The following is a 70,429-nucleotide window of genomic DNA, read 5'->3' as shown; positions in this document are numbered from 1 at the left end:
ATCTGTGTCAGCTGCAATTTAGCCCGTGTGCATGTTGAGTTTGTAAGCCTTTAATATGGTTTCATATGCCAGTTATCTAAAGCCCTCATACTAGAAGGTCCCTTTACACCCGGCCTGGTGTTGGATCAGAGCATCGGGAGAGAACTGGCTCTTTGGGGCTATAAACTAGGTTATATGATCGGGGTTGAGTTTTTTGACCAGTCTATTTTAGGTCACTGGTCAGTTCTGCACCAGATCTGCAGCGAAGGGGGCTGCCAGGCAAGCAGGCTCACGGCTGATAGAAGGTTTCTAGATAATCGTTCCTGAAATGTGTTCAACCATGACGCACCATACCGTTAAAATATTCACATGGTGCTGAGCTTTTGTGATAGAAAGAGATGAATGCCGGGGGAAAAGAAAAGGGAAAAATCTTTGCAAACCCATTTTCTGCTGAGCCACTCTTGGGGGAGGGGGTGGGGGGGGGACTCAGTCATGTGGAAAATGGAATTACCCAAAATTTCAATGCTGCAGTAATCAGTATTGTAATCTGGAGCATCTTTTGTAAGTATGCCCATGCACACGTCGCTGCTTGTTTCTATGGTTGGTGTGTGAGTGTGTTTTATCGTCAGTGTGACTGAAACACAGCAAGCGCTCGTGTCAGTCTGCTGCTGAGGAAGAGCGTTTACACGCGTGTGTGCATGTGTGTGTGTGTGTGTGTGCGTGCATGTGTGTGAGCATGTGTGTGCATGTGCGTGCATGTGTGTGCATGTGTGTGCGCGTGTGTGCGCGTGTGTGCGCGTGTGTGTGGTGTCCTGTGTGTTAGAAAAGAGCAAAGACAGAAAGATAAGGAGATAAGCCCTGTTTTATAGCCAGGTAGCGGTCCTGGTTAACTTCCTGTCACTTCTTGCTGTGGTTTGCTGTGACAGACAGGAAATGTTTTCCGCCATTACTGAAATGTCTGTTACCTTGTGGCCGCCTGATCTCTCTCTCTCCCCCTCCCCCTCCCTCTCTCTCTCTCTCTCTCTCTCTCTCTCTCTCTCTCTCTCTCTCTCTCTCTCTCTCTCTCTCTCTCTCTCTCTCTCTCTCTCTCTCTCTCTCTCTCTCTCTCTCTCTCTCTCTCTCTCTCTCTCTCTCTCTCTCGTTCTGCATGTGGCTTTTGACGTTCAGTTTGATAAAGCGACTGTCTCTGGCGAGCCTCACAGTGGCTAGTAGCCCTTTACCAGAATCACATCCACAACACGTCCACCCAAATGGCACCAAACCGTGAACAAGGTGCCCTCAAAATGTGTAACACATCACTGGTGGGGAATGAGCCAAAATATGTAAATGCACGGTGGCCGTTAAAAATGAAGCAAGTTGGCACCAGCTTCTAAGATCACCAAGGTAATTTATGGTTCCCCCTTTGAATAGCAAATTTATGTATATATATATATATATATATATATATATATATATATATATATATATATATATAGCCATCCATCCATCCATCCATCCATCCATTATCCAAACCACTTATCCTCACTCTCAGGGTCACGGGGATGCTGGAGTCTATCCCAGCAGTCATTGGGCAGCAGGTGGGGAGACACCCTGGACAAGCCGCCAGTCCATCACAGGGCCCACACACACACAAACACACACATTAACACCTAGGGACAATTTAGTACGGCTGACTCACCTGACCTACATGTCTTTGGACTGTGGGAGGAAACTGGAGCCCCCGGCGGAAACCCACACAGACACGGGGAGAACATGCAAACTCCACACAGAGGACTACCGTGGGACTCGAACCCAGGACCTTCTTGCTGTGAGGCGACCACCATGCCGCTCATATATATATATATATATATATATATATATATATATATATATATATATATATATATATATATATATGTATATATATATATATATATGTATATATATATACACACACACACACACATATATATATAATATAGTTACTATTATCTATCAAAATAGACTATAATGAAAGAGGTATCTCTCTATGGAGCCCGTGTGAAGGCCCAATAGCTGTGTGAAGCCTTTTCTGTCTGTGGGTCCCAACCCGAACTTTAAAAGACCGGGAAAGGATCCTGTTCAGACAATCCAATAATGCAGAAATGACACCAGAGGGTCAGCGGATGAAACCGTATCTTGCTAGTTAGAGACGGCACATGCATTTCCGGGGCCTGAATGTAACGCAGTAGAAATCACCTGTTAGTAGAGCTGTAGGTTTATTGCTGCGTCGGCGGCTTCGTGCAGACGTGTCGTCTGAAGCACAGCAGTTTTACACCACAGCCGCTGTGAAAGCCACCCGGAGATGGGATGACTGGTACACACTTAAACATTTACCTCAAACATTGCCTTTTGCTATGCATATGTTATAAAACCCGTATCAATAGCTCACAATTCAAAGGAAAAATACGTTTTTTTATTACAGCCTGGGTCCTCATAGTTTTTGCCGATATGCATATCGGTTATGATGTAATTTCACCCACTGCCTTCATTTTGGAGATGTTGGATGTGGGAAGGCGGCATGGTGGCGCAGTGGTTAGCATGGTCACCTCACAGCATGAAGGTCGTGGGTTCAAGCCCCGGGGTAGTTCAACCTTAGGGGTCATCCCAGGTCGTCCTCTGTGTGGAGTTTGCATGTTCCCCCCGTGTCTGCGTGGGTTTCCTCTGGGTGCTCTGGTTTCCTCCCACAGTCCAAAGACATGTAGGTCAGGTGAATCCGCCGTACTAAATAGTCACTAGGTGTGTGTGTGTATGTGTGTGTGTGTGGGTGTGGGGGTGGGTGTGGGTGTGTGTGTGTGTGTGTGTGTGTGTGTGTGTGCGTGTGTGTCCCTGGCGGCCTGTCCAGCATCCTGTGACCTGACTTCGGATAAGCGGCTTGGATAATGGATGGCCGGGTGTATTTCCTGGTTCTGCTGGTAGGAGTGGCCATCTTCCTTACCACGGGGGGTAGTACCCCGCTCATGAACAACATTCTGAGATAATGGGAACTCATGTACAAAGTCTACCAGGAACACGTTATTTGTCGTTTTGTTGTTGTTTGTTGTAGAGAAGACAGGTTTGGGATAGTGTGCAGTTGTCCCATAAGATCCAGTAGTAAAACTGAGTCCAGCAGTGGTCACGTATCTGAAATGTCCAAAATGAAGCCAGTGAGTACAGTGATATAACTGATACTATGTACAATGGTTAAAAAGAAACTACAACGATAGGAGCCAGGGGGTACAAACAACAACAGAATTTTCCTTCAGCATTAACAGGAGATGATGATCATGAGTTACTAACGTACTGTAGGCACACACACACACACACACACACACACACACACACACACACACACACACACACACACACACACACGCACACACACACACACTGACTCACATACAGTCACTGATCACACACACTGATCGATCGATCGATCACTCACTCACTCACTCATACAGACACTAATCACTCACTCACATACACACACACTGATCACTCACTCACATACACACACACTGATCACTCACTCACACACACACACTGATCACTCACTCACTCACTCACATACACACACCAACTGATCACTCACTCACTCACATACACACACACTGATCACTCACTCACTTACACACACATACTTATCACTCACTCACTCACTCACTCACATACACACACACTGATCACTCACTCACTTACACACACACACTGATCACTCACTCACTTACACACACACACTGATCACTCACTCACTCATTCACACACACACACACACACTGATCACTCACTCACTTACACACACTGATCACTCACTCACTCACTTACATATACACACACACTGATCACTCACTCACTTACACACACACACACTGATCACTCACTCACTTACACACACACACACTGATCACTCACTCACTTACACACACACACTGATCACTCACTCACTTACACACACACACACTGATCACTCACTCACATACACACACACTGATCACTCACTCACTTACATACACACACACTGATCACTCACTCACTTACATACACACACACTGATCACTCACTCACTCCCTCACACACGCACACACACTCTCTCTCTCTCTCTCTCTCTCCCTCCCTCCCTCCCTGTCTGTCATACATAGCATAGACTGGTGGACATACTTCGCCATATTCTATCAAACTCTACTGCTCAGGCCGTTTGTCTTATTCCATATGGCCCAGGAGGAAAGCAGAGCGTGACTTCAGTATTTCTGTGTGTGTGTGTGTGTGTGTGTGTGTGTGTGTGTGTGTGTGTGTGTGTGTGTGTGTGTGTGTGTGTGTGTGTGTGTGTGTGTGTGGTGATCGGCACACTGACTGTAAAGTACTCCAGGAAGCATGACTCTCGTCTCTCTCTCCGTCCTTCTCTTTCTCCTTCGTTCTCACTCATATGCGTCCTCATAGGATATCATTAGAAGGCTCAGAGGTAGCTATTAGCGCTAGCATAGCACAGAGAGGACGACGACTCCAGCTGTGTGATGTTAGGTGTGTACAGATGTGGCAAATACACATACACACTTGCCCACACATACAACACACCCACACGCTCACAAACCCCACACAGTCCACGCACACTTATTAACATTAGGATGGATTGTATTGGTGTAGTATTTTCTTCTTCTTTTTTATTTTATTTATTTTTTATTATCTCCCCTTTTTCTCCTCTAATTGTACTTGGACAATTAACCCACTCTTCCCAGCCGTCCCGGTGGCCGCTCCGCCCCCTCTGCCGATTCGGGGGGGCTGCACACTACCGCATGCGTGGAGTCCCCGGTCGCTTCTTTTCACCTGACAGTGAGGAGTTTCACCAGGGGGACGTAGCGCGTGGGAGGATCACGCTATCCCCCCCCCCCGGACCAGAGGAGGCGCTAGTGCAGCGACCAGTACACATACCCACATCCGGCTTCCCACCCGCAGACCCAGCCAATTGTGTCTGTAGGGACGCCCGACCGAGGGGTAACGCGGGGATTCGAACCAGCGATCCCCGTGTTGGTAGGCGACGGACCACCACGCTACCCGGACGCCCGCGTTTGTCTTCTTTTGACGCGATGTTGCTGCTGAGGAGGACGGTGGTTGCATTTTTTATATGCGTGAAAGAAGGCAGCGCATGAAAACACCAGCTACCTCCTCCAAGCTGCGTTCGGGGCGGAACGGGACGCGCTGCAGAGCTGAGGGAGGAGCGCTGAAGAGCGAGCCAGCCTCAGCGCTCGCGCTGACGGACAGGCGGCGCCATCACACCCGATCAGACCAGGAAGGGGACCGCGTGCACAGACAACCAAAAGTCTGAACATCGAACAGGAAGGAAATACAGACACTGAGCTGAGAGTCAGACAGACATCCATGTGGTCACGCACGCACACAGACACACACACAGACACACACACACACACACACACACACACACACACACACACACACACACACACACACACACACACACACACACACACACACACACACACACTGTCACAACAACCACATCAGAAATCGTTGTTACTGTTGCATGAAGTGAACAAATCAGAACCAGAACCAGAATACTTTATTCATCCCCGAGGGGGGGGGGCAGACACGCTTGGGGGGGGCATGGTTTGATGCGCGGCGCAGCCTTCAGGGCGGAGCTTGGTCCGCGCTGTGGTCTGATTACTTAACTCACCTTGAGCCTAACGCACACCGAGTCAGCGGTGCCCCGCAGTCACCTTCATCATGTTTTGATGACCACGGCTGCACAGATCCGTGTTGACGCGAGTGGAAACAACCCCCCCCTCTCTCCCCGCCTCCCCATATGCATTTCTTTGGTCACTCGTCTTCCCGAGGGTTCGTGAGCTCGCAGCGCCGGCGTAAGCCGACCGGACAGGTCTTGGCGGTGGATTTTATAGTTACACCTGCCCGCCTGCCCCGTGGCATTGGGCTGAACAGGAAGCAGGAAGTGGCTGCTCGGTCAGGGAACGCTAATAAGCAGTGACACTGCCTGGTGATGGCAGGAAGGATTAGAGCAGTAAAAATAACTCCCCTCTCTTTCCCACTCCGCGTGTGTGTGTGTGGGGGGGGGGGCACGCAGGTTTAATAATCACCAATAGGAATGCTGTTATCTGTTTTCCCAGGGGTCGCTTGACGGCGTCTGTCTGCGTCTTCGTGCAGTTGACTCTCGTGCTTGGGTATTATGGGCGGTCGTTGCGCCAGACTGAGAGCAAGGGGGCCGTTTTTTAATGGCTGCCTATCAGGTGGTGATGAAACGAAGGGCAAATGCTGTGCGCGCGCGGCGCCAATTAGACGGCAAGCGGAAACAAAAAGGCTGTTCTGTTGTTTGTCCCCTGATCTTTCTTTTCTTTCTTTCTTTGGCAGTGGTTTACTTTTTTCTCATGGTCTCCCCCCCCCTTTTTTTTTAACCAGTGAATATTTTACTTCAAATTTCCGTGATAGACCTCCTATTCTAAGCAACGGAGAGAGTTGTATAAAATTTGATAAAAAAAGAAATGAAGATTTTATTTAAAGGACATGAACAGAGAATGAGCACTGAGTAAATGAAAAACAGCAAGAGCTGCCAGTCCGGTCTACATTTTATTCCTGTGTAATGACCCAAAAACAATGGCGAGGGTTTCCATACACGCTCTTCATGGGAGGTGGTCATTTTGTATTGAGATCGCCCCCAAATGAACTGAATAAACTGGGATTCCTCTCCTGGTAGCGTGCAACAGAGGTGCCCAAATCCAGGCCTCGAGGGCCGCAGCGTCTCCGGGTATTGGTTCCAACCATGCACCACGCCGCCTGATTTAACTAATTAGCTCACCTCTTGGACCAAGGAGGGAAAGGAACGGGTTAAATCGGGTGGTGTAGTGCATGGTTGGAACAAATACCCGGAGACGCTGCGGCCCCCGAGGCCTGGAGTTGGGCACCCCCCGCGTACAACAACAACGGATAAGGTCGGTACACGTTACATCGCTTTACATCAGTCCTAATTGATGCTGTTCTGATTTCTCTCTTGACCACAAAGAAGTGGTTTCCATCTCTAATTCTCTCTCTCTCTCTGTTTAACTCCAGATTATCTGTGTGGACCGGATGAAAATGTGTTCAACATTGACTTCACCAGGTTCAAGATCAGAGACATGGAGACGGGCACAGTACTGTTTGAAATCACCAAGCCCCCGTCTACAGGTGAGACAGCATTCGCCAGGGGACTCCTACAGGTTCACCCGGGGAAAATGGGATCCCCTCCTGTGCAGCAAAGCCCTGCTTCATATGGGCTCAGCTACAAACACCCACACCTGCGAGCTGCTGTGCTACAGCCACAGTCCTCCACCGCTGGGCGCCCAGCCAATCCTCTCACCACCCATCGGTGTACAGTATACAAAAAGATGCATGCCGATGAAGGCTCGGTCACATTCATGTTCTCTGGTCATCTCTCGCAGTTATTTGCTGACAAAGTGGTGGTTGTTAGTTTATTAAAAAAAGCAAGTGCAGGGGCGTCCAGGTAGCGTAGCGGTCTATTCCGTTGCCTACCAACACGGGGCTCGCTGGTTCAAATCCCCGTGTTACCTCCAGCTTGGTCGGGCGTACCAACAGACACGATTGGCCATGTCTGCGGGTGGGAAGCCGGATGTGGGTGTGTGTGTCCTGGTCGCTGCACTAGCGCCTCCTCTGGTCGGTCAGGGCGTCAGTTCGGGGGGGGGGTGGCGTGATTCTCCCACGCGCTGCGTCCCCCTGGTGCAACTCCTGACTGTCAGGTGAAATGAAGCAGCTGGCGACTCCACTTGTATCGGAGGAGGCATGTGATGGTCTGCAGCCCTCCCCGGATCGGCAGTGGGGGTGGAGCAGCGACCGGGACAGCTCGGAAGAGTTGGGTAATTGGACGGGTACAACTGGGGAGAAAAAGGGGGGAAAATCCCAACAACAAAAAGAGCAAGTGCAAAAGAAAGAAAAATTCCCCTCTATGGACCTTTTGTCTTTGTGCACTGCCTGTTGACACCTATGTCCTATTGGACTTGAACCTAGTTTTTTGGCACTTACTTGCGTTGTTGTCCCCTGGCTAGATCCTTGCTTGTGTTGTATTAACTCTCAGATGTACATCGCTTTGGATAAAAACATCTGCTAAATGAAATTGTGACACGGTAAAAGTGTGTTTACTTCAATCTACTCCTGAAAATACAGGAAGTCCCCGGGTTACGAACGAGGTCTGGGTCTGAGTCTGCTCGTAAGTCGAATCTGTATGTAAGTCGGAACAGTTACGTACAGTTCACATCTGGCGTCACTTGGCCAAATGTTTGTCCTGGTATATAGTATATATTTTACCTAAAACGATGAACCCCCTAAAACGCGCAGCGGTTTCTAAAGAAATAGACTTTACGGAGGTCGGTTCGTAAGTATGGGCGTTCGTAACCCGGGGACTACCTGTAATCTTAAACCGGTACATTGATAATGTCAATCTCAACCAGTATTCCAGCAGGGGGTGTATGTTTTGTCCTCTTTTTTTGAAGGTGTGACGGGTAATACCAACTGAAATGTCTGTTGTGTTGCTGCTGTGTGTTGTTGTCTGTGATTAGCAAGGCTCAGCGTTTTCGGTTTTTACCGATTTTCACCAAAAAAATAGCCAGATTTTTAAAGTGATTTTCCCGCGGATTTTATGTTTCCGCGGATCCAAAAGTTGTTCCTTTTCGTGTGAGGTTATGCAACAGCGCCCTCTTGTGGCCAAATTCGGTATGCTGGATGGCTTTGAAAAATAGAAACCAAAAACGCTGAGCCTTGACGATTAGGGTTTGTATTTAAGTTATCGTGTCTGTATTAAACTGTGCTACACTGGAGCATGAGGCAAATCCCCACACATAAAGTTCTGTTCTGTTCTGTTGGGCTCAGAGAGAGCAGGGGAGAAGACAGACATTGACCCAAACGCCGGCCGTTTTGTCCGCTACCAGTTCACCCCGGCCTTCCTGCGACTGCGGCAAGTGGGGGCCACGTAAGTGTTTATATGTGTATGCGTGTATACCAATACTGTACATGTTAAGTGTTGTGTGACCCGGATCAGACCAGAGCCGCTTCATTAGCTGATCTGCTGTCGCCGGTGTGATTATTTATTTTATGCATAATTTACATCAAGGCTATAATTATAGGGGGGGGGGTTGTCTCTCTTCTTTCTCTCATCTCTTCCCCATTGTCTCTGTTTGTCTCCTGTCTGTCTCGCTTTCTCTTCTCTTCTCTTCTTCCCTACATCCGTCCCCGCAGTGTGGAGTTTACTGTGGGGGACATGCCGATAGACAACTTCAGGATGATCGAGAGGCACTATTTCAGAGAGAAGCTGCTAAAGAGCTTCGACTTTGAGTTTGGCTTCTGCATGCCCAGCAGCAAGAACACCTGCGAACACATCTACGAATTCCCACCGCTGTCTGAGGAGATTAGTGAGTACACACACACACACACACACACACACACACACACACACACACACACACTTAAACACACACACACACACACACACACACACCTTAACACACCTGCATACACACTTAAACACACACACACACACACCTGCATACACATTTAAACACATACACATGCACATACACACTTAAACACACACACAGACCTGCATACACACTTAAACACACACACACACACACACACACGCACACACACACACACCTGCATACACACTTAAACACACACAGACCTGCATACACTTAAACACACACACACACACTCACGCACACACACGTGTGCGCGCGCACACACACACACACACACACACACACACACACACACCTGCATGCACACTTAAACACGCACACACACACACAGACCTGCATACACACCTAAACACACACACACACACACATGCATACACACACAGACCTGCATACACACCTAAACAAACACGCACGCACACAGACCTGCATGCATACACACACACACACACACACACACACAAACCTGCATACACACTTAAACACACACGCACATGTTTTCAGCCGTTGTGTGTGATGTTTAGTGTAAAGTATTGTAGTTAATACGGGGGGGGGGGGGCAGCCCGGGAACCGCCGCAGCCGGGACGCGAACCCGGGTCTCCCGCACCACGGGCGACTACATTAACCAGTCCAACACGTTGGCCAAGGGCCAGTGAGTCTAGTCCTCCGTGGTCGTTACAGTATAAACGGGTCAGTGTTGCAGAACCGGGGCGTCACTACCGGGGCACCTGAGAAACTAACAGCATTTAACAACGTTACTTTTTGTGAACGAGCCCCTCAAATCAACTGCATGACTTCACAGAACAGCGTGTCGAGGGTCCTGTCTATCATCTGCCATGCTGACGGCACAGTGTGACAGGCCTGCTCTCTGTGATGTCATGAGGCGACAGCCCAAAGAAAAACTGACGGGTGCGGAAGTTCGTTTGTATATTTTGGTCTGTACCGTTGCCTTGGTAACAACACGAGGATCTCTGGTTCGAATTCCCCGCGTTACCTCCGGCTTGGTCGGCCGTCCCTACACACACAATTGGCCGTGTCTGTGGGTGGGAAGCCGGATGTGGGTATGTGTCCTGGTCGCTGCGCTAGCCCCCTCCTCTGGTCGGTTGGGGCGCCTGTTGGGGGGGGGGACTGGGGAGGAATAGCGTGATCCTCCCATGCGCTGGTGAAACTCCTCACTGTCAGGTGAAAAGAAGCGGCTGGTGACTCCACATGTATCGGAGGAGGCATGTGGTAGTCTGCAGTCCACCCCGGATCGGCGGCAGGGGGTGGAGCAGCAACCGGGACGGCTCAGAAGAGCGGGGTAATTGGCCAAGTACAATTCGGGAGAAAAAAAAGGGGGGGGAGAATGTCTCATGCATGGGCTGACCATCATATTTATCTTTAACAAGCGCGTCCTGATTCCTGCAAGTGAGAGATCTCAGATCCCTGTTTGATACCCGTAACCTCTGAACCTGACCCTACCTCTAACATGAATGGGGCCGGATACGGTGGCGAGGGATACGACTGCCAAAGGACATGATGTCACGTGTTGGTCTGAGAACATCTCCCACCTGTAGGAACCGGGAGGACCAGCAAGTTATGTGTTTGCCCATCAGCAAAATATAGATCCAAAGCAAATGGGCTGATTTTCACACAATTCTGCAAGCAGGAAGGCCTTGGATAGACGAACCGTTGATTAGAGTTTAGTGGGGGGGGGGGGTTCGCCCCAAGAAGTGATTGGCAGAATGTTCTGAAGTGCAGAGGACTAGTCCAGTTGCTAGCAGCACCAGTATAAAGCACCGCTTGCCGCCACGCTCAGCAAGTCCGCACAGCTTCTCCAGGAAATGTGCTTTCTAGTTATTACCTCTGTCAGAGAAGAACCACCCGCAAATGTGAGGTGTGGGATGTTATTTAGGGGGAACTGTTCTCTCATCTGAGAACACGTTAATGGTCCACACATGTATTTACCCCTGTAACACACCTCTTGCTTCGTTCTGCCCCTGCAGTGAGGGAGATGATCCTGCACCCGTACGAGACCCAGTCGGACAGCTTCTACTTTGTGGACAACAAGCTGGTGATGCACAACAAGGCGGACTACTCCTACAACGGTGGACCATAGAGACCTCCAGGGGGCGTGGTGACGAGAGGGGTGGATGTGGACATCGTGTATCGACCCACCGGGGGGGGGGGGGGGGCGTCAGTGTACAGATACACCGATGGGGTTAACCATCCCATCAGTTCAACACTCTCTCATCTCCCCCTTCCAACAACAGCAGAGATTTATCTGCTGCTGCTGTGTGTGTGTGTGTGTGTGTGTGTGTGTGTGTGTGTGTGTGTGTGTGTGTGTGTGTGTGTGTGTGTGTGTGTGTGTGTGTGTGTGTGTGTGAACACACGTGAATGTTTTTTTTGCATACGTTCACTTCCTTGTCGAGTCTCCCCGTGTGGGTTTCCGTGTTAGGTATGAGCGCCTGTTAGCTTGCCAGGGTGAAGCATGCTCACTCACGTGTCCGGTAGTTCCGGTTCCTTCTATGTCCAGGATCAGTAGAATATGGTCATCTAGTGCAATATGTCCAAGAATAAACTATGCTCAGAGATACCTTTCCAATCCTCTTAGCGCCTTTTGTAGAGAGTAGACGAATAGTTACTTCCGGTTCTAGACCAGTATTGGTTCAGACCTTGTCCCTCCTTTCTCGCTGTGTGTGTGAGTGACATGTATGTAGACTAGGGCGCGTTTGTTTTTCTGTTTGGTAAAAGCACAATATATGGGGGGGGGGCGGGGCGGTAAAGGACAACATATGGGGGGCGAGGGGGCGGTAAAGGACAACGGAGCCGACGGTGAGATTACGTCGTCCTCTTGTGTACCAAGCCACTTCCTTTGCCGCGTGTTATTTTGTGTTAGACGAGAAAGACACCGGGCCGCCCGGGTAGCGTAGCGGACTACCAACACGGGGATCGCCGGTTCGAATCCCCGTGTTACCTCCGGCTTGCTCGGGCGTCCCCACGGACACAGTCGGCCGGGTCTGCGGGTGGGAAGCCGGATGTGGGTATCGTGTCCTGGTCGCTGCACTAGCCCCCTCCTCTGGTCGGTCGGGGCGCCTGTTCGGGGGGAGGGGGGGAAATAGCGTGATCCTCTCACGCGCTACGCCCCCCCCCCACGGCGAAACACCCCGCCGTCGCGGCTGGAGACTCCACATGTATCGGAGGAGGCACGTGGTAGTCTGCAGCCCTCCCCGGGTGGGCAGAGGGGGTGGAGCAGCGACCGGGAAGGTAATTGGGGAGAAAAGGGGGAGAAATTTGAAAAAAATAAAAGAGAGAAAGACACCATGACAGTGTCAGCGCGTTGTAAGCCCATGTCCATTTTCAATCTTGCGTTGTTTCTTGAGGAAAGTGGGGGGGGGGGCGACTCTTTATAAGAGAAAGGGAACATCTTTATCTGTAGAAACTGTGGCTCTTCGTTCAGAAACTTGCTGCGAAGCGGCGACGTCATCGACTGAAGACTGTGGAATGTAGCGGATGCAGTACACGCACCTCCCGTTTCTCTTTCAAAATACAAGTACCCCTTCTTACTTCGCCCGGTCTTGTTTCTCTCCGTTTCTTTTGTCGTTCTTTATCTTGACTGTTTTGGGTTGTTTGTTTTTTTTGCCTGTTATTTCCCCCCCCCCCGTGTTCTCACTCTTTGACTCATTCCAGTGAGTTTGGACCTGTGTGTGTCTGTTGGTCCGTTTGGGCTTCTGAGTGTGGCTTTGTTCTCGTGTGTGTGTTTGTGTGTGTGTGTGTGTGTGTGTTTGTGTGTGCGTGTGTATCACAGAGATCAAACAGATGAACAGCCTGCAAAATGCATTGTCTTGGGATACCTCTTTATGGTCTTAATTAGCTTCCCCTCTTCCTCTCATCTTCCCTCCATCTGCACTGAAACCAGATCTGGGTCAAACAGTACCATTATTTATTTATTTATTTATTTCACTCCTCCAAGAGGCCAGTCGCAGCCTCTGGTGGCAACTAACTCAGCCAGTGAGTGCTACGGTATGTGTGTATGTGTATGTGTGTGTGTGTGGCAGACGGCGTGGGGGCTCCGTCTCTCTGTTTGAGTGACAACTTCACCAACCGCGAGGCATCCTCCGTAAAATGGTCGGTTTTTCCCGCGCGTATGCGAGACATCCGGGCATCACAGGAACGTGCGAAATGCGGTGTATCGTGCTGCGTTCGACAGCCTACCTGCTTCCGTCTGGGATGCTGTGGTGACCGGAAACCCTCTCGCAGATACTGTTTGACTCAGATCGGTGTGGTACTGAAGAGCAGCGTAATTTGTAGGCGGCAAGCTACATCCTTATCTCTACGCACCTGTCTCAAAACAAAAAGAAGAAACAAAGAGAAAAAAAAAACGAGGTGTGTGTTTTCACTGAGGGCTTCAGCGACTCCTGGCTGTGCCCTCGGTTCGGCCCGGGGGTCCCCATGGCTGCTGACCGTGGATGTGTGCGGAAACTGGGCGACTGGATGGGGAGGGGGCTTGTTCAGTCTGTCCGGAGGAGATGAGACGGATTAACTTGGATGTTAAGTCAAACATCGTAGAACAGATGTATTTATGAGTGATTGTGACTCGTGTAAAAAAAGAAAAGGATTTTGAAATAAACTGATGTAAAAAGTTTTTGACATATCAAATTGTTGGCGTGGTTGAACAAAAATAAATAAATAAATAAATAAAGGTTTATGGGAACTTTTTGAAATAACGGGGTGTGTTTCTTGGCTGAATGCGTCGCACATTGTGGCTGATTCAGAAATAAGCGGGAACAGATATTCATGTATCGGCGCTTTAGTTTAAGAATAAAACCTGTAATCAGGGGCGTGGCCATGTGGGGCCCGGGGGGGCAAGCCCCCCATTGGTCGGCGCACGCCCCCCCGCCCCCTTCCCCTGTCCCGAGTGGGTAAAAAAAAAACGCCTGCACAGAAACAGTTAAATGGAAACTGAAATACATGCATTATTATCATTAGCCTATTATTATTAAGTCTTGTCCTTTGCCACTAAAGTTATGAGCCCAATTGGCTCATAACTTTTTCCCTTCATGCAATTGAAATTGCAATTGAAATACTAAATGACATTTCTGTCTTCGGTCTTTACACTTAAAACACTTAAACCATACCCATTGCATTAACACCTGTGCACGGGACATGTAGATTAGATGAATGATACCATCCCATACCCTTTGGCTATACACAATCAATGGCATTGTTAAAAGGGCTATCATAATCTTCGAAAGTAGTTTTAAAATAGTAGTTTTGACAAGTGCCACCCTAATTAAATGGCTGGCCCCAGCCATTATGAATTATGAATTATGTTCGTATGGCCATTAAATGTCCACTACACACGTCCCCCAGAATTCACCATAACAGGAAGAGTTAATGTGGCGGGGGACGGATGGTTTTCCAGAATGGCTCTGCCGAATGGGAGCGGGGGCCGGGGCTCCCACTGGAGGGGCCTTAGGGACCCTGCGGAGGAGCCTTGGGGGCCTTGTTGGGGAGCCAGGTAGGAGGTCGCCCCCGCCACAGGGGCTGGGCCAGTCCAACAGGTCGGTCCAAGTCCAAGTGAGCTGGTTTGAGGCGATCCACAGAAATGTGCTCCAGCTTGCCACCGACGTCCACAACAAAGTGCTTGTTCCCGGTCTCCAGGACACAAAGTGGGCTATCGTAGGGAGGCTGCAGGGGTCCAGGGTGGGTGTCGTGGCGGATGAAACTGTCTTCTGCCGACTGCAGAATTCGGGGACATGAGACTGTGGGAGGCCGTGTTGTGAAGTCGGGACTGGTGTGAAAACTCTAACATTATCCAGAGGCGTGGTCCATTGGTGGGCTGTAGACCAGGCACCCGTGGTGTTGGGAACAAAGTCTCCTGGGACCCGCAGCGGCTGGCCATAAACCAGTTCAGTGGACGGTGACTGGAGGTCCTCCTTAGGGGCAGTCTTGAGGCCCAGGATGACCCATGGGAGCCTGTCAACCCAGCTGCTGTCCTTGAGGCTGGCCCAAAGAGTGGCCTTCATAGAACGATGAAACCGCTCGCACAACCCATTGGCCTGTGGGTGGTGTGCAGTGGTGTAGTGGTGCTTCACCCCTAGGCTCTCTGCAACTGTGTTCCAGAACTCAGACGTAAACTGTGAGCCCCGGTCAGAGGAGAGTTCAGATGGGGTGCCAAACTGGGCAACTCAGGTCCTGATGAATGCCTGTGCTACCTTGGTGGAGGTCGTCGATGACAGTGGGACAGTGTCCAGCCATCGAGTGGTCCTGTCCATCACTGTGAGGAGGTAAGTAAAACCGTGGGAGGGGGGCAGGGGGCCCACCAGGTCCACATTTATGTGGTCAAACCTCCTTTTGGGCACCGGGAACTGCACCAGGAGGGCTTTGGTGTGGCGGTGCACTTTAGAGCGCTGGCACTCCACGCAGGTGTCACATCTTTTTTGAGCCCATGCCAGGTGAACTTGGGTGTCCCTAGCTTTTGAGATGGCTTTTTGCCCAGGTGGGAGAGGCCATGGACAGCATCGAAAACACGCCGCCTCCATCCAGTGGGAATGACGGGCCGGGGCTGACCCATGGAGATGTCGCACAGAAGCGTGGTACCAGCATCGTCACAATCAGACTTAGACACACAATCAGGACGCTCAATTCATAACAATATACAGCTTATACTTGACTTATTGGATTGCAACTATTTTATTGAAGAATCAAGGTTTTATCTTGTTTTCTTGATTTTTTTTGTCTTTGACATGATTGAACACAAGTTTATGTTTCGTACTTTAGAATTGTTTGGATTTGGAGAAAACTTTATAAATTTAGTTAAACTCATTTATAAGGATACTAATGGCACAGTCTTCTTACCACACGCTTCATCTCAAGATTCTTAATTAGCAAAGGAATTAAACAAGGTTGTCCCATCTCTCCTCTCCTTTTTATTGCTGCAGCGGAAATGCTCTCCATTCTTGTGAAAAATTCAGACTTTGAAAAATTGAGTCTTAGGCAAACAGCTGAGGATGAGCCAACTGGCAGATGACACAACCATATTTATGAAAAATGGTAATCAAATTCAAAAAATTCTTAATACAATCCATTTCTTCTCCAAGGCATCTGGCTTAAAATTAAACCTTAAGAAATATGAATTACTTCCAATTCATAACCCTCCTCTGACAACAATTCATAGTATCCCTGTTAAATCAACTGTTAAATAATTAGGTATACACATTAAAAAGGATAACACACTGGATAATCTCAACATTTAGAATAATCTAGATAAATGTAAATCTTACCTGAATTCGTGGTCTCCAAGAGACACATCTACTACTATTGGTCGAAATTTTCTCAAAAAATGGAATGCATTTCAAGATTCATCTACCCAGTTTACTCAGTGTCACTCCCCCAAAATACAATGAAGGCAATGAACCAGGCCAACTTTAATTACATCTGGAAAAGAAAAACACGCTATATTAGAAAAGGAATTATGGTTAAAGATTTTGAGGAAGGGGGGCTAAAAGCCATTGATTGAATGTAATAATGGTACTATCAAAATAAATTGGTTAAGGTCCTTTGTGAAAAATGAAACCAGTTTATGGTTCCATATCCCAAGCCAAATGTTTACGAAGCTTGGAGGCATCAAAAAAACTCCCCATCAAATTATCCACGTTTCATCAACAGAAATTGCTTTATTGGAAAATGATCTTCAAGCATAATTTTAGTCCCCATACCACTCCATTGTGGAATTGCAGGTATGTGGTGTTTAAAAATAAATCCTTGTTTTATAAAAATTGGATTGAGAAAGGGATATGGTCTGTAATGCACTTAATGGAAAATACAGGAAACGTTATATCTTAGGAGAAATTTTGTTCAAAATATAATTTAAATGCAACAACATAATACTATTATCAAAGCAATCCCACACTCAGGAAGGTGTTGATCTACATTACTTTGATACAAGTTATAAGACATCACTATTATAAAACGTTTGGTGAATGGACATGATCTCATCGGTCTAGAACTGCCCAACACCACAATCCAGAGAGTCTTTGTCACAGAATCATATCCATTTTCATCAAACAGAAACTCAGTTTTACAATATTTCTCCAAAGATGAAGCTGAAAAATAGAGACCAAAATTCTTTTAAGTTTCCAATGGCACCAAAAGTAAAGGAAGTGCACTTTAAAATTCTTAATGGGATATATCCTTCTGGAGAATTTTTAGAACATCGACTTGGTTTGTAACAACTGCTCATTTTGCAATGAACACATTGAAACAACAGAACATGTGTTTTATGAATGTCAATTTGCTGGTGCCTTTTGGGAAGATCTGCATTACCGGTTGTTTCCTAAATTTGACAATTTCTCTGAACTAAAAAAAAAAGTATGTGATTTTTGGAATGCTTGTGAGAGATGGAGCACGCGATTTAGCAATTAACACAATTATTATTCTTGGAAAGTTATTTTCACATAAGAACAGATCCCTGAAAACGCAGCCAAACTTCTTCGTATTTCACAGGGGACTGCGTCATCATTTCTCATCACTGAGGTTAATGGAGAAGAAGAAAGCTATGGAACTCTCTGACTTGATAGCAGAACTTGAGCTTGCAGAGACCCCCTAGGACTCCCCTCCCTTTCATTTACGTATTTAATTTTCTTCATTTTATTTATTTACTTTTATCCCCTCCTCTTTCTGCTGTTTTATGTTTTATGTAAAATTTAAACATCAATAAAAAAACGTGTCAATAAAAAAAAAACAACAATAGCTGGCTCAAGGAGATACTACCTCACATCAAACTTGAAAAAAATAGATTTTCCCCTTAAAAACGCCAGTAAAATCCTTTGACATGACCTGGAAGCCCTTTATCGAGTATTTGAACATGGCTGCCATTCACCCAGATGACAGCTGGATGCCCCACCCCGGTTTTTTTTTTTTGTTTGCTTGTTTTGCGTGTGTGCGTGCGTGGGGGTGTGAAATGAATTTATTTTTCTCCCTCTTAGTTTTTGTTTTAATAGCCGGTGGGAAGAATTTGGGTGGGAAATGTTATTGGGTTAATAGGTATCAAGTTACGTAACTTGATATGTACGACTTGAAACTTTTCACCCGTTTGCTGGTAGGTGCCGGTGAAAGTTTGTCGACAGTTCTGCATGTCGTTGACATTTGTCCATCTTGCGGGCCATTGCCAACAGCACACGCCAGCAAACAGGAAACTGGTACAACCGCTGCAGTAGAAACCGGAAGTCAGTGGACTACAGTTACGCACAGAATCTATTGGCCGTTTCTGCGGGTGGGAAGCCGGATGTGGGTATGTGTCCTGCTCGCTGCACTAGCGCCTCGTCTGGTCGGTCGGGGTGCCTGTTCGGGGGGGGGGGGACTGGGGGCTGGGGGGAATAGCGTGATCCTCCCACGCGCTACGTCCCCGTGGCGAAACTCCTCGCTGTCAGGTGAAAAGAAGCGGCTGGCGACTCCACGTGTATGGGAGGAGGCATGTGGTAGTCTGCAGCCCTCCCCGGATCGGCAGAGGGGGTGGAGCAGCGACCGGGATGGCTCGGAAGAGTGCCCCCGATACAAAAAGGGGGGAACCCCGCGGGACCCCCCCCCCCAAAAAAGACACTCGATGTTGTTTTCTTTTTTAATTCAACTTTTTTTAATATTATTATTATTTTTCAAACATGGTACAAACTCACTCATATGGTACAAAATACGGGGAGTGGAAAAAAAGGGAAACCAACTCGTACAGTGGAATGGAAAATCAACGGGGAAAAAAGTGTTCCTGGTTAAAAGAAAGCGAAATTTTACACGCTAGACATACAGGATAGTTGGTACTTCAACAATACAGAAGCGGGTCATCTGGTCGCAGCTTAGTGCTGTCTTACATTTAAGATTCTAGTTAGCACTCAAATGAACCATGAAGCAATCCCAAATTCCCCGTCATAGCCCCCCCCCCCAATTTTTCCTAGTTTTTTTCTCATAAATTTACGAATTTAATCCCGAGTTTGTTTGTTTTTTCCCCTCTGAATATTCCCCCCTCCCCCGACTCCGTATTATTATTATTATTTTACCGATGGCCCTAATACGCCGTCGTATATTTGTGACACTGAGTGACGATGTCGTTTAGCAGCCAGAGAAGGGGAGGGGTGTAGTGTCAGTGCCACCTACTGGGCGGGAGGACGGGCGAAGTTGGCTAAACCGGATGTATACTGGTCACGAGTGGGTTAAACAGGAATGTGGTTCATCGTATGTTGGAACCACGAGTAAAGTGAGCGGGACGCAGCCCTGACTCCAAGTAGATTTATTATTATTTAGTTTAGTATAAAAATACTACAGAGACGCGTCTGTTAAACGGGAATCAATGGGAGGAAATGGTGGTGGAGCTTGCAAGATACTGTTGTGAGTTTTCTGTCAGATTACAGTGGCTTTGGATATCTATTCAAAGCTTATTTTTTTATTTTGATATACCTTATTAATTGCATTTATTAGGCCCTGTGATGGCCTGGCGGCCCGTCCAGGGTGTCTCCCCGCCTGCCACCCAATGACTGCTGGGACAGCCTCCAGCATCCCCGCGACCCTGAGAGCAGGATAAGCGGTTTGGATAATGGATGGATGGATTAACAATTCTACAATAAAAAATCACAGTTCATCAGGTGTTCCCATATAGTTTGATGTAGTGTGGTAATACATAAGGCCATCTGGGTTAGTTTGAGGATACCATTTCTACAAGGGTGGGAACTGTGTATTGTTGAGCTGACAGCACACAATCCACAATGGCTGCTACACCTTGGTTGTAGTTCTCACTGCCAGAGGGAGGGACGGATTGGATAAATCACGGATTTCCGCTTTAAGATAAAGCATTCCTGGTTTATATATGCAAAATAATAAGCTCGTTTACTGTGAGTTGACTCAGTGTGTAAAGCCTTATGATCAAGGATACAGTCTTGCTTATTCAATGGTGCCAACATTTGTGACGAGAATACTGAATTAAATGTACAACACAAAAAAACCTGTTCGAGCCAAACAATATGATTACAATAAGTTAAAAACATAGCTGAATCATTGGAGTCACAAATTTGACTTATTCACAGAAGAAAGAAGAAAAAACGTAGAGGAAAGAATGAAAGCAACAATAGTTGACATTGTATTCTTACAATGAATTTTGTTCTCTGCACTTAACCCATCCTATTGTATATAGAAGGGGTTAAGTGCAGAGAACAAATTCATTTACAGGTTAAAATGACATTTTTTTTCCCTGCATCTAACCCATCCTATTGTACAGGAGCAATGGGCAGCTGCAGCGCCCAACTCCAGTTCTTCTTTCCATTGCCTTGTTCAGGGGCACGGACAGGAGTATTAACCCTAACATGCATGTCTTTTTGATGGTGGGAGGAAACCGGAGCACCCGGAGGAAACCCACGCAGACACGGGGAGAACATGCAAACTCCACACAGGAAGGACCTGGGACGACCTGGGGTTCGAACCCTCTTGCTGTGAGGCAACAGTGCTAACCACTGGGCCACCATGCCGTAGAAGAATCATCTTAAACACGATTGAGCCTATTGTTGCTCAACCGTCTCGGGACATGAAGACATGGATACAAACACATTTATAACACACAGTACCCTTGTTACTTCTTGATTCACAAATAGAATTGGAAGACTGCTTTTTTCTTTGTGGTAAGTGATCCAAGCAGAAAAAAGACTGAACCATTTCCCTTTTGTTCTGTTAATGAAATCACATATGAAGACCACTCTCAACACCCTTTGATGGTGGTCTGTTCCTTTAGTTTTATGTTGCACTTGAGGACAATCTAGATTTCTTATTTGTTTCCATCCACTGTTTAAATCCAACTCATTCTGGTGCAAAATGGAGTGTAAAAATACTTTTAGCTTGGCTATTTGTCACAATAAAACATTCAGTTTTGGGGGCATCCGGGTAGTGTGGTGGTCTCTTCCGTTGCCTACCAACATGGAGATTACCGGTTCAAATCCCCGTGTTACCTCCGGCTTGGTCGGGCATCCCTAGACACAATTGGCCGTGTCTGCAGGTGGGAAGCCGGATGTGGGTGTGTCCTGGTCGCAGCACTAGCGCCTCCTCTGATCGGTGGGGTGCCTGTTCGGGGGGAAAGGGGGAACTGGGGGGAATAGCGTGATCCTCCCACGTGCTAAGTCCCCGTGGCGAAACTCCTCACTGTCAGGGGAAAAGAAGCGGCTGGCGACTCCACATGTATCGGAGGAGGCATATGGTAGTCTGCAGCCCTCCCCGGACCAGCAGAGGGAGTGGAGTAGTGGCGGGGATGGTAATTGGCCAGATACAATGGGGGAGAAAAAGGGGGTGAAATCCCCAAAAATAAATAAATAAAATAAATAAAAATTTGGGGAGCCCCAAAAAAATCAGTTTTTCCCCCCCTGGGATTGCAGGTGGCTTTGTTGCTGTGGCAGTGTGCCTGTACATGGTGCACTACTCTGGAGAATAGTTAGCGTGTATTACGTTTAATTTTTCACTCATCTTTTTATGCTTTCATCACCTTCTCAGTAGCTTACATTCACTCTGCCTTCTCTTACATAGATCACCCCTTCTATCATTTTACCCTGTCACTTTCCCTCTTTCTCACAAGCTCTCTTTCACTTACTCGCTTTCTCTCCAACTCTCTCTCTCTCTCGTCTCTTTATTCAGGGTTTACCATGTGTGACATTGGCCCATTGAGGGAAGGTGTCCATCTGAAACATGGCATATCCCCAGGTATTGATCCCTAAATTAACGCTCAGAATCCCAATGAGGTTAAGCATGAAGCCGGCCTTCACCTGGAGGGGCAAACAGACACATACAGACATGAGCAATGTGACAATCAACCAGTGTGCTGATGTGCCACAGTAGGATGATTTCCATAACAATTCTACAGAATTAAACAAACGAGTTTGTCAAACTGATTGTGATACCTTACACTGCACTTGGTCAGCTATACAACCGTGCCACCTGATCTAGACTGAAATTGGTGCCCTATTCTGGTTCACTGTTACAGGTTGCATACGTGCCAACCAAAGGTTATGACTCTAGGTTTTCTAGTCAAAGGCTGGCTTCCTTACTTAGCATGCCACCCTTCTGCCTCCGGTAGAAATCCAATACTTGTTTTGCTGAATTAGCATGTAGCGAGGTCAGCCCTATGTTCCCTCAGGTTAAGTTTAGGTAAGATTGAGGGGACATGGACACGCTCCCCATGTAGCAGCAGCATGATTGCCTGGCCTGTGTTTGTCTGCGTTTTAGTATCTCACCATGTCAATGACTCTGAGGTTTCCAAAAGAGAAGGCGATGGCATTGGGCGGTGTGGCCACAGGTAACATGAAAGCCAGAGAGGCGGCGACAGTGCAGGGCAGCATCACATACAGTGGGTGTAGCTTTATAGCTGTGGCCTGAGGAACACAAACAAGCATGTTTATATACCTGGAAAAAATTGTGAGAGTATGTATCTTCGTGTACGTATGTGTTTGTAGTGAAAGAAAACTAACATGAAACATTAAGAATTATCATTTATTCATTATGTATTTGTTTCTTTATGCTTGTGTTGCTATGTGGGTTAAATACTTCTTAAAGGAGGTTTTGATATGTAGTGGTGGACAAGGACAGCATGGACAAGGTGGGAGGGTGCGCTGGAGAGGAAGATACCCTGGGCAGATATCTGGCAGGCAGAACCGCAGCGGATCAAGTTCATGGTACAAGCTGTGTATGATGTTCTGCCTAGCCCAGCAAATCTCCATCTCTGGGGCAACATTGATTCTCCATCATGTCCTTTGTGCCCTGGAAAAGGTTCCCTCGAGCACATCCTCAGCAGCTACCCATCAGCCCCGGGGGAGGGCCGTTACCGCTGGCGACATGACCGGGTCCTGAAGACAGTCGCAGAGGCCATCTCCAAAGCTGTGGCCAACAACAAGCAAGCCCGCAGACAGAGGAACATTGCCTTTGTCAGGGCTGGTGAGCAGCCTCAGCCACAGCCCAGATCAGCAGCTGGTCTCCTCACCTCTGTGTCAGACTGGGAGCTGTGAGTCAACTTGGGGGGGGGGCAGCTTATGTTTCTGGCCCACGTTATGACAACTTCATTGAAGCCAGACATGGTGCTATCATCAGCCTCTTCAAAACAGGTGCTTCTTATATAGCAGACGGTTCCCTGGGAAGACCAGATGGAGGAGGCAAATGAGCAGAAGCGGTCCAAGTACCTGGAGCTGGTGGATCAGTGCCGGAGGAGATGCAGGAAGGTGTGTTGTGAACCTATTGAAGTGGGGTGTAGAGGCTTTGCTGGCCACTCACTGTGCAAAGTCTACACTCTACTTGGCATCACTGGGGCTGCTAAAAGGAAAGCCATCAAGTCCACCATGGAGGCTGCAGAGAGGGCCTCTGGTGGCTTTGGATCAGAAGGAGTGATCTGTGGGCCAATGCTGCTGGGACACAAAAAGCCAGGGCCTGATCAACCCTGGCTGGGTCGCCTGAGCGAGGGTAATGTTGAAAGACCCGAAACACCCGAGGACCTCAGGAAACATCACTGATGATCTGTCCCAGTGCATCCTAGGATGTGTCTTTGAGCCGCTATGTGGGTTAAAGACATCTTAAAGGAGGTTTTGTTATGTAGTGTCAGGAAATAGACATGTGGTGTCATAAGACATCTTCCGGAGGCCCTGAGTCTTGTGTTTCCGTTTGCCTGTGTTTCTGAAGAAAGCAATACTTGTGTTGAACTTGTGTCGACTCTTGTTGGAATTACTTCTCCCTGTTGCACGCAGGAGCGTGTCAATAGGTTGATTGTCTTTAAACATCGAGGGGCTAAACATGCAAGACTGCTTTGTTTTGTTGAACTATAAGACACTGGGCTCCTCTCTCTCCAGAGACAGACGGCTGCCTTTGACTTCTGTGTCGGGGTGTTTCTCCCCAATATATTGTATACAATATATTTTAATCCTCAACCCGTCAAAGTTTTGTGTGTTATTTCATGAGTCTTGAGTGTTTGCAGGCAATTTCCACGACTCTGTGTGTGTGTGTGTGTGTGTGTGGTTGTGTTTCTGTATAGTTTTTGCATGTGTGCCTGTAAGCCTCTGCATAACTGTGGACGTGCACATGTCCATTTATATGCGTGTATGTGCTTGTGTGTATTCGTGGGGCATTTTTCTGCCAAAACAAGTTTGTTTACGCAGTGCGAGTTTACCATGGAGGCCAGTACAGGCAGGAACAGCGTGGTGGTGGCGGTGTTGCTGGAGCACTCTGTGAAGGTTGCCACCAGCAGACAGAGCAGCAGGGAGATGGCATAGGCAGGGATGCTCTTCAGAGGGGTCAGGCTCTCCCCCAGCCACATGGACAGACCCGATTTCTGAAACCAACACAGCAAAATGTTTCGAACAAACACTTAAGACACAAATGGTAACTTTACCGCTCAATTGTTTTTTTTTTCTTCAAATTCTTGTGGAGCTGTCTGTAGGGGACACGAAGGAGGTGAGAGAAAAATGTAGAAGGACTGAATGCAGGTCAAGCGAGGCAGAGAGCATGTGGCTCCAGAAGAAGAAGGAGTTAGTCTTCACATTTGTAAATCGGTCCAAAACAAAGCCAAAAGCGAGGCAAACTCATTTCTGTGAGACGTGTTGTGCGTTGATCGCAGACCATGGTGTGGCTGCCTTCTCTTCCTATTATCTACTATAAGAAGAAAGGAGCGAAACAGTGGCCTGGCAGTGGCGTCGTTAGGCTTGGGCGGCCGAGGCCACAGCCCCGAATCTAAATATATCCATCCTGATCATGCATCAAAGCCCTCGAAAACATATCGTTGATCAAAAACGCAAGTATGATTTGGGTCCTCCATGGGTGGGTTTCCATTGCAGTTTTGTACAAAATACAGTGCATCCGGAAAGTATTCACTCCCCTTCACTTTCCCCACATTTTGTTATGTTACAGCCTTATTCCAAAATGGATTAAATTCCTTTTTTTCCCTCATCAATCTAAACACAATACCCCATAATGACAAGGTGAAAAAGGTTTTGTAGAAATTTTTGCAAATTTATTAAAAATAAAAAACTGAAATATTGCATGTACATAAGTAGTCACACCCTTTGCTATGACACTCAAAATTGAGCTCAGGTTCATCCTTTTTCCATTGATCATCCTTGAGATGTTTCTACATCTTGATTGGAGTCCACCTGTAGTAAATTCAATTGTTGGAAATGATTTGGAAAGGCACACACCTGTCTATATAAGGTCCCACTGTTGACAGTGCATGTCAGAGCAGAAACCAAGCCATGAAGTCAAAGGAATTGCCTGTGGACCTCCGAGACAGGATTGTATCGAGGCACAGATCTGGGGAAGGGTACAAAAAAATTTCTACAGCTTTGAAGGTCCTGAAGCGCACAGTGGTCTCCATCATTCGTAAATGGAAGAAGTTTGGATCCACCAGGACTCTTCCTAGAGCTGGCCGCCCAGCCAAACTGAGCAATCGGGGGAGAAGGGCCTTGGTCAGGGAGGTGACCAAGAACCCAATGGTCACTCTGACAGAGCTCCAGCATTCCTCTGTGGAGATGGGAGAACCTTCCACAAGGACAACCATCTCTGCAGCACTCCACCAATCAGGCCTTTATGGTAGAGTGGCCAGACGGAAGCCTCTGCTCAGTAAAAGGCACATGACAGCCCGCTTGGATTTTGCCAGAAAGCACCTAAAGGACTCTCAGACCATGAGAAACAAGAGTCTGGTCTGATGAAACCAAGATTGAACTCCTTGGCCTGAATGCCAAACGTCACGTCTGGAGGAAACCAGGCACCTCTCATCACCTTGCTAATACCATCCCTACAGTGAAGCATGGTGGTGGCAGCATCATGCTGTGGGGACGTTTTTCAGCGGCAGGAACTGGGAGACTAGTCAGGATTGAGGGAAAGATGAATGGAGCAAAGTACAGAGAGGTCTTTGATGAAAACCTGCTCCAGAGCGCTCAGGACCTCAGACTGGGGCGAAGGTTTACCTTTCAACACGACAACGACCCTAAGCACACAGCCAAGACAACGAAGGAGTGGCTTCAGGACAAGTCCGTGAATGTCCTTGAGTGGCCCAGCCAGAGCCCAGACTTGAACCCCATTGAACATCTCTGGAAAGACCTGAAAATAGCTGTGCAGCGACGCTCCCCATCTAACCTTACAGATCTCAAGAGGATCTGCAGAGAAGAATGGGAGAAATACCCCAAATATATAGGTGTGCCAAGCTTGTAGCCTCGTACCCAAGAAGATGTGAGGCTGTAATCGCTGCTCAGGGTGCCTCAACCAAGTACTGAGTAAAGGGTGTGAATACTTATGTACATGCAATATTTCAGTTTTTTATTTTTAATAAATTTGCAAAAATTTCTACAAAACCTTTTTCGCTTTGTCATTATGGGGTATTGTATGTAGATTGGTGAGGAAAAAAAAGGAATTTAATCCATTTTGTAATAAGGCTGTAACATAACAAAATGTGGGGAAAGTGAAGGGGTGTGAATACTTTCTGGATGCACTGTAGAAGTGATTTTCTTTTTTAAGTCGCAAAACACAATTGCGAATGGTCTGTGTTTCCATTGAGTGATAATATGCGATTAAATCTGGGTTTTCTCCTCTCACGATATGGCGACAGACCTCCAAGACCTGATAAGTGTTGGCACGGTGATTTCGATTGCCTGCACCGTAATAACCGTGGTAGTGTTTAATCGAATGTGATGGGGGGGGGGGGGGGGGACATGCAACGCATGCAATGACGCAAAACCCCTCATACCTGGCAGAAGCCACATATCAGGAATTTATGGGAGGTTAACGTCCGCAATGATTTTACAGAGGTCCTGTGCATCCAAAGCTTCAGATTGACCTGCTTAACATCTGATGAGTTATGCTACGGAACAGGACTCCTCGTGGCGGCTGCGTGTCATGCCCGAGGGAGCCACCCAACCAAGAAGCGCATAGCCATCTCGCTTTATGTTTATAAAGAGCAGTTATAAACAATTATAAAAGTTATAAAATGGTTATAAATGGCTGCCTTGACTTAAATGCAAAAAAACAAAACGTGTTTCCATTTCAATTTTGCGAAATATTACTTTGTCGAATCACCTGAAAAACCACCTCATGCGGATGTATAAACTTTTTTACGATAGTTGAGTTTTTTCGAAAAGCCCGTGTTTCCATAAACTACTAGTTTTTTGCTTTTATTTCCCGCAACTTCAAATGGCACATTAAGCAGGTTAATGGAAACAATTAAACGGGTTAATGGAGCGTCATTAAAGCAGCAGGTCTGCGTCACACTTACTTGGCACGCGTGCATCTTGTGCGCGTGAGAGAGAGAAACGGGGCTCTCAGGCACGACGTGGCTGCGCTCTGAAACCCCTTACTTCCAATGCGCTTGCGCTGCGCGGCGACGGCTTTCCGCTACATTTTCGCTACATCAGAAGTGCGCCCTGTGCTGCGACGAGTACTCCGTGCGGACCAATAGAAACGAGGCAGCCAGCCAGACACGGAGGGCAAGCTGGAGGGAACATTAATACTGCGTCTGAATCTTTCTAATATAGAATATCCAAAGGAAGCGTTTCTTTAAATACCCGCAATCGAGAAGTTTTGTCTCTTCTATGCAAAACCAGCCATTGGAAATACTTGCACTTTGTCCTTAGAAGGAACAAGTACCAAGAATTGCAATAGTAATGGCTTGATTCAGCTTGCATCTGGCTCCAATGACGCCTCAGTATCCACACGTGATGCATGGAGGGCAGATTTAAAACAGGACGTTTCAGATAAGAACTGGAACATGGCCAACACTACTTTAAAGCTACTTCAGTATAATTGGCTGATGTGGACTTATGGAGCCCCTGTCAAATTGAATGATTAGAATAGTAATATACCTGACTGACACTCGTTTTAAATGTAATGAGGCTCAAGGCACACTCACAGTGTATTTGGGAGTGCGACACAATTAAGAATTAAAAAATTCTGGGGGGATGTGATCAATAAAATCATGATCGTTTGTCCATGAATATTCCATTAGACTCCAAGATGATGTCGCTACACTTGCATCCAACAGATCTCAATTTGAAAACCAAAGAATATAAATTCAGGCAAAGTGAATGACTGCTTTTAACTGGAAGAAAACTGTGGCACCTACAATTGGTGCTTGGATCAAAAATATGACGCAATGTATGGCAATGGAGACAATAACATATACTTTGTAAAACAATTTGGGTTTTTACGAGGGTAATCTGGAAGCCATTTAATGATTTTACGTGGCAATATCGGAGCGCTTCTTCAGGAGGGTACTCAAGACAGGATACTTAAAGAATTATAGTGGTAAACCCCAGAAGGGGATGGAGGCATGTTTTGAAAAATTGTTGTGATGGTGTAACTTTTTGTTTATGTATATCCTTATACTGTTCGAGGTGCTACTGAATTGTATGACTGATGTTGTCATATGCTTTATACTGACTTTGGCTCTAAACACTAGGGAGATGTTAACAGAGTGAATGAGTGGGTGTAGGTTCCATCCATCCATTATCCAAATCACTTATCCTGCTCTCAGGGTTGTGGGAATGCTGGAGCCTATCCCAGCAGCCATTGGGCGGCAGGCGGGGAGACACCCCGGACAGGCCGCCAGACCATCACACAGGGCCGACATACACACACACCCACACACATTCATACCTAGGGACAATTTAGTATGGACAATTCACCTGACCTACATGTCTTTGGACTGTGGGAGGAAAGCGGAGCCCCCAGAGGAAACCCATGCAGACATGGGGAGAACCTGCAAACTCCACACAGGGGACGACCCGGGATGACCCCCAAGGTTGGACTACCCCAGGGCTCAAACCCAGGACCTTCTTCCTGTGAGGCGATCGCGCTAACCACTGCGCCACCATGCTGCCTGGGTGTAGGTTGTGTTCGTTAATGTTAAAACCTGCAGCACAATAATGCTGATGTTTGTATGATGAAAAATCAACAAAGACATTGCTAATAAAAAAAATATCGTGTCAGAGTTTCCTGTATTGTACAACACATGTTTACGCTTATATCGACACCTTGGGAGGAAAGCCCTATCTTGGAAACACGTTTCCAACCAAGAAGACATATCAGGGACAGATGCATCTGCTGGCCACAACAAAATTGCGATCTTGTCCTGCTAGAAGTTTTGAAAACTCCACCTATTTTGCTCTGTCCTCCGTGCTGGACCCAGTGGCGAGCGCAGAGCAAATCACGTTGTGTCTGAAAGCCCCTAAAGAGGGCAAGAGAGAGAGAGCACCGCACCGGTTATAGAGCTTGTTATTGTTGGCATCTGGTGGTAGCTAGCTAGCTAACTCACTAAGGCAAGAATTTTGAAGGCTATGGATATAAGAAGCTTTTTCAAGAAGAAAAAAGGATGAAAGCAATGAGGCCTAGAGGAGGTGGAGGAGTTATCTCCTGTTGCTGTAGCAGCAGATGAGTCAGGACGGGAGAGTGCCACAGTAATAACAGATACAATACGAGCGATAGCGAGAGCGAGCGAGAGAGAAAGAGAGAGAGGGAGGGGACTTGAAAGAGCACTACAGAGGAAGGGATGAGGCCGTGAAGATGGCTGTTATCAGACAGAGAGAGCACAGAACTACACAGCAGTAAGTAATATACAGCAATAGAATGCTGATTGATGTACATCTGTTGCTGCACTGAATATTGGCCTGTAGCTGGCATCCAGTAGTGGTTGCTGTGTTGTGTGACCGTCAGCCCATATGGAATAATGAGCACTGATGACTATTTAGCCCCTATGGGATGGGATAGTGCATTACTGTTTTGCTTTTGTATAATCTGATATTGGTTGGTGTGTTCAAATAATTGGTTAAGTGTGTATAAAATAAATTGATAAATCACATGTTTACAATCGAATCATCACGCCAAAAAAAAATGAGAGCTTTGGTTAGATTTTGGTTGGCATATGCTGATGGCATCCTTTTTATGAACAGGACAGGAGAGAGGAGAAGAGAACAGGAGGAGAGAGCAGAGGAGACGAGGACTGCGACAGACAGATGAGACACCAAAAGAGCTACTAGAGAGGTGAAGAAGAGGAGAGTATCAGCTAGACAGATAAGACACAGAGTTAAAACAGTTTGTCCCAGTTCAGAAGGAGCCCATGTCGCACAATAGAAGCAGAAGCTATGAGACCAGGGTTGGTCAAGTTTCAAAACTGAACAAAGCATTGGGAACATACAATCTAGCATATGACTGCTTCATCAACATCAAGGCTCTTATTCTTTTCTCAGGGTTTTACTCCTGCTTCTGAAAATAAAAATAATAATGATGGAGAACTCAGATTGCACTCATTTTGTTTACTTAGATTTCATGTTGTGAAAGCCAGCCTATGCACCTTTAAGTAGAGCACAGTGTCTCACATCTTATATTACATCCATCCATTATCTAAACCGCTTATCCTGCTCTCAGGGTCGCGGAGATGGTGGAGTCTATTCCAGCCGTCATTGGGCGGCAGGCGGGGAGACTCCCTGGACAGGCCACCAGGCCATCATAGGGCCCACACAGACACACACACCCATTCATACCTAGGGACAATTTAGTACAGCCGATTCACCTGACCTACATGTCTTTGGACTGTGGGAAGAAACCGGAGCCCCCGGAGGAAACCCATCACAGACACGGGGAGAACGTGCAAACTCCACACAGAGGATGACCCGGGATGACCCACCAAGGTTGGACTACCCCGGGGCTCGAACCCAGGACCTTCTTGCTGTGAGGTGACCGCGCTAACCACTGCACCACCACGCCGCCTAACATCTTATATTCATTTTACTAAATATAATAACCTGAAATAACTTGAAATGGTGTAATTATTGGGTGAAAATCTTAAGATTTCTGGGTTGGGCTAAGCCCCCAATGTTTCAAGATCCCAACAACGCCTCTGCCTGGCAAATCAGTTGTCAGTGCGTTTACCTCACTACCGGCGGCCAGTGCGAAGCCTCCTCCCAGAAGCAGGATAATATGCCAGGGCATGCGTTCATGGACCACTTCCCATTTCAGCAGAGGAGGAGGAGCATTCACCCTCTTACCTGGGAAAAGGAAATACAGGTTTGGATATGGGGTGAGAGTTGGGCAGAAGGAGTTATAACATTTCTGTTTGGGTAGCCTGGATCCAATTGTCTTTACATCCTCAGGTCAGCTTTAGATGAAGCCCGAAAGTTACACCAACATTATGCTGAATTTGTTTTTTTAAAGTGATTGGTGCTGCTCAGAAATGTGGACGTGAGATTTGTTTCTTAAAAGATGGAGACATTTTAAGACTGACACAAACATGAGGTGTTTTCTGTCGTCTTACCCTTTTCATCGTAACCATATCCATCAAAACTGGGCAGCTTGGAAGGGATGATGAAGAAGAATAGGCACATAAAAATAGCAACAGTTCCATCCGTCACAAACCTGAAGAAAACAAGCAGACCAGACACCTTGGTATCAGAACATTTTGCTGCTCTTTTTTCACCTACATGCATTTATGCTATGTTTTACACTTAACAAAAAATATCGCTGTGGAAAATCTGAGTCTCTAAATGTGTTGCATATCTGTCAAATGTTTGTGTGCTGTTCATATATGTGTAACTGAACAAATGAGCATAAACACTGAGGCATAAGGAAGAGAGAGAGAAAGATGGGAAGTATATTGAGATTAACCATCAGAATTACATGCCCTACCTTAACCCTTACTCTTAATGTTAACCAAATCCTAATACTAACCTCAACCCTAAAGCCAAGTCCGAACCCTAAAACAGACGCTTGAAGACATAAGGACCGGCCAAAATGTCCTCACTTTGCAAAACTGTCCTCACTCTTATGGTTAAAAACTAAAACTGCTCCTCACAAACACATTATTATGTGCTTTCACTCTGGCCAAGATACAACAGAGACAGTAAGGGAAAGCGATATATAAAAAGATATAAAAAGAATGAGTGAGAATTTATATCATTGCTGCTGCCTATCTTGGCCAGGTCTCCCTTGAAAAAGAGGTTTGTAATCTCAACAGGATCCTCCTGGTTAAATTAAGGTTAAATAAAATTTAAAAAAATCAAGTTAGAGAGAGAGAAAGAGAGAGAGAGAGTGTGATAGAGAGAGATTTTTGATATTACAAAACCCTTTATTAAGCACTACAATTGGTATACAGACAAAAGCACATCAACTAAAATAGTACAAATTAAAAAAAAGCTAACAATACAGCCAGGGACTTTCCCTCATTACACCAATTAGAAAGAGAAGACCAGGTCTTCATCATCTCCCACTGAGCACAACACTCCTCCTATTGCCCATTTAAGGCTGAAAGCCTGTCTACAATTTTGTAGTAGGCATGCTCCATCCTGATCCGAACCTTCATCAGTCCTGTAAGAACCTGCACAGGGTCCACACAGCCCACTGCCCAGGCCCGGTTCTTACGGCTCAGCCAGATAGCTAATTTGGCAGTAACTGATACGAAGTTTATAAGTGTGTGCGTGCGTACCTTTCTCCCTAGCTAGGTATTTGGGACCATAGACAAACGACTGAAAAGAAAAAGCCTCTCCCAAGCCCAAAATTCAACCCCTTAACAACTCAAACACACCCACCCACATTCATCTGCCGCAGTTCCAACTCCTCCGGGCAGACCGTGATACGGAGCTATCAGGAAAAAAATGAAGTGGTGACATATGCTTTTACATCAATAAAGGTTGGTGTATGGATGTCACAGTAAGGAAGGAAACATGCAGCTCTCAGTTAGAGAACTTTTCATTGACTGTAAACCATTCTATTCACCGTGGGAATTTTCATCATTTATTGTGGTCAGTGTCTACATCCCACCCCAGGCCTGTGTTAAAGAGGCATTAAAACGCCTGGCTGATCAAATTACAAACATAGAGCGCAAATATGTAGGCTCCCTACTCATTATCCTTGGGGATTTTAACAGAGCAAACCTCAGCCACGAGCTGCCAAAACACAAGACAGCATGTTTTAAATGTCCCAGCAGGGACAAAACCAGTCTGGATCATTACTACACAATATTAAAGGATGCCTATCGCTCGGTCCCCTGTGCAGCCCTGGGTCTCTCTGATCACTGTCTGATTCATCTTATCCCAACCTACAACCAGAAGCTAAAATCTGCAAAGCCTGTGGTTAAAACTGTGAGAAAATGGACCAATGAGTCAAAACTGAAGCTCCAGGCCTACCTCAACTGTACTGACTGGAGTGTTTTTTGAGGCTGCATCTACAGACCTGGACGAACTTACTGACACTGTGACATCTTACATCAGCTTTTGTGAGGACGTGTGTGTGCTCACTAAAACTTTCTGTACTTTCAACAATAAGCCCTGGGTTTCAGCTAAACTCAGGCAGCTTCGTCAGGCCAAAGAGGAAGCCTCCAGCAGTGGAGATAGGATCTGGTGTAACAAAGCCAGAAATACATTCACAAAGGAGATAGGAGTGGCAAAAAGGTGCTACTATGAAAAGTTGAAAAAAGGGTTTTCCGTCAACAACCCATCATCAGTCTGGGGCGGTTTGAAAGACATTACCCCACCTACAGGAGACCACCCCCCCACACACACACACACACTGTAGGGAACCATCATCTGGCTGACGACCTAAACGGGGTTTTACTGCAGGTTTGAAAAGCAAACTTTCACACCCCTCACTCTCTCCAGCCACAATAGACAACCAACTGCACTCCCTGCCAGCTACCCTCCCCTCCCCACCGAACCACCACCCGCACTCAGGATCTGTGGTGAGGACATGCGCCAGCTGTTCCAAAGACAGAAGTCTCAGGAAGGCACCGGGCCTGGATGGCATGTCATCCTCCTGTCTTAAATCAAAGAAGGTTGAATCAGTTCATCTGGACACAACGTTTATTGACAGATACGTTTCATCACTCAACTAAGTGACATCTTCAGTAAACTGACTGCAGGTATCCCCACTCCTTATAAACAATACAGTACAATACAGTTGCATAACGACCGAAACCAATGACCAGTTTCACGTGCAAATATGGGTGTGACCATTAACTAGAGTTGCGATGGCCACATGTAATATTCACACAGGATTGGGGAATAGTCGCAATTACAGCATTGTAAGATGGCGGTAGATGTACTCTTACCCCCCCCCCCCTCAGTTCAGGGATGGTCGTTCCCTCTTAATACAGATGGCCTCTTTGACTCCCCGTTCAAACCAGCATTCCTCCCTATCAAGGATGTGCACATCCTCACCCTTGAAAGAGTGGCCACTGGCCTGTAGACGGGTGTAGACTGCGGAGTCCTGGCCTGATGTGTTAGCTCTCCTTTGTTGTGCCATTCCTTTAGCCAGCGCCTGTTTAGTTTCCCCAATGTATAAAACATGGCAATCCTCCTGGCACTTAACTGTGTGCACAATATTGCTCTGTTTGTGCCAGGGGACCCAATCCTTGGGGTGGACCAACTTCTGGCATAGCATGTTTTGGGGTTTGAAAGCAACTGAGACACGGTGTTTGGAAAATACGTGTCTCAACTTTTCCGACACTCCCACCACATACGCAATCACCACTGGTTTATGCTCAGGCAGCCGTTGTCCTTCTCCTCTCTTCGATTGACTGGTGCACACTGGCAGTGCACGTGCCAATCCCTGAACCAAGGACAACAGCTCGACAGCTCAACTCCCTAGAGAGATATGCAAGGGTCCTGTTTGTGGACTTAATTAAGCTCAGCATTCAACACCACTGTCCCAGATATCCTCCACCTCAAACTCAACTGGCTCACTGTACCAGCCCCCATCTGCCGGTGGATTAAAAACTTCCTGACATAAGACATAAGTAGTCTGTTCTCTGCACATCCATCACTGTCTGATTTGGTTCGGCCACCAAACAGGACAGGGACAGACTACAATGGACAGTTAGGTCTGCAGAAAAAAAATCATTGGTGCCAACTTGCCCTCCATTCAGGACTTATACACCCCCAGACTCAGGAAACGGGCAGGCAACATCACTGCAGACCCATCACACCCTGGTCACAACCTGTCCCAACTCCTCTCTTCTGGCAGGCGCTACAGAGCACTGTACCCTAGAACAACCAGATATAAAAACAGTTTCTTTCCACAGACTGTTATTCAAATAGAACTTCTAACACTGTCAATAAATCCAAAATTTTTGTATATACTGTAGTGTACATGGTACATATACTGGTATGCTCTGTCATGTCCATCTACCTCGGGCATGTATGTGGATAACCTGCTGACATCTATTTCAGCATCTCTGATATATTCTCTGTACCATTGCACCTTATCACCTCTTAGTTTGCCTGTATAAGTCAATCCTTGTATTTGTGTATATACAGTGCATCCAGAAAGTATTCACACCCCTTCACTTTCCCCACATTTTGTTGTTACAGCCTTATTCCAAAATGGATTAAATTCCTTTTTTTTCCTCATCAATCTACACACAATACCCCATTATGACAAAATGAAAAAGGTTTTGTAGAAATTTTTGCAAATTTATTAAAAATAAAAAACTGAAATATTGCATGTACATAAGTATTCACACCCTTTGCTATGACACTCAAAATTGAGCTCAGGTTCATCCTGTTTCCACTGATCATCCTTGAGATGTTTCTACATCTTGATTGGAGTCCACCCGTAGTAAATTCAATTGATTGGACATGATTTGGAAAGGCACACACCTGTCTATATAAGGTCCCACTGTTGACAGTGCATGTCAGAGCAGAAACCAAGCCATGAAGTCAAAGGAATTGTCTGTGGACCTCCGAGACAGGACTGTATCGAGGCACAGATCTGGGGAAGGGTACAAAACAATTTCTACAGCTTTGAAGGTCCCGAAGAGCACAGTGGTCTCCATCATTCGTAAATGGAAGAAGTTTGGATCCACCAGGACTCTTCCTAGAGCTGGCCGCCCAGCCAAACTGAGCAATCGGGGGAGAAGGGCCTTGGTCAGGGAGGTGACCAAGAACCCAATGGTCACTCTGACAGAGCTCCAGCATTCCTCTGTGGAGATGGGAGAACCTTCCACAAGGACAACCATCTCTGCAGCACTCCACCAATCAGACCTCTATGGTAGAGTGGCCAGACGGAAGCCTCTGCTCAGTAAAAGGCACATGACAGCCCGCTTGGAGTTTGCCAGAAAGCACCTAAAGGACTCTCAGACCATGAGAAACAAGAGTCTGGTCTGATGAAACCAAGATTGAACTCTTTGGCCTGAATGCCAAACGTCACGTCTGGAGGAAACCAGGCACCTCTCATCAGCTTGCTAATACCATCCCTACAGTGAAGCCTGGTGGTGGCAGCATCATGCTGTGGGGATGTTCTTCAGTGGCAGGAACTGGGAGACTAGTCAGGATCGAGGGAAAGATGAATGGAGCAAAGTACAGAGAGATCCTTGATGAAAACCTGCTCCAGAGCGCTCAGGACCTCAGACTGGCGCGAAGGTTTACCTTTCAACATGACAACGACCCTAAGCACACAGCCAAGACAACGAAAGAGTGGCTTTGGGACAAGTCTGTGAATGTCCTTGAGTGGCCCAGCCAGAGCCCAGACTTGAACCCCATTGAACATCTGGAAAAACCTGAAAATAGCTGTGCAGCGACACTCCCCATCTAACCTTACAGAGCTCGAGAGGATCTGCAGAGAAGAATGGGAGAAATACCCCAAATATACAGTGGCTTGCAAAAGTATTCATACCCCTTGAACTTTTCCACATTTTGTCACGTTCGACCGCAAACATAAATATATTTTATTGGAATTTTATGTGAAAGACCAACACAAATTGGCACACCATTGTGAAGTACAAAGAAAATTATACATGATTTTAAAAATTTTTTACAAATAAAAAACTGAAAAGTGCAGTGTGCAAAAGTATTCAGCCCCCCTGAGTCAATACTTTGTGGAACCGCCTTTTGCCGCAACTACAGCTGCAAGTCTTTTGGGGTATGTCTCTACCAGCTTTGCACATCTAGAGACTGAAATTTTTGCCCATTCTTCTTTGCAAAACAGCTCAAGCTCAGTCAGATTAGATGGAGAGCGTCTGTGAACGGCAGTTTTCAGATCTTGCCACAGATTCTCAATGGGATTTAGGTCTGGACTTTGACTGGGCCATTCTAACACATGAATATGTTTTGTTTTAAACCAGTCCATTGTAGCCCTGGCTTTATGTTTAGGGTCGTTGTCCTGCTGGAAGGTGAACCTCCGCCCCAGTCTCAAGTCTTTTGCAGACTCCAACAGGTTTTCTTCCAAGATTGTCCTGTATTTGGCTCCATCCATCTTCCCATCAACTCTGACCATCTTCCCTGTCCCTGCTGAAGAGAAGCACCCCAGAGCATGATGCTGCCACCACCATGTTTGACAGTGGGGATGGTGTGTTCAGAGTGATGTGCAGTGTTAGTTTTCCGCCATGCATAGCGTTTTGCATTTGGGCCAAAAAGTTCAATTTTGGTCTCATCTGACCAGAGCACCTTCTTCCACATGTTTGCTGTGTCCCCCACATGGCTTCTGGCAAACTGCAAACGGGACTTCTTATGGTTTTCTTTTAACAATGGCTTTCTTCTTGCCACTCTTCCATAAAGGCCAGATTTGTGCAGTGCATGACCAATAGTTGTCCTGTGGACAGATTCCCCCACCTGAGCTGTGGATCTCTGCAGTTCGTCCAGAGTCACCACGGGCCTCTTGGCTGCATCTCTGATCAGTGCTCTCCTTGTTCGGCCTGTAAGTTTAGGTGGACGGCCGTGTCTTGGTAGGTTTGCAGTTGTGCCATACTCTTTCCATTTCCGGATGATGGATTGAAAAGTGCTCCGTGAGATGTTCAAAGCTTGGGAAATCTTTTTATAGCCTAACCCTGCTTTAAACTTCTCCACAACTTTATCCCTGACCTGTCTGGTGTGTTCCTTGGACTTCATGCTGTTTGCTCCCCAATATTCTCTTAACAAACCTCTGAGGCTGTCACAGAACAGCTGTATTTGTACTGAGATTAGATTACACACAAGTTGACTCTATTTAGTCATTAGGTCAACATTCGATCATTCAGCAATGATCAGGCAACTTCTGAAGGCAATTGGTTGCACTCAGAGAAAAGGGGGCTGAATACTTCTGCACACAGCACTTTTCAGTTTTTTATTTGTAAAACATTTTTTAAATCATGTATAATTTTCTTTGTACTTCACAACTGTGTGTCACTTTGTGTTGGTCTTTCACATAAAATTCCAATAAAATATATTTATGTTTGTGGTCGTAACGTGACAAAATGTGGAAAAGTTCAAGGGGTATGAATACTTTTGCAAGCCACTGTAGGTGTGCCAAGCTTGTAGCTTCATACCCAAGAAGACTTGAGGCTGTAATCGCTGCCAAGGGTGCCTCAACCAAGTACTGAGTAAAGGGTGTGAATACTTATGTACATGCAATATTTCAGTTTTTTATTTTTAATAAACTTGCAAAAATTTCTACAAAACCTTTTTTTGCTTTGTCATTATGGGGTATTGTGTGTAGATTGATGAGAAAAAAATGTTTTTTAATCCGTTTTGGAATAAGGCTGTAACATAACAAAATGTGGGGAAAGTGAAGGGGTGTGAATACTTTCCGGATGCACTGTATATCTGAAGGTTGTAGTGTTGTTATTCTGTGTTAGGTACACTGGCAGAGCCATGTAGTGCAAACCTACATGGCCAATAAAGATGATTCTGATTTTGATAACTACACGACTCTCAATCATCTCACTAAGATGATGCTCCTCCTTCAAAAATACCACCACAACCTTGTTCATCCTGGAAGCAAACAGTGGATTGCCATGTCCGACTTGCACTCCTATGGCCAAGAAAACCTCCTCCACCATCACACTGGACTCCAGCGGGACTATCCAGACCTCGTAACAGATGGACGGAGGTGACGTCACGGAGGAAGCCATTCCTCCCAAAAACAACCCAACAAAACTACTGAACACTCAGCAAAAAGTATTAAGGAAGCTTACCTGATCGTGCACATAGGACAGATGATGAATAAAGGGGAAAATCCAGAAAAAAGGTCAGCAAATATTTCACTCTGTGCCAGTCTCACATCCAACACTCTTGCTCACGCTCACACACCCAACCTCCCAGCATGCAATGCCGAGAGAGAGAGAGAGAGAGAGAGACAGAGAGAGATAGAGAGAGAGAGAGAGAGAGAGAGAGAGAGAGAGAGAGAGAGAGAGAGAGAGAGAGAGAGAGAGAGAGAGAGAGAGAGAAAGAGAGCAAGCCGGGCAGAGGTAGAGACTCACTCTCCCTTGTCACTGAAGAGCGCAGTCGCCCAGCCGTCCATAAAACCTGGCTCCCTGGTGAACCACAAGGCCACCAGCAGGATGAAGATGGTCAGCACCGCTCCCTCCGCAAACGTCATCCACCCCAACTTCTTGTATTCCGCCTTCATCACTGCGTATGCCTCCTTATCTCTATCACTTTTTACGCCGCAGCCAAACGACTTCTTTAAACTGAGTAGAAAAGTAAAAAGGCAAAGAGCGCAGAGGAAGACATATTCTGGGGATCAGCCAATGAATCTAGGAAATAAGGCTTATCAGTGTGGAGTTTAGATCATTAACTGGTCACTACGGATGATCTGGACAGTCATTTCACTGGCAAGTATTAGGTTTACAATAACATTCAACCAAAGCTTTAAACAGACAAGTCATTCCCATTTAGACAATTTGTTTTGTTTAGAATTAGGAACGGATGTCGTGTAGAATGAAGTTTGCATTTTGTGACCATGTGACAGACTTTCTCCTTCTAAAACCGTTAACCAAGTGTTAAGGACAAACTACTTTTCATACAGCTTTTCACAAAAGTGCAGAGGCATGCGGTAGCAACTTTTAAATGCTCCTCCAATGGATTCGTCATCCGTAAACTCTACTGAGGGGCTGTGATACTATATGACAATGCAATCTGTCAAATCCTGCAGGCGGGAGAGTCTTACTTGAAGCCCATGAACAGAAACTGCAGCCAGAGCCAGGATAGCACCAGCATGAGCAACATGTTGGGGAAGGCGAAGCCAAACCAGCTGGCAAAGTTGATCACATCTCCGTTGTCAGGAAAGATCCTTCAGATGGGCACGAGAGGACAGAAGACAGGAAAAAGAAGAGATGGTTGAGATACCAGGATTAAAATTTTAAGTCCTGTACATTAATTCTTCTCAGGATGGGTGTGCACGCCCAAACATTGTTTTCCATCATTTTATGAGCATGTTTTTATTGCTTTCGTCAGTGTCTCACTTGTCTATTTGTCCTTTCATGATGAGATTCGGGGTGGTGCCGGTGAGGGTGGCTGTGCCGCCAATGCTGGCCGAGTAACAGATGCTCAGACTCATCCCTTTGGTCAGGAGTTCATATTTCTGCTCCCGTGCCTTCCTCCGTCCCTCCAGGGATGTTTCTGCATCCCACACCTGTTCCGCATTGTCACCTGGGGTAGGAGGAGGAGAGCGGGGAGGGGGTAAGTTGCCAAACTGAAAAATCTTGACGGTGAAGTAAATGGCAATATCTACGGTGGGACCATGTCATTATTTTCCAAGTAAGTCTCGAATCTTGGCACTGAAGTTCCAAATCAAGTCTCAAGTCCTAAACTTTGAGTTTTAAGTCCTAAAAAAGTCATTATATGTTCTCCATCCAATTTAATGCCATTTTTAGGATTTAAACAACAGAGTAAGACTGAATACACTAAATATAGGGCGTCCGGGTGGTATCACGGTCTTTTCTGTTGCCTACCCAACATGGGGATCACCGGTTCGAATCTCTGTGTTACTTCCGGCTTGGTTGGGTGTCCCTACAGACAGAATTGGCCGTGTCTGCGGGTGGGAAGCTGGATGTGGGGTATGTGTCCTGGTCACTGCACTAGCGCCTCTGGTCAGTCGGGGCGCCTGTTTGGGGGGGACGGGGAACTGGGGGGAATAGCGTGATCCTCTCCCTGGCGAAACTCCTCACTGTCAGGGGAAAAGAAGCAGCTGGCGACTCCACATGTATCCGAGGAGGCATATGGTAGTCTGCAGCCCTCCCAGGGTCGGTAGAAGGGGTGGAGAGGCAACCGGGACGGCTCGCAAGAGTGGGGTAATTGGCCAATTACAGTTGGGAGAAAAAGGGGGAAAAAAAAAAGTTACACCAAATATATGCAAATTGTGAATGCTTTTAAAAATTTGTGTTTATTACAGATTGATTGAAAGTGGATCTGTAATTATGAAAGTGAGGAGATTTGCTGCAAACTTTTTGAAGGCGGTCTTTTTAAAGGTCTCAAGTCATTCAACTCAAAAGGCTAAAGTCCAAGTGCAGTCATGAGTCGTTGTTAAAGTCAAAGTCGAGTTGGAAGTCTTTTTTCAATTTATGTCAAATCAAGTCTAAAATCACCAAATCGGAGACTTGAGTCTGACTCAAGTCCAACTCATGTGTCCCGAGTCCACACCTATGGAGCTGCTATATATCCATTTTTTTCAGGCAACGGGGATTAAACATCCCAAAGGGTTCAATATCGAATGATATCGATCGAGTCTGTAAATGTGTCAACTTTTTGCTGACAAAAGACTGAAATGATCGATCATCCTTTTCACCATCAGTGACTCTCACATCACATTGTGTAATACCATTACTGGTTAAGAAGTTCATTTTGTGACTTTTTCGAGGACCCCATAGCTTCATCCTTTCATTTTATGTATAACCTTTAACATACAGTTTCGGTTTGGTTTTATCATCTTCTTATATCCATATCCTTATTCAATTTTCCCAAGTTTCCAGGGTGTAAATGTGAAGTTGTTTTTTCTAACTTGTTAGACAAACATTTCATGAAAAGATAATTAAATTCCATAGATTAGATTACAAAAAATCTAATGAAAGATTGTGTCTAACTGTGCAAACATACTGGTAAACATCAATCAATCAATCAATCAATCAATCAATCAATCAATCTATCTATCTATCTATCTATCTATCTATCTATCTATCTATCTATCTATCTATCTATCTATCTATCTATCTATCTATCTATCTATCTATCTATCTATCTATCTATCTATCTATCTATCTATCTATCTATCTGTCTGTCTGTCTGTCTGTCTGTCTGTCTGTCTGTCTGTCTATTCATCCATCCAGCCATCCTTCCCATCCATATCTGTCAGACTTCTTCTTACGTTCTCTGTCTTCCATCTGAGACTTGGTGTCAGGTTTTTTCTCATCTATCACTTCCTTTTTACATTGTTTGGTGTCCAGCTCGAAGGCGAGATTGTCCTCCCCCGCAGCTCGGAGCTCGCGTTCATCTGCATGAGCCTCTGTGGTATTCAGCTGATGCAGCACAGCCTGCGCGATGGGGAGCATCATGGCTGTGGTGGCCGTGTTACTGATCCACATGGACAGGAAGGCCGAGACAATCATGAAACCTATCATCAACCTGCATAATTGGGTGAGGGCAGTGGAGTGTGACAGAGGATTAAAAGGAGAGCGAGTTTAAAGGGGGTGAATTCAGAGAGTTGAGGGTTTTCCTGTCAAATTTCGTGCCAAATTCCAACTTTAACCTGTTGACTAACAGTTCTGCATGGTGGAGTTCACCGAAATAAGGCAAGCTCAGGTGGTGTCAGACAGCTGGTCTCACTGAGAAACCTATACCAGACTTACTTAATGTAGGTTTATCATCTTGTGTGGCAAAACCGATTCGTCTTAGCATTGAAGTACACTGACATAAACCCCTGAAAGTGTTTGCAAATATATTTTAACGCATTAGTGTTTTAGCTATTGATATTTTGCTGAGCACAAATTAATAGTCTTTGACTTTGATGATACAAATATGGCACAGCTTTCCTTTGCCATTTCATTTAGTTAAAACAGGTGGGCTGTATTAGTATTTGCAGTGTTCTTACAAGGCAGGTCGCACACCAACAAGCAGCAAAACCCTGAGGGCAATGCGCTTATGGAGATTCCAGTGCTCCACAGCAATGGCCACCAACAGGCCTCCGATGAAGAGCATGTTAGTGTCCTTCAGATACTCAACACAAACCTGAAACAGATAACACACACACACACACACACACACACACACACAGAGTTAAGCCTCACGGGATTATAAGACTACAAAGATGAAAGTGCATAACATATACACCGAGTTTCGGTCTTATAACAGCGGGTACCATGTTGTGCACCAAGTGCCCCACAAAGAGACACGGGTGGAATAGACAAAAGTTTTATAAGCCGTAAACTTAAAACTGCAGGGGATCAGCACAAACGCCTGGGTCACTGAAATTACATGGGTCTTTCTAAGAGCTGAGTGAAGGGAAGATAAGCGCTCCCTGTAAGTGTTAAATCGAAAAACCGCTTCCCAGACTGCTGCTGTAGAGGTACAGCCAGGCCGTGTTTTTCCCTAAAAATCTTAATGATTATATTTATATCTTAAAATATGATTTTCATATCATAATGGCTGATAATTATATTACAGCACGTGGTATTCCCCGGCAGTCTCCCATCCAAATACTAACCAGGCCCGACCCTGCTTAGCTTCCGAGATCAAGCATTATCAGGGTAGTATGGCCATAAGCCATATATGGCCATATTTGTCCTGCAATGGCCTGGCGGCCTGTCCAGGGTGTCTCCCCGCCTGCTGCCCAGGGACTGCTGGGATAGGCTCCAACATCCCCACGACCCTGAGAGCAGGATAAGCGGTTTGGATACTGGATGGAATTAGTCTTAAAATGTTTTTGGAAAACATGTCAGGTGTTGGCAAGGTTGAAGGGGTGCTGTGTTTACTGTGTTTCTGTCCACAGCTGACTGACTCCACATTGCGCAACATATTCCCATCGGGATATGAGATGTAAGATCTCTTTGCTCTGGGCTGTTTTGTGCCGTTCTCTCATGTTCAGGTCCGTTCCCTGTTCTGTGAGCTAGTAAGAAGACTCTCCTTCTCATGGAGGAACTAGGTTTAAACCCCATGTGTCATTGGGTATCCATCCCTGCTTGAGTGTCCCTGTAGAAGACACTGAATCCCTGTTCACCCCAGAGGCACTCTGACTGACGTGTAGAGAGGTACAACACAAATAAAGGAGAATATTGCTGGGGAAGGGAAACTTAACAGTTCAATTCCAGAAGAAGTTTGGACAAAGTATTGCGAATCTCAGTGGAGGATAACAAGCTCAACCTCATGGAGAGTGTTTGGCTTGAAGAGTCTCAGTAGATGTTTCATCACACCCGTTCAGACATCTCACCACTCAGGCTCTTCAGGCTGCTGGAGAACTTGAGGCTCCCAGGAAGCCAATTATTACCACTTGTTTTGGGCCTGCCCAAAAGTAAATACCTTTTGGCGTAGGATTTATATAGAATTAGAGACTATATTTGGGACAAAAATTACTTCTAATTGGGATGAACTCCTCTTTGGTCTATTACATGCAACACCCACAAACATTAATACAAGTTACTTGGTAACACTTTATAACTACACAAATGAAGCATTAGTTACGTATTAGTAACTACTGAATTCATCATTTGTAAAGCATTTGTAAAGCAAGACATGCACCAATGGTTAGTGAGTGTGTTAATAGATGTTTATAAATGCTCATTAATACTGCAATTCATGATTAATTCAGGTAGTTACTAGTTGTTAGTTAAGTATTTTGTATGCCCTCATCTAAAGTGAGGACTGTCTATGCCTTACAAAGCATTTACAAATGAGACTGAAAGGCCAGCAGTACCTTGAGACTCACAAAAGTCTAAAGGATCATAAGATCCTTTAGAAAGCGTAAGTACATGATTAACAAACTATTTGGATGTAGAGTTACGCATGAATTAACCATGAATTTCAGTGTTAATAAGTATTTATAAACATCTATTAACACACTAACCATTGGTGCATGTCTTGCTTTACAAATGCTTTACAAATGATGAATTCAGTAGTTACTAATACTTAACTAATGCTTCATTTGTGTAGCTATTATAAAGTGTTACCAGTTACTTATTTGGGATATTGAGTGTAGCTGCTATAAAAGCGATTACAAAGAAATGGCTTAAGCCAGACACCCCATCTATAGAGGACTGGTTACATTTTTGTGATGGAAAGAATCACCTTCTCCGTGAGGCTTCAGGAAACTACATTTGAGGAAATCTGGGAGAAATGGAAATTGTATATTTCCCCAAAACGTCCTTCTTTTATTTAAATTTGTTTATGTAAGTATGTTTTTGGTGCTTTTTTCATTCCTTTTTTTTCTTTTATCTCAAATGAGAAAACACATCATGTTCTATTTTTGTGTTCTATAATAATAATTAAAAATAAATTAAAAGAAAAAAAGGATTATATTACTTTGAGGATCAACAGGGATACAAGACATATACCTCAGCACTTAAAGTGCTAAATATAAACTAAAAGAAAAAAAAAAGTTTAAAGGACGGTTATACCTCCCCGGCTCCCATGATGCCCATCAAGGGGAACAGGATGACTGGCAGCAGGGCTGTCACGGCCAGGGGCATGCACTCTGTGCACCAGTATAAGGCCATCAGGATGATGGCGTAGCCACCTCGCGCCTCCTGTAAACACAACAATCACGCACACACACAAAGACATGCACACACAGGTGCACAGGAGTGGACACAAATGCACACACAGACACACACACAGCCAATAAGTGAAGAATAATCAATCATAACATGCTTCATATCTGACCTTTAATCAACCTAACTTGCTCAACTGGAGAAGACACACGGGGCCACATTTGATCATATTTACATCCGGAATACCCAAGATGCTTATCATATTGTAATTATCATTCAGAGACTTGGAACGCTCAATGCCGACATGAGCGCACACACACACACACACACACACACACACACACACACACACACACACACACACACACACACACACACTAATTGCTTTTATCTTCTACCTGACCATTTTACAAGCTGATAGTGTAAAATGTTCATTCAGTCATTCTGTGTTCTTGTTTTTAGTTGTTTGTTTTTAACATAATAATGACCAATATTATTACATTATGTCATATCCTTTTGGGAAAAAGGTGCTTTGCAAATAAAAGGCATCGTCTTTACTGTAATGTATGCATCCCGGCTATGGAGAATCGTCTGTAACTCTAACTACTGTCTCTGTATGTTATCTGTGACTTAGCTATAAAAGGTTGTAACGTTTTACACATGCAGATAACTGTAACCCTTGATCACCAAGACAAACATTTTCTTGTGCTCTTGCCTGTCAAGATAAGTCTTCATGACTAGGTAGCGCGATATCAATTCACCGAGGCCGTTTAAACTCCATGACACAAAACTTTGCACCGCCAATCAGACGCTCCAGTGCTCCGGTGCAGCAGGTCATGCACCCGGGGTAACTGCACCGGCTTTGCAACACATCACACAGTAGTTATAAATCATTACACTATATGGAATACACACTTTTAAGACAGTGATGTCACGTGATGAAAGAGGATTTCTTTATAATACTGAGTGCATTGACATAATATTTGTCCTAATCTCTCATAACCCTCCCTGCCCTCGGCCCGATGCATGCTGGGATAGGCTCCTGCCCCCAGTGACCCTGAATTGGATGGAACAGGCATAGACGAAAGATGAATGGATTGATAGGCTGATTTGATCAACAATAACAATCGACAACTCTGATTTCACAAAGTGTGGCTGCCGAAAATCTTGGTGTTACGTTTGATCCCAGCCTTTCCTTTGATAAGCCCATTAAACAAACCACCAAGACTGCCTTTTTCCACTTACGTAACATGGCTAAAATTCGGTCTTTCCTGTCCATGGCTGATGCAGAGACTCTAATACATGCATTTGTTTCATCCAGACTTGATTACTGTAATGTTCTGTTTTCAGGTCTGCCACATGCTAAAAGTCTTCAGATGGTTCAGAAGTCTGCAGCTAGAATCCTAACTAAAACTAGAACACTGGCCCATATTACACCAATTCTTGCCTCCCTTCATTGGCTTCCTATCCATGTTAGATTAGACTTCAAGGTGCTTCTGCTGACTTAAAAAATCCTGTCTCGCACCATCATACCTGTCTGATCTCCTTATACTGTACATTCCATCTCGAGCTCTTCGCTCTCAAAATACAGGGCTCCTGTGTGTACCCAGAGTTAAAAAGAAGTCAGCTGGTGGCAGGGTCTGGGAGAGATTTGAGATACTCTATTGATCCCCGTAGGGGAATTATGCTCTGCATTTAACCCATCCTAGCTGTGTAGCTAGGAGAAGTGGGCAGCCGGCATGCAGCGCCCGGGGACCAACTCCAGTTCGTCTTGCCATGCCTCGGTCAAGGGCACAGACAGGAGTATTAACCCTAACATGCATGTCTTTTAGATGGTGGGGGAAACCGGAGCACCTGGAGAAAACTCACCGCAGACACAAGGAGAACATGCAAACTCCACACAGAGCACGACCTGGGATGACCCCCCAAGGTTGGACAACCCCAGGGTTTGACAGGACCTTCTTGCTGTGAGGCAACAGTGCTAACCACTGCGCCACTGGGCCTTTTGCTATTGGGCCCCGTTCTTGTGGAATAACTTGCCTGCTGCCATCAGACAATCAGTCTGCTGAGTCCTTTAAATCCATACTTAAAACTCCTCTTTTTGCCTTAGCCTACAATTGGATGCCTTTAAGCTGAATGCTTCACAACTTGTACTGCAAGGCGGGACGGTTTCTGTCTCAATGAATTTACCAAGCACTGTTCCGCTGATGAGATTATAGAATATAGATCAGGGGTGGCTAACCATGCGTCATGAAGAGCCATGTGTATGTGGGTTTTCATTCCAGCCAGATTCCACACCAGGTGAGTTCACTGATTAGCAACTCTTCAACCAAAGAGGAAGAATGTATCAGTGAAATCAGCTGGTGTGGAGTCCGGCTGGAATGAGAACCTGCATACACATGGCTCTCCATGGCGCATGGTTAGCGACCACTGGTATAGATTACTGACTACTGCAAACCGTTCTCTTCTCTCACATGTCTTTTCTCTCTCTCTGAATCATATCTTCTCCTTTCTCTTCCTCTGTGTGTGAATGGTGTGATGTGAGTGTCCATTGTGTGCGCGTGCAGCCTGTCCTCCTCTCAGGTCTCCATGGTGATGGTGGTCGCCACCTGGACACTGCTTGGCATCCCCCTCATCACATTTTCTTTTTATATATCTTATAAGTCCACATAGCTTTGTTACCCTGTTTCAATGTTATATCCTTCTCTCAACTCAGACGTGTGACTAATTTTTTTTATTTTTTGTCTACATGGCGATGGTGGTTGCATGGCTCGGTGTCTAGACTGTTCCAGTGGCGTGCGGACACTGCTTCAGGAATCAGGATCAGGAACACTTTATTTGTCATTTCACCTCATGCGCTTGGCATCCTCCTCATTATATTCTTCATATATTTTATAATTCCATTATAATTTTGTTATCCTCTTTCAGTGTTGTATTCTGTAAATTCTGTACACACAATATCCACTGCACGTTGTCTGTCTTGGGAGAGAGATCCCTCCTCTGTTGCTCTCCTTGAGGTTTCTACCTATTTTTTCTCCCTGTTAAAGGTTTTTTTTTTAGGGAGTTGTTCTTTATCTGGTGTGAGGGTCTAAGGACCGGATGTTGTGTTGCTGTAAAGCCCCCTAAGGCAAATTTGTAATTTGTGATATTGGGCTACACAAATAAAACTGACTTGACTTAATAAATCAATAGATGCCATCATGTATTCATGAACGACGTTATATCAAACACCACCAACATAGCACATCATATTTTTTCTTAGGAGAGAGTATCTCAGTTTCCAGTTATTGGCAATCTTCCTAAAGTTACAAATGACAATACATTATCGTTAATATTACCAATATTATTGGCGGTAGAAATAATAGCAGAAGTAATTCGAATATCAGTAGCAGTATCTCCATACTGTAGGCAGCCAGCTGGATAAATACGAGTTTCCTGACTTAACGACCCTCAAGGATTTGACCAGTCTACATTTGTTTGTGTCTGCCCAGAAATACAAATGGGTTTGCATTGCATTGTGAGAAAATAAAGCTGGCGGGGGGACTCCTGTAGGCAGCGATGTTCATCCCACCCTAACCACACAGAATATTTTCCATTGTGCGTTATGTATGTATCTCATTGTGACAGTTCCACAGTCTCCATGACCTGACATGACTCAAGAGACATAAAGGGCTGTCTGCCAAGTCAAACTTAATCCCTTAACAATCAGGGCTCCAGATGGCAACTAAAATGGTCACCAATACGAGTAACTTTTTAATTTTGCGACCATTTTTTTCCTTTGCAAAAAAAACAAAAGAGGCCATGCGTTTTGTTTGTGTATTGAACTCTCATCTCCTCTTGCGCCTACCCGCCTTATCGCGTGAACTCCTCTATGGTTTCCAATACATAAACTTCTGTTTTCACTCCTGTCCTGAGGTAGTTGAAGCTTCGGACGTACAGATGACAGAAACAGTGGTTGAATATATTGTAGTGAATTCGGGGGGAAGCTGCGGGAACTGCCACAGCTGGGACGCGAACCCTTGTTTCCCGCTCCGCAAGCGACAACGTTAACCAGTCGACTAAAGGGTCCGACCTGTTAGCCAAGGGCCAACGTGTCTACTTATCCATGCACGTTACAATATCGTTCTTTTTTTATGCATGCTGAATAATCCAGGTAAGAAAATCAAAGAAAGCTGAATCGGTTCATCTGGACACAACATTTATTGACAAACACGTTTCATCACTCATCTAAGTGACCTCTTCAGTCTAAACTGACTGCAGGTATCCCCACCCTTGTAAACAATACAGTGGCATAACACCGCAACAACGATCAGTTTCATATGCAAATATGGGTGGGACCATTAACTAGAGTTAAAAATGCAGTGGGTACTATTCACAGAGAATTTGGGAATGTTTGTAATAACAGCATTGTAAGATGGTAACAGATGTACTTTTAGCTGGTAGACCATTCTAATATTATACTATCAGTCAGGCTACCATTTATTTTTATCCTTGCAATTGGTTTTTGCTTAAGTGATTTAATACATTGTATGGCCTTGTCATTTAATCCAAATTTCTCGAGTACCTGATACAGTCATGTCCAGTTGTCAAAAGCCTTTTCTGCATCAAGACTTATTAAGGTTCCATTGATATTTTTGTGTTTAACATGTTCAATGATGCGTAGAGTTCTCCTTATGTTAGCGCTTCGAGTTGCTGTTGCAGCTAGAAAAGCACTATATGCAATCCATCCATCCATCCACTATGATAAACATAATGCTATCTGTTCCTGCAGTGGCCACCCATGTGTGGCGGCGTACTAAAAAAAAAAAATTCACGCCAGCACTTCAACTTCTCTTCACTGAGTTGGCAAGCTAACAAGTTAGTGTATGTGGTATGTGAATGGCACATCTTTAGAAAACAGTGAATTTACTCTGTATTTTTGAATGGTCTATGGATGAGTCAGAATGTCAAAACAAGACCCCAGGCCCATGTGGTCACTTCTGATTTAAGGTAAGAATCAGGGAATTACTTGCTTGTGCCGTGCGTTAATGAGGATTGGCCCTAGTCCTATTTACTATTGACTTGGCGTGTTTTGTTATGATTGTAATGTGATTCTGTTCCCTAAAGCCAGGATCAGACTACACTATGTTTTTGTCTTTCACAATCATCTGTCATTGACACACAATTTCCTCGAAATGGAAGAGGCAAACTGTAGCTCACTAGCAGACAGACGGACTGAGACAAGCTGATTATAACCGGAAAGTCTTTGTATTTCTTAAAAGGCCAATAACCTTACTAGTAAACTGAAGTGAATGCACAATACTAGTAATACTAGTGAGAGCCAAACTAAACTCTTCTTCTTAACAAGGGCTTTCCTACAATAGGAGCTGTCAGAGTAGGCATGGATATACGGGGGGAAAAAAGATGATGGCGGCTGACACAATCGGCACGTTTGACTGCTAAAACAGAGTAGATGATTTTCGCACCTAAAGATAATTAGCAGATTAACAGAACAACAGTCAATTGCTTTACTGAATTAGAAGCACGTTAGGCTCTGTTCTTCCAACTTCCAGACAACTTTATATTGTTTCTAAAAAGAAGAAAGTGGATACTGGCTATTGTTAGCAAATAACCTAGCTGCTAAACAAAAAGAAGATTGCAGAATGGCTGATAAGAGACAGAGAAACCAACCTACAGAAAAGAAAGCGAAATGCAAGCCAACCACTCCAGATGCAAAAAAGGCAAGATGGAGCCCACACGGTACACTCTCCGAGTTAGACAACATTGTGAGGCTACTCTCTGAGAAGATGAAAGAAAACTATGATGCTCTGGCAGCTTTGATAAAAAAGAACACTTGACAGTACTGAAGCCTTGAAGGAAAACTACGAATTTCTCTGGAAAGAGATACAGGAAGTTAAAAATGAAGTAAATGAGGCTAATTCAGTTAGTACTATCCACCAGAAGGAAATAGCTGATCTAGAAGATAAGGTCAACGAGATAGATCCTTACCATGGTGGAACCTACGATTTTACGGCCCGCTAGAACAAGTAGGAGAAAATGAAAGGCAATGTGGGGTGGGCATCTTCCGTGCCATAGTCCCGCACGCCAGAGGAGAGCTTCGCTTTCACATTGACGTCAGTCACCGAATTGGCCGTAAGGAAGAGGGGAGGATTTGACCTGTGATAACAATGTTCACAGCCAGATCAACGAAGGAAATGGTATGGAAGCAGGCAAAGGTGTCAGAATTTCTCAAGACAAAGAAACTAAGATTCGGAGAAGCCCTTACCTCCAAAGACAAGGATTAGATAAACGCAACAAGCTGTGGCCTCTGATCGAAGCGGCACAGAAAGAGGGGAGGAAGGCCTTCTTCAAAGAAGCCAAAGGCATCATTGATGGAAGAGAGATCAAGTTGTAAGATCCAAATAATAGTGGTTCTTCCATTCAGTACTAGCCTACTATACTGACTCCTAGTTTTAAGTTTGAAATATTGATGTACTTATTCTAATTGTTAAATGGTGTTCGAAAATCATAACTTGTTCTTTCGCTTACTTTTTCAAAAAGCAAAAGCTTTACATTCTATTCACTAGTTCATCGCTTGTTTCGTTGTTTAATCCTGTTGTTCTCAATTTGTTCATTCAATGTCAGGGGTGTTTGAAAGCAGGTTAAAAGAAAACCTATATTTTTATTGTGTAGAAGTTTCAAGGTGGATTTTTTATTTTTCACAAGAGACTCATGCAGCAACCCAGCCACTGTGGATGCACAAGCCAGTGCATTCTTAGTGCCGGTCCCAAACCCTGATAAATGGGGAGGGTTGCGTCAGGAAGGGCATCCGGCGTACAATCTTTGCCAAATCAAATATGCGGATCTTATATAAGATTTCCATACTGGATCGGTCGAGGCTCGGGTTACCAACAACCGCCACCGGTACTGTTAACCAGCAGGATGCCGGTGGAAACTATGCTACTGTTGGGTGAAGGAGAAGGCGTTGTTGCGACCTCTAACGGGAGCAGCCGAAAGTAGTTGTAGTAGTACAAGAGACTCATGCAGTAGAGTCAGACTTTAACTTTTAGAAAAATCAATGGGGAGACATTATATGGCTGGCATATGGAAGCAACCACTCTGCTGGGGTAGCTATATTGACAGGAGTACTTAAAGGGAAAGTACTAAAAAACATTTGTCATGTTTTTGGAAGATGGGTCCTTTTAGTTATTGAAATAATGGACAATGTTTTTATTTTAGGAAACATTTGTAGGTGTAACAGTAGCCAAAGAAACAACATTATTTTTCAGGAGCTGGAGAAGGAAATATCTATATTATTGAAAACCTTCATTAATGCTAAATTGATACTTGGAGGAGAATGGAACTTGATTAGTGACCCCTTAAAAGATTGCTTCCCTCCACGTTCTTTAAAAGCTTCTCATGGCAAGTTCAACAACTTATATTCACATCTAAAGTGTTGTGATATTTGGAGGACTAGAAATCCTGGTAAGACCCAATTTACATGGAGCAACAAAGATTTGTCAAAAAAATCAAGGATTGATTTTTGGATTATTTCAAATGACTTGAAGCCAAGAGTAAAGGAAACCAAAATTGAACCATCAATACTTACAGATCACAAATTTATATCCTTAACAATCAAATTGGGCAAGGTAACATATAGTTATAAACATAACCCAAGTTATTGAAAGTTAAGTTTTTCAATGAAAATATAAATATGATAATTAATGATAACTGGAGAAAAGCCAAGGCATACCAATCTTATGGCAAATATTGGGAGTATGCAAAATGTCAAGTTAGCAATTTGGCAATTAGAATGGGGAAACACATTGCAAAAGAAAAAATATCTAAACAAGATACAGTGAAAAATATCGCTATATTTGAAAAAGATCAATTATCTCAAGTAGATATAAACAGACTAACCACACTAAAATTAGAATTAGACTATATATAACTTTGTTCAAAGAAACACTCAACGGTAGGGAAAGTGCTCAACAAATAAGGAGGAAAATAATCCGGTGAGTCAAGTAAATTCTTTATGAGACAGCAAACCTGTTTCATGCCATAAGCAATCACTGGATTACATATATATAACAAAGGGTGCCTTTGTTAGGTCAAGAGGGAAATGGTTGGAGCAAGGTGAAAAGAATAGCAAATATTTCCATAATTTAGAAAAAAGGAATCACTCCATCAATAATTTGGCTAAATTAAAGATTAATGGAAGGATTTCTGATGATCCAAAAGAGATCTCAATCTATGTTAAAGAATTCTATGAAAATTTATATACTAAAGATAATGAAACTAATTCATCTGCTTTTTTTTTGTCATCCATCAAAAAAACTGCAATACTGACAGCTCTAGAGGAATATGTGATCAGGAAATACCATTGGAAGAACTTCGAAAGAACTTATCAAAGTTAAAAGACAACAAATCCTCAGGAAATGACGGCCCTACCAGTGAGTTTTACAAGGACTTTCAAGACAATGTTGGCAGAATTTTTGGTATGTGTGTTCAAATAGGCAATTGACATATGTAGACTCTCTGGAACTATGGCTCAAGGTCTAAATACTCTGTTATCCAAACTCTGTTACCCAAACCCAAACAAATAAAGATTGTTTATTTCTTGGTAATTGGAGACCAATGACCCTAATTAACAATGACGCAAAACTACTGGCACTCATTTTTGCTCAGAGGCTTGCCAATCTGGTTTTATGCAAGGGAGGCATATTAGTGATTCATATCAGTGAGTCTAGGATTAATCCTAGACTTGTTTGATTGTAATAAATACATCACAGACAGTTATCTTTTATTTGTAGACGCCTATAAAACCTTTGATTCTGTCAGTCACAATTTTATGTATGATGCGATTGATTTTTTTTGGATTTGGACCCTATTTTAAGCGTGGAATATTAAGACAGTGGATAGATGGATGAATACAAACTATGTATAAAGAATGTAATAGTACAGTTCAATTGCCTTTTGGCACCACCCCTAGATTTAACATCTCCAAAGGTATAAAGGTATAAAACAAGGAGACCCTGCAACCCTCTTGTTATTGGCACTATTAACTGTTTGTAGTCACAGTAGAATGTTTTTGGGTTTTTTTTTTTGTTTTTTGTTTTTTGCAGTAACGCACACGCCCATGTATGCGCGTGTATGTGACACATGTAGTAGCGCACCGGAAAATGGGGCTCTGTGAAAGCCAATGTGTAATTCGAACCCTGGATGTAGCTAACTGTGTGGTAAGTTAATATTAGTCAGCTGGCAAGAAAACGAAAAATATCGGGCTTTTTCTCACTCCCGGCCCGTCCAAACCCAGCCCCCTCTACATCAGATGCCGACGATGTCGAGACCAAGTTCTTAAGTGACATTTGAGTCATCCCAGCCCGAATCTGTTGACTAAAGTGGAATAAAAAAGTGGAAAAAAATAAGATTGGACATTTAAGTATTTATGGTAATATAATCGCAGTATATTGAACATTGCAAATATTGTGTATGTAAAGTATACATCCAGGGATGGGCGACATGATCCAGAAAGGGCCGGCGTGGGTGCAGATCTTTGTTCCAACCAAACAGTTACCAACCCGATTCTATTAGGCAACCAATAGTCTTTGCTAAGAACTTTGATTTATAGACTCATGTGTAACTGCTTTGTTTGGAACAAAGACCTGCACCCACACTGGCCCTTTCTGGATCATGTTGCCCTTCCCTGCATGGAAGGCAGAGCAACAAACAAAGGCAGTACAGTTGGGAAAGAAACGTGAGAGTGAGGCAGCCCTTTAACAGTGTAACATATGACATCACTATATTTTGGCTCCTGAAAATTTAATTTGGCTCCTAAATATTTTGGCTTTTGATTTTATTTTATTTATTTATTGCCTGGAACCCTGTAATATGATTCATGAAATCAAATGTGTCAGGGTGTACAGCACGAACAAAAAAAAAAAGTGTTCTTTATATCCTGCCTTTTCTTTGCCCAGCATCATCCAAACAACAGAGGATAGTAAAATATTCTTTAAAAATATTGTAAAAAATTATCAAACAAATAAAAATAACAATATATGTGGGGGAGAGGGACGTCTGGAGTGCCGTACTTAGCTTGCTGTCACCGTGACCCGACCCCGGAGGAGCAGCTGATGATGAGATGAGATGAGTAAAATATTCATTGTGAAAACTCATCTTAATCTCTGAATTTTAAAACTTCCGTATTGAAAGGATCAGAAAAGGGCAACACAACTATGTAGAATCTTTTGGGTTTCTCTCTATCAATCTATCCATGGCTAAGAGCTCAGTTTAGTCTGACCACAGTATTCACCACACATCACATTTGTTCAGAGATGCACACGCACACACACACGCACACACACTTACCCGTGTGGGGATAACCAGAGGTAGGGGAAGGAGTAAGAGAGGGACGAGGACGATGATAATGTAGTTTCTGTGGTTCCACAGAAATTTCCGCCATTCAGCCATGACTCTCCAAGCAATACAGGTAAGCAAGCCAAAGGAAACGGTCACTTTTCTTTAACTTCTCAGGTATCCCCTAGCAGGTATCTTAGCAGAGTGGAAAAGCAATGAATACGGGTGAAAACAATCACAGCACAGGCAGACAAAGTTCACGGCGAGCTACTGGGCCAAAGGTACCACACAGGTGAGCAGGAGCTGAAGAGAGCGACAGGGGTGTTCTGTCCTGATAGCTTGACTAGCAGATCTGCAAGATACTGCCAATTATAAGACTGTAAATTGCTGCAGGGGATTAAACATTAACTCAGCAAAGAGAGCAGGAATCTATATTGACAGGCAGATAGTGAGAAAGATAGGAGGGTGAACGTAAATGGATAGAGAGATTTGCAGGGGGTGAAACAGAAATGTAGCTAAAACTAGACATGGTAATCTTTTGGAAGTGTTGAATTATCTCTTAAGGTGGTTATGTGCACTGAGCCAGCTAAACCTATGAAGTAACAGAGACAACAACAGATTTTTTTTTTTTTTTTTACATGGATGATAAGACCATACCAAATCAGTCGAGGCCCGCATTAACAACGGCCAGCATTGGTGCTGTGCCCTCACAGGGTCCGGCTCGGGTCCTGGGCTGTTCCGGTGGCGTTTGCACACTGCTTGGCATCCTCCTCATCATATTCTTCATATATTTTATAATTCCATTATAATTTTGTTATCCTCGTTCAAAGTTGTATTCTGTAAATTGTGTAAACACAACATCCATTGCACGTCTGTCCATCCTGGGAGAGACATCCCTCCTCTGTTGCTCTCCCTGAGCTTTCTTCCTAGTTTTTCTCCCTGTTAAAGGGTTTTTTAGGGAGTTGTTCCTTATCCGATGCGAGGGTGTAAGGACAGGATGCTGTGTTGCTGTAAAGCCCACTGAGGCAAATTTGTTATATTGGGCTATACAAATAAAATTGACTTATTCAAATGATTTCGAATCATTTTAAAATGCCAGTTGAAAGTGTTACGAAGTACACACATTACAAAGTTATGCTGGTAAAAAAAGAAAAGAAAAAATTACTTTTTTGCTGTCACTGAGAGGGTGGAAGGTAAACACATGAACATGTGCCAGTCTTTGTGAAACACACACACAAACACACACACACACACACACACACACACACACACACACACACACACACACACACACACACACATATATATATATATATATATATATATATATATATATAGAATACTGAGCCTGCAATCCTCAGGTTAAATACCATCTAATGTTATTTAAAGGCCTCTGAGAAGGTGATTTGTTTTTGGTCCTTTGGAAAGCCTTGGTTAATGTTCCCGGTGAGAACAGTCAGTCAGATAGCTCTGAACCTTCTCAGTAAAAACAAAGTATCTTGCACAATGCAAGGTCATCTATGAGACTCCATCTATCTTTTGTACATCTCATTCTGACAAGTTAGTGATAAGACCAGAGATAGGCTTCAATAAAGTCATAAAACACGCCGCCAAACATTATAAATCCAAATAAATGCCTATGCTAAATTACAGAGGGCATGCTCAAGCCACATCCACACGCATACATGTGTACTGCCAGATTTGTACACATTAAAATGTATACAAACCGGACACTGAATGTACAAGAAGTCGTCTTTTAAGTGTCTGCACCAAAGTGGCTAATTATTAACTTTACTCCGTGGCTCTTTGGCTACTGTTTGAATAATAACATTGGCAAGCTTTAGTCACATCTGAATGATTCCAACATATATATTTTGTGCAATGACTAGACATCCTGCAGAAAATAAGTGGCAAGCTTAAAAAAAAAAATTCGCCTTGCTTACTCTGTGTCAGCAAAGAGCTGTGATAAGGAAATCACGTGATGGAAAACGTATCGTTCAAATCTGACAAATTCACCCCAATGTTTCTTTCAGCACGGTGCTGTGAAAACAACACGGAACAGTATTCCAGTGTCTAATGACTCTCAGTAGGTATTCTTATGTCTGTCCAATGACTAACTGCTAACTCATGCAGACCGGCAGTCCGACAGTCATCCTGGCATTCACTCTCTTGGACAGTGATTTATTTATTGCTTTATTTATTTATTCGGTTTTTTTTTTATTTGTTGGACATATGTGTTTTTTGTAGTTTTTTTTTTTGGATATATGTGTTCTTGTAGTTTGGATGTGTTTTTGACTTTGTGTTGCACTGCTGTGGGCTGGGGGAAACTATATATTTCGTTTCATTTCATGTGATATTTCGTTTCATTTCATGAATGGAATGAAATGACAAATAAATGTTCCTGATTCCTGATTCCTGACTTGGCGTAGTGTCATGACATCTGAAGCCATCTAATTAAAACTCATTACAACAGAGTTGACACCAAACAGTGAGGTAAATGGCCTGTGACAAAGGGGAGGAAGGCCATTGGTTGTTTAATAACCATTTTGTCACTAGATATAGCAGTATATATAGCACTATATACATATATATATATATATACACACATAAACATACACACACACACACACCATTTAAATGACACTTATCAAACGGAAAACACAGTATTTCTTAAAGACACTTTATTTTGTCATTGTATAGGTTACAGTGAAATGTGTTCTCTGCATTTAATCCATCCTATTGTATAGGAGCAGTGGGCAGCTGCAGCACCCGGGGACCAACTCCAGTTCTTCTTTCCATTGCCTTGCTCAGGGGCACAGACAGGAGTATTAACCCTAACATGCATGTCTTTCTGATGGTGGGAGGAAACCGGAGCACCCGGAGGAAACCCACACAGACACGGAGAGAACATGCAAACTCCACAGAGAAAGGACCTGGGATGGCCTGGGGTTTGAACCAGACCGGTCGCCTCCTCTTTACGTGTCTATGGACACGCTTCTGCAAGTCACTTATACGTGTTCATTGACACGTATCTCACAGATGCCGCTAGGGGCGCCCTGTAGCCTACTAGGTCTGTCATGACCATGGTCATGACGCAATAGAATGTCAAAAATATTGAACAAAGATGGCGGAGCGATGCGAAGCGAATGTTCTTAATATGTGAGTCGTAGCTAAATTTGCTATCTTCAAATTATTTTTTGACTCATATTAACGTTATATGCGAGTGGATACTATTTAAATTGAATAAATGTAAGCTAAATAAACGAAGTGTCAATGCAATCTCAATAAATTAGTCCCCACAATTTTGCAAGCGATTTACCGAAAAACAATCGGAGTCTGGTAATGATGAGTTTGTAATCCGGTAAAATGGTGCGCAAATGTAGCTATGGGGCAGCATCCAATTCTATAAAAAGGATGTCTAAATTAACATTTTACTTAAATATGTATTAGATGTAACATTACCTTGTGTGGTGGAGAAATTGTGGTGAATCCCGACCGATACAGCTCTGCCTAGGCCTAAAAGACAGGATTGCGCCCCCAGTGGCCAGAAGATGGGATTGCGGTCCCAGTGGCAACTAATACGTGTCCATATACACGTATTTCGCTCTCGCAAAAACGTGTCCTCTGACACGTACGTATTGTGATGTAGTGTTGGTTTGAACCCAGGAGCTTCTTGCTGTAGGGCAACAGTGCTAACCACTGGGCCACCGTGCCGCCAGTATACTAAATGGTATAAGGTATACTGTATGACTAATAGCGCAGAAACACTAAGTTGTCTCAGCTGCTGTGTTTCTGAACGCAGAAATCTGAGGAGCGGGTGGGCCACGAATCATTTCTCTTGTTTTAATTACTGCTAGCCAGCTACCCTTCCTGTCATTTACTAGTCATGTCATATAAATGTTTATTTGCAAAGGGACAATGTACATTAATCAACATTTGAAACAAATGTAAATGTACCCAAGTTAGCTAAGAGGCTAGTTTCCATCAGCAGTCCTTTTGCCTGATGTTGTTAGGCATCCTAGGATAATAAAATAGTACATTTTTTTAAATAAACATACAACATAGTTAATATACAATACAAGAACAACAAGAGCAAACAAACAAGAAAATATATACAGAATATACAAATAATGTAGAAAAATATAATAAAGATAATTATATAAAAAAAGCATACAACAACATAGCTAATGTACAATACAGTTAACATGTTAAAGGTGTGTGTGAATAAAATCAAAGTTGACATTGTTGGTTCTTAATAAGACATTTCTTGACTTACACTTAAATGAATAATAGGATGGGGACTAATTGATTGCGGTACTGAGTTCCATTGATGTGATGTTCTAAAGGAGAAAATGGCCTGACTAAATGCAGTTCTCCTGAGTGGGATTGTGCAGCCCCCTCTAGCTGCACCTCTAGTAGCTCTGTTTGTGGTAGATTTGAAGATGATGAAGCTGGACAGAGGAGGAGGAGGTAAACCATGCATGATCTTATAAACTAGGCAGACATTTTTGTATTTGATGAGGTTTTCTCGACTAAGTAGACTGTACTTGTTTAGAATATGGCAATGATGAAAAGTGAATGGCTTCTTGTCTAAGGTTTTGAGTGCTTGTTTGTATAGGTGAAATAAACATCAGAGATGCTTCGCTACAAGCAGAAACTGCAGGAGCTACTCAGGATGTTACAAGTTACTCCTCTTGATGGTATTCCTTGGTGGAAGGGTGGTCAGAGCATTCACATTGCGGTGAAACCTTCTGCATCTTCAGCAGGTATCTCAGGGTCACAAGCCTTTCGCCTCTTAGCCTGAGTGGGGCAACAAAGACCAAATTAGCCTTCACCTGCAGAAAGGTTCCAACTGCGGGCTCTCATCAACCACAACCATCTTGAGCTGGTCTCAGCTGCTATGGCAATCTCACCAATGGCTTGCCTCAGTTGTCTGTGTTCCAAACCAATCTTCTGCAGGAAATAGCACAGTGATGTTGCTGGGAAACCATGGCTGCCGACTTCGATGGGAAACAAGGTTGCGTACCATCCTTTGACAAAAACTTCATCAATCAAATCCTGGTACTTGGCTTTCTTCTGTTGGTGAGCAATAGCTAGCACAGCCTTCCAGGGCACTGTTAGTTCAGCTACTAAGATAGTTTTTGTGCTCATGGATAAAAGTACCCTGTCTGGTCGGCGTGAGGTTACTGCCACCTCTTCCGGAAAGACAAGTCTCTTCTTCAGGTACACTTGGATCTCCCAGTCAGAAGCCTGATGCAAAATGGAGCACGAGTTCTTGGCAGTTGTTCTTGCCAAAGAAGCCTTATCGCCTTCCCTTTGGAAAGTGACAACTTCTGGTGGTAATGCTTGGTTTGACCCTCTGCAGGTCTGAACATTTGGCAATTTCTGTAAGGACCTTGTCGTGCCTCCACCTGTATTGGCCTTCTCCCAGTGCTTTGGGACATCCCATCAAAATGTGATTCAGGGTGCAAAGGGTTGCTCCATGCTGCTTGCAGGATGGGTCATCTTCTTTGCCCCAGATCTTTAGATTGTTTGGAGTTGGTAAGAGGTCAGCCACAACATGAAGGAGGAAGGTCAACTTGCCCTGGTCAGTACCCCAGAGTTCCTTCTAGGACAATGATCATTCAAGTCCTTGGTCCCACTGCATCCACTGTCCCTTGCAGGCGAGACGTACCACTTTTAAGTGGCAATCTTCTTCCACTGCTTCTCAGACCCTCTGCACCACTAGTCCTCTCTTGCCTTTGGCGTTGGCCTTGCTCCATCTCTTGGCACTGTAGTTTCCAAGTCCTAGCCATCCTTGACAGACTACCCCGATGATCTCCTGATGTTTCCAGTACACTTCTGCCTCCCTCAATGCTTCCTGAGGATTCCACTTCCTGCCACACTTAATGGTCTTGTTAGCATGTCTGACTTTCTTGCCGTCAGACAGTAGTAGTGTACTGACTGCTCTTGCCTTGGTGGCTTTAAATTCTCCCACCACCGATGAGACTGGTAAGCGGAGCTAGGAGGTCTTGCTGTACAAGTTGACTGAGCTGAAAGCTGGAGGGACGCCCAGCCATCTTCGCAAGAATTTGCTGTACAGTCTTCCCATTGCTTCCACTTGAGTCATGGGGAAGTCATATAGCAGGAATGACCATTGCAATCTGAGTATGATGCCATACTGGAAGCACCACACCTTAAACCTTGCAAGCAGCTGGTTGTTGTCAATTACTTTGAGCCAGATGTTTAGTTGAGCCATGGTGTCTTTGAGGTTGCCGCTGTCCTTCAGGGTGCTGTCGTAATTCCCTCCAAGGCATCAGATTCCTTGTTCTTGAATCGTTGGACTCTCCGTCCCTTGAATAATAATTTTCTTTTTTTTTGTCAGTTTTCCTTTCAGGATACTTAGGCTCCTAGATTTATCTGGGTTGAAATGGACATATAGCCATCTTCTCCAGCGAGCTTAGGATCCACTGTGTTCCTTGGATCAATGGAGTCATCACAGTAATACCATCCATGAATGCTCTGCAGGCCATATACGTATATGTCTTATTTCGTCATCCACTTTTGGCCCTCTACATTGCATTCCTCCTGCTTTTAGTAGTAGGTTCATTGCAGGCACAAACAGAACAACTGATATTGCGCATCCTGCCATGATGCCCTTCTCAAGCCTCTGCCATTTGGTGGTGAAATTTCCCACAGTGAACCTCATTTTCAGCGAATCCATGTGTGATATCACAAGCTTGATTACTTCTGATGGTACTTGGTAGTACTCCAAAGCATTTTGGATCAGCTGGTGAGGTACACTTGGGTAGGCTTTGGTGAGGTCTAACTACACGACTGAGAGTGTGTTGTTGTTGATCTTTGCTTCCTTGATGACCTGGCTGATCACTGATGTATTCTCCAGACATCCTGAGTACCCTGGGACTCCTCCTTTTTGGACACTTGTGTCAATGTACTCATTGGCGAGTAGATAAGATGTTAGTCTTTTAGCAATAATGGACCAGAATATTTTCCCCCTAATGTCCAGCAGGGAGATCTATCGAAACTGGTCAAGTCCTAATGAGTTCAGTTCTTTAGGGACAAAGCAGCCCTCAGCTAGTGCCCAGAGCCAGGGTTCATGTTTTTTCTTCCAGTGTCCACAAAAAAAATCAGTAGCTTCTTCAGTAGCCGTGGGCAGTTGTTGTAGACCTTGTAAGTGGTGCCAGATGGTCCTGGAGTAGATCCTGTTCAAGCTTTTTCCACTACTGCCCTTACTTCATCAAGAGTGAAGTCTGCCATGTTGAAAGGGGTGCATGGCTTGAGTGTTGGCAGCTGGAAAGGACAGTCTCCCAGTGGAATGACTCTTCTGAGCACTGGCGTAACATATTTATTATGGGTCCTGGTGCAAGCAACCCTCGTAGACCCCCCCCCCCGTCTCTCTCTCACTCGCTCACACACACACACACACACACCACAACCACCATAGGTGGGGTTAGTAAGTAATTTTAGAAATTTATTTGTATAGCACCTTTCACAGATATAAATCACAAAGTGCTTCACAGCATAAAATATAACAAATAAAATAGAAATATCAAAGTAACAGACAAAGTTTACACAGATTAGTTATTGTAAAGGTCAGTGCGTCAAAGATTGGCTACACTTCAGAACCACGGAGAGCGGACGCACCACGGACAGAGTTCGGAAACCTAAACAGACGGTCTCTAAATCAAATCAGTCGACAAGGCAATGAACTGGTGGGGGTGCTCACTTCAGCAGCTTCTGAGCTGTCATCACTGCTGTCTATCTTGGGCTGGTTAGGTCTGCAACGAAGACAATAGACATTTTTTAAGTTTTAAAAATAATTTGAAAAATCAAGTAATTTATGAAGCTACATCTTATGAAGCTACATACAGCCAACGTTGCTAGCTTGCTAGCTAATGCTTTCAACATGCTGCTCACATAATTGAACATCGCTTGAAGTGCTGACGGCTAACTACAATTTCAGCTAAGTAGTTTTGTTCCTCGATTTCAAACATTATAGTAACCACATTAGATTACGGTAACACAGAAATCCTAGGCTACTAGAGTTAGCTTGCTACCCTACCTCCGAGGTTTCTCCGCCGCCGGTGGTAACACTCCAGTCTGTGCCGAATTTTCTTCTCACCCATCGCCATCAATTATACTACTCTTCAAGAAAAATCCATCCAATTTCTGGAGTTTTGCTGTTCTTTCCTTTTTTTCCTTGCTCTCCTTCCTCTTTTTACATCCACTTTTATGTGTGTAACTCATGCTTGCTTGCTTGATTTTATTTTTCTAACGTTACTTAGGTAGGCTATGTAAATGATATTGCGTGCGCTAAACAAGCTATCATCACATATTCAAAACAGACACGTAACATTGGACTAGGACAATGCATGCAGAAATATTGACGCCCCCCCCCTCCCCCAGCGACGGGCCCTGGTGCTACTGCACCGGCTGCACCACCTATATTTACGCCAGTGCTTCTGAGGTTGCCATGTGCTGCTGCTACACTATTCTCCACTTCTTCCTTAGAACATATCAGTCTCCCGTTTTTATGCTTTCCAAGGAGGTCAGCTGTGAACCGGAAGGGGTTGTTAAAGAAAAAAATGATTCCAGTGGTTTTAATGCTGTAGAGTGTGTGTTAGGGTGTGTGTCATACTTCTGAACAAGACATTTCTCTTTTTTCATTTTATTCTATAGAAAAAAAAACATTCAAAATACAACATACATATATTAAGCCAATCGGAAAATAAAATATTTCACACACCCATCGAACTCTACAGAACCAATGAGGATAATGATTAATAATTAAAGCACAGGTAGACAGACGGAAAATAGTGAGGTAACCTGTAGGCTTTGCCATGGCTTCCAGCCTACAGACTCCCCCACCAAATCAAAAAAACACCAAATCAAAAAAACAAAAACAAACAAAAAAAATACACATATACCATACACACTACACTTCATCTTCTTCCTTTGGCTTGTTCCCTGTTTCTCAGGAGTCGCCACAGTAGATTTGATAGTTTCCATTTGTACCCTGTGAGGGCACAGCACCGATGGCGGTTATTGTAAACCTGGGCCTCAACCGATCGGGTATGGTCTTGTCAATCCATATAATGAATTGGCAAAATTTTACGTCAGAAGTCCTTCCTGACACAACCACTAAACCTATGGACGGGGGCACAGATAAAGCGCTGGATGCCATCCCAGTATTCCTGAACTTGCACCCATGCCTGTCGCCAGCCCATAGACCATACACACTACACTATTTAAACAAAATCCAACATCGCCCTTCCTCCTCCCCCAATCACAATAAAAGTGCTCCCCTTCACAAATCCACTGATTAACACTTCTTCACTAACATAACTATACAACATATTAACATTTCTTTCCATTATACTTTTAATATTCCACACCTCAGCTTTCCTCTTTTGACAATGGGCTGTATTCCTCCTTAACTTGACAGCAAACCTCGCATGGCTTAAAACATAATTTAATAAATTAATATTACATCATACCGCCTGCCACCCAATGACTGCTGGGATAGGCCCCAGCACCCCTGCGACCCTGAGAGCATGATAAGCGGTTTGGATAATGGATATTACGTCATTTCACTTTGCCACAAGACATTTCTCAGGGGTAATTATCATAACAAACTGTTCCGTTGAATTAATAAACCTAATAAAATTAGAGATATGGAAGCCATTGAAAGTAATAACGGTCCTCGGTAAGGAAAGATAAGGTAAGGTAAGACCTCACCGCTGAGCAATGGGTTCAACTGCAGGGATCTTAATGTTCACTGTAATTTGTTAATTGACTGACCAACTCTGAGGAAGGTTTTCACAAAGCTTTTCTGCCTGTGGTGTTTATAAAAGAGAAGCACACTTGTTAAAACATGGGTTCCAGGTTGGCGTCCACGTAGTGTAGCGGTCTATTCCGTTGCCTATCAACACGGGGATCGTTGGTTCGAATTCCCGTGTTACCTTCAGCTTGGTTGGGCGTACAGACACAATTGGCCGTGTGGGAAGCCGTATGTGGGTATGTGTCCTGGTCACTGCACTAGTGCCTCCTCTGTTTGGTTGGGGTGCCTGTTCAGGGGGGAGGGGGACCTGGGGGGAATAGCGTGATCCTCCCACGTGCTACATCCCCCTGGTGAAACTCCTCACTGTCAGGTGAAAGCCCTCCCCGGATCGGCAGAGGGGGTGGAGCAGCGACAGGGGCAGCTCGGAAAATAAGGTAATTGGCCAAGTATAATTGGGGAGAAAAAGGGGGAAAATCCCCCCCCCCCAAAAAAGATGGGTTCCAGGCTGCGCTTTACAAATGGGTGACTCTGCACTGTGTGTTGTTTTGCTGTAAAGTCTTATCCGCCTGGATGATAAGAATCTGCATGGTGTGGTTTGAGCTGACGGATGATAAACTAAGGCTAAACAGTAGGCCGATGTCTCTATCTGCGATGCTGTTTTTCTATAAGCATGAAGTGGCAAAGGCAAATATTGAAATGATAAACAGGTGCCTGCTCTACATCTAGTTTATCAAATACTGTTTTTTGCACCCGAAGTGAAATATTTTGTCACTCTGATAACATGAGGCCACAAAAAAAAAAGAAAGAAAAAAAGCAGTGGTTTTGCAGGTACTTGTACTTTGGCTCGAGAGAGTAAATCGATGGGATCGGGATGAAATAACAATGCTCTCTCTGTCTCTCTCTCTTGGCTGTAAATGTGTGACAATGTATTAAAGTTGTTTTTTTTTAAAAGTCTCCCTCGCTCGCTTGCTCTCTTTCTCTCTCTCTGTCTCTCTTTCACTCACTCACTCACTCATACACACAAGTGCACATACACACAATTCTGTCAATGTTTAATAGATGTCTGCATATCAAATCAATGGCGTAGGCAGAAATCGGTGTGGGTGGGCACGGAGAAAATCAGGTGGGCCTAATCCGTCCAAGACCAATCATACTTAATAGCTTCTGAAACGCATATGTTAAACAAAATAGGCAATTACAACTATACTTGCCTGAATGCGACATAGTTTAATCACACAAGCCTTATACATCATGAGAGGTAATGTTACAGGCACCAAGATGAACATTAACAGCATCACTTAGCCCGGCATACACACACACACACACACACACACACACACACACACACACACAAATTGCTTTATCTTCTACCTAACCATTTGACAAGTTGGTAGTGTATGTTCATTCAGTCATTCTGTGCCCTTGTTTTTAGTTTTGTTTGTTTTTATCATAATCATGACCAATATTATCTCATTATTTCATATTCCTTTTTTGAAAAGGGGCTCTACAGAAAAAAGACATCATCTTTACTGTAACGTATGCATCCCGGATTTGGAGAATCGTCGGTAACTCCAACTACTGTCTCTTGTCTCTGTAACTTATCTGTGACTTCTCTTGAAAAGGTTGTAACGTTTTACACTTGATAACTGTAACCCTTGATCACCAAGACAAACTTTTTTTTGCGCTTGTGTCTTCATCTCTCTCACTATCCCACTTCTTCGCCAACCTCTTCCTCTGTATGCTTTCCTGTGCTCCCTCATTCCCCCACCACGTCTCCTTGTCTTCCTTCCTCTGTCCTGACGACACACCAAGTACCTTCCTAGTTGTCTCCTTCACTATTTCTGCAGTAGTTGCCCAGCCGTCCGGCAACTCTTTACTACCGCCCAGTGTCTGTTTTTTAACTCCTCCCTGAACTCCACACAGCAGCCTTCCTTCTTCATCTGCCACCATTTGATCCTTGGTTCTGTCTTCACTCTGTCCCTCTTCTTGTCTCCAAAGTCATCCTACAGACCACCATCCAATACTGCCTAGCTACGTTCTCCCCTGTCACCACCTTGCAGTCTCCAATCTGCTTAAGATTGCACCTTCTTTATAAGATGTAGTCCACCTGTGTGCACTTTCCTCCACTCTTATATGTCACCCTGTGTTCCTCCCTCTTCTTGAAATATGTATTCACCACAGCCATTTCCATCCTTTTCAAAAAATCCACCACCATCTGTCCTTTGGGCGGCACGGTGGTTGCAGTGGTTAGCGTTGTTGCCTTACAGCAAGAAGGTCCTGGGTTCAAACCCTCGTAGCTACACAGATCAAAGCTAGGATGGGTTAATTTGTAGTAACTGAATTTCCCCATGGGGATTAATAAAGGAAACTTAATAATTAATTAATTCCACATTCCTCTCCTTGACACCATACCTGCCCATCACCACTGTTCCCTTCGCCAACATGCCCGTTGAAGTCCGCTCCAATCACCACCCTCCCCTGCTTGGGTACACTCTCCACTACTTCGTCCAACTCACTCCAGAATTCTTCTTTCTCTGCCATCTCACACCCAACTTGTGGGGCATATGCTTTGATAACATTTATCATCCCACCTTCATATTCGTCACTCTGTCCAACACTCTCTTCACCTCCAACACACTCGACATACTCTTTCTTCAGAATTATCCATCCATTATGCAAACCACTTATCCTGCTCTCAGGGTCGCAGGGATGCTGGAGCCTATCCCAGCAGTCATTGGGCGGCAGGCGGGGAGACACCCTGCACAGGCTGCCAGACCATGACAGGGCCCTCCTTCGCCCAACAGTAGCATAATTTCCACTGGCATCCTGCTAGCCAACAGTACTGGTGGTGGTCGTTGGTAACCCGGACCTTGACCGATCCGGTATATAAATCTGATTTATGAGCCACATATTTGATTTGGCAAAGGTTTTTTACAGTGGAAAAACGGATGCCCTTCCTGACGCAACCCTCCCCATTTATCCAGGCTTGGGACCGGCACTAAGCATGCATTGGCTTGTGCATCCCCAGTGGCTGGGTTATCCAGCAAAAACTGTACCCAATACAATAATATTGAAATAGGTAATAGGCTACTACAGTCAGACATTGTAAATAAGCTTACTTTTGATGATTACAGTGACGGGGCTTGGTGTTGAACACTGAAATTATTTCATCATAGTCCAGCAATTCTGTCACTTCTCTTTCAGAGGAGCACAGTCTGTATGTCATCATTGATGCCCTGATACCAGTTTTTTTTCCTTATCCGACAGACAGTTGAAAAGAGTCTTTCAACAGCACTGCTACTGATGGGGAAAGGGCTGAATTAGCAGCCACGTGCGTGACACTACTACTTGGCACCTGAGGAGAAACTGGAGCAGGATCCCTCCTGCACCCCACGACGTCTTTTTATGACCGACTTGCGCAAAATGCTTTGTTTCGCCATGATTAAACCTACATTAAAAGCAGCTAGCCAGCGGAAAGTAGGCTTTTGTTCCTCTGTGCAATACGCGGGCGGTACACTGAGTGAAAGACGATTGGCTGCTCGCAATCTGGCATTGCGAAATGCACTGCCGCTCAAAAAGTGAATCATCCGTTTCCATCTCTCCCTGTCCTCTGCATCTTCCTCTGTCACAGCAGCCACCTGCATGACCTCTCTCACCACATCCACAAACCTCCTCTTTGGCCTTCCTCTGAAATATGAGGATCATAAATCAGTGCGATAAATAATAAATAATGTTGTAACGACCATGAATGAGTAGACTCGCTAGTCGGTTTGCAAACGGGTCGGAACCTTTAGTTGACTGGTTAGCAAAGTCGGGTTCGCGTCCCGGCTGTGGCAGATTCCCCGATGCCCCCTGAATTCGCTACGTTGGTGTCAGAAGTGGGCTGGTGAGACCACGAGGACATCGGAAGCGCGTGCGCCCAGAGGCGTGATGGAGCTGATATACTGAAGCGCGGGGACGCGCTTCCTGAAGGAAGTGGGTAGAGTAGCGACCATGAATGAGTAGACTCGCTAGCCGGTTGGCTAACGGGTTGGACCCTTTAGTTGACTGGTTAGTGCGACCCGGGTTAGTGTACCGGCTGCAGCGGATTCCCGGCTGCCCCCTGAAGTCGCTACAGTATTCAGATTTATTTTTTTTTGCAGCTAATTCGTGCATTTTTATGATTATGCTTGGTGTGCCATCTCGAAATTTAGGTGGTACAGGCACATCCAGGCACACCCGTGGCTACGCGGTTGTGTCAAATGAAATGGCCCACTAATAAGGACATATTGCCACGTTTGCATGAAAACACTTTACAAAGACACAAACTAAAGACAAGGTTTCAGCAGGTCCAAGTTGTCCATCTGAAAATACAATGGTGCTGTATCGACACTCAACTTTAGCACCACTATCCATGGTCCTGAATCCAACAACCTCTTCTATATATTGGTGCTTCTCCTTTTGAACACT

General features: G+C 44.6%; 2 protein-coding genes across 2 annotated transcripts in view; one reads left to right on the top strand and one right to left on the bottom strand.

Moving 5' to 3' along the window:
- The window catches only part of unc119b (unc-119 homolog b (C. elegans)), a 20,469-nt gene extending 8,910 nt beyond the window's left edge, over nucleotides 1-11,559 (top strand). Inside the window, exons 2-5 of the mRNA XM_056285209.1 lie at nucleotides 7,048-7,161; nucleotides 8,857-8,956; nucleotides 9,223-9,395; nucleotides 11,447-11,559. Coding sequence (XP_056141184.1) covers nucleotides 7,048-7,161; nucleotides 8,857-8,956; nucleotides 9,223-9,395; nucleotides 11,447-11,559 — 500 coding nt within the window. The remainder of the gene's footprint in view (nucleotides 1-7,047; nucleotides 7,162-8,856; nucleotides 8,957-9,222; nucleotides 9,396-11,446) is intronic.
- A 10,537-nt stretch (nucleotides 11,560-22,096) lies between these two features.
- On the bottom strand, nucleotides 22,097-49,226 carry LOC130116728 (solute carrier family 13 member 2-like). Its single transcript, XM_056284753.1, has 13 exons — nucleotides 49,186-49,226; nucleotides 48,480-48,495; nucleotides 45,772-45,900; nucleotides 43,254-43,390; nucleotides 42,531-42,787; nucleotides 40,633-40,819; nucleotides 40,338-40,460; nucleotides 39,649-39,858; nucleotides 31,714-31,838; nucleotides 31,356-31,471; nucleotides 24,613-24,774; nucleotides 22,697-22,834; nucleotides 22,097-22,228 (listed from the first exon to the last, which is right to left on the bottom strand). Coding segments are annotated over exons 1-13 (1,734 nt in total). The 5' UTR covers nucleotides 49,188-49,226.
- Between the last annotated feature and the right edge of the window lie 21,203 nt (nucleotides 49,227-70,429).

This window comes from Lampris incognitus, chromosome 8 (genome assembly GCF_029633865.1).
Source record: "Lampris incognitus isolate fLamInc1 chromosome 8, fLamInc1.hap2, whole genome shotgun sequence".
NCBI classification, from domain to species: Eukaryota; Metazoa; Chordata; class Actinopteri; order Lampriformes; family Lampridae; genus Lampris; species Lampris incognitus.
Note: the sequence above shows the minus strand (reverse complement) of the source record. Positions and strands in the feature narration are given on the sequence as shown.

Excerpts from the sequence above, each read along its gene's own strand:
- LOC130116728 (XM_056284753.1), bottom strand. Across the intron at positions 42,788-43,253 it reads GTTGGTGTGCGACCTGCCTT|GTTGATGATAGGTTTCATGA; the intron begins GTAAGAACACTG and ends CCAATTATGCAG. Across the intron at positions 31,472-31,713 it reads GACGACAGAAAACACCTCAT|GTAAGAGGGTGAATGCTCCT; the intron begins GTTTGTGTCAGT and ends TCCTTTTCCCAG.